General features: G+C 34.8%; 4 protein-coding genes and 1 non-coding gene across 6 annotated transcripts; 3 read left to right on the forward strand and 2 right to left on the reverse strand.

Annotated features, from left to right (window-relative positions):
• Window positions 1-426: 426 nt before the first annotated feature.
• LOC142166115 (uncharacterized) lies at window positions 427-858 on the reverse strand. Its single transcript, XM_075224534.1, has one exon. It carries the CDS (start codon window positions 856-858, stop codon window positions 427-429), a length of 432 nt encoding a protein of 143 aa, XP_075080635.1.
• A 13498-nt stretch (window positions 859-14356) lies between these two features.
• On the forward strand, window positions 14357-20259 carry LOC107816479 (AP2-like ethylene-responsive transcription factor AIL6). Of its 2 annotated transcripts, XM_016642202.2 has the most exons (9): window positions 14357-14645; window positions 15315-15780; window positions 16154-16236; window positions 17822-17830; window positions 17918-18006; window positions 18587-18660; window positions 18782-18832; window positions 18960-19036; window positions 19320-20259. In XM_016642202.2, the coding sequence occupies exons 1-9, from the start codon at window positions 14501-14503 to the stop codon at window positions 19772-19774; spliced, it is 1449 nt and encodes a 482-aa protein (XP_016497688.1). In that variant the 5' UTR covers window positions 14357-14500; the 3' UTR covers window positions 19775-20259. The 2 variants fall into 2 exon arrangements, with proteins under 2 accessions (XP_016497688.1, XP_075081781.1); XM_075225680.1 differs by lacking the exon at window positions 17822-17830.
• Window positions 20260-23315: 3056 nt separating this feature from the next.
• On the forward strand, window positions 23316-27634 carry LOC107816478 (kinase-interacting protein 1-like). The gene is made up of 2 exons (XM_016642201.2): window positions 23316-23438; window positions 24717-27634. The coding sequence occupies exons 1-2, from the start codon at window positions 23345-23347 to the stop codon at window positions 27365-27367; spliced, it is 2745 nt and encodes a 914-aa protein (XP_016497687.2). The 5' UTR covers window positions 23316-23344; the 3' UTR covers window positions 27368-27634.
• A 1188-nt stretch (window positions 27635-28822) lies between these two features.
• On the reverse strand, window positions 28823-40101 carry LOC107816476 (O-fucosyltransferase 31-like). Its single transcript, XM_016642200.2, has 10 exons — window positions 39818-40101; window positions 32195-32257; window positions 32009-32090; window positions 31790-31860; window positions 31564-31652; window positions 31186-31389; window positions 30306-30573; window positions 29778-30005; window positions 29457-29654; window positions 28823-29204 (listed from the first exon to the last, which is right to left on the reverse strand). The coding sequence occupies exons 1-10, from the start codon at window positions 39941-39943 to the stop codon at window positions 28995-28997; spliced, it is 1539 nt and encodes a 512-aa protein (XP_016497686.2). The 5' UTR covers window positions 39944-40101; the 3' UTR covers window positions 28823-28994.
• Window positions 40102-53060: 12959 nt separating this feature from the next.
• TRNAS-GCU (transfer RNA serine (anticodon GCU)) lies at window positions 53061-53142 on the forward strand. Its single transcript has one exon. It is a non-coding gene; the product is annotated as a tRNA-Ser (tRNA).
• Window positions 53143-72089: the final 18947 nt, after the last annotated feature.

The raw sequence follows: 72089 nt of genomic DNA on the forward strand, positions 1-72089 counted from the left end.
GAACTGTCCTCATCACTCCAGCTTCCAAAATATTTGTTCTTATTAAAGCCTCTAGATATTTTTCTTTTTAGTTCTGGGCATTCAGCTTGAATGTTTCCAAATCTTCCACACTCATAGCATTTTCTATCATTCTTATCTTGTTCGTTGTATTGCCTAGATCGTCTTGGCGGAATTCTTCCTTTCTTTGTATTTCTGAATCTTCTCATTAAGCCATCCATGTTTCTCGATAGCATAACAATCTGTTCTTGTAGAGCTTCAGGATCATCATCAATTTTGCTTTCAGCTATTTCAGTTGAAGCCTTGAATGCCACTATTTTCTTTTTTCTTCTTGACTAGTCTTCTTGAGATGTGTCTTTTCAAAGGCTATGAGTTCTCCCCATAGTTCATCATATGATAATTTGTTTAGATCCTGAGATTCAAGTGTGACTACTTTCGTAGTTCATCACTAGTATATGGTTTGCCAAATGCCTTTAGATCGCTTATTATTTTGCTGAACCTAGCAAACATCTCTTCAATAGATTCTCCTTCTTTCATTGAGAAGAGTTCGTAATCATGAACCAACATGTTGATGTGTGTTTCCTTTACTTTGCTAATTCCTTCGTATGTAACCTCAAGCTTGTCCCATATTTCTTTGGTTGTGTCACAGCTAGAGATTTTCTCATATTCTTCACCACTTATAGCATTGTGAAGCAGATTTCTCGCTTTATTGTTAACTTGTACCACTTCCATTTTCTCTTTTATATATGAATCTATATCTTCAGGATCATCAAGTGGTGGGGTAGCAGCTGACAAGGGATAGTTTCCCTTTTTGATGACTCTCCAAACTTTAACGTCATAAGCCTTGGCAAAGATCTCCATACGGACTTTCCAGTGAGAAAAATATTGTCCATTTGAAGTATGGTGGTCTAACTTGTGAAGTTCCTTCCTGGAAGAGAGCTCCTATGATAATTTGATTTGCCATGATCTTTTCTCATAAGCTGTTAAGCAAAAGTAGAATGTGAGCTTTGCTCTGATACCAATTGAAAGTACAAGAGGGGGTGAATTGTATATTTTAAACTTAATCTCTATTAGTTGACTGGTTTCTCAATTAGTCGACTAGATGCAAAAACCTAACAGTTATAATAGCAGAATATAAAACACAGAAAGTAAGTGCAGGAATTAAAAACACCGAAATTTTATACTGGTTCAGATTCAATGTGAATCTTAGTCCAGTCCCCTTGGGTTGCAATGGAGTTCTCTTTAATAAATGTGTTTATTCGAGTACAATGGAAATGACGTGATAACTCAGTTCCTATAACACTCGTCTCTTTTGATACAATGTCTCACCAGTGTTGTACTCTCATTTTTCTCTTACTTGTTACACAACAGATCTTAGAGAAATATAATGTTTGTTTGCAGTAGAATAAAGAGAGGATTTTTGGTTCGATCAAAGTATATTTGTCTAAGGCTTGATGCTGAGTATAAATACTTTGGTGAAGACCGCTTGCTGACGAGACATGACAACCCAAGAGATTTGATCATTGGAAAGAGATTGATTCTTTCCAAGAATAAGATTGCTTGTCGTTGCTATTCCTTGATGAGAGGAAATTGACAGACTTTCCTTCTACAGATGTTAACAATGAGGGTTTACTCCTTGATTGTTGGTCCTTCCAAAATTAGCCGCTCAGCTAATATTCTTACAGAATCTTCAATGCTTTTTGACTGCTTCAATCTTCCGGATAGAATGTGCTAGCCTTGATTGATGCCTTAAGTTTAGGCTTGCTTGATTCTTTCCAGCGCAGTTGATTGAATGGAATAAAATTTTCGAAGTTCTATATGTGAAAATCACAGTAGCAGTTAATTGTTGATATGATGCATGTCATGGTAACCAAGGATATTTTATATAAATTGTCATATGCATATTTATGTGTTAACTATCTTCAATCTGTCCTGCCGCTTTAAACATTTTCTTTTACTTGGATGAATATTTTTTTTCCTTTTGGATTTTTACACTTGCATATAGTACCAAAAAAAGGAATAAAAAATAAAATAAAATTGGTCATACTGATTAAAAGCATAAATCATCTTGAAGAAAACAAGAAATACTTCACATCTTTATCTAGGTTGATTAATTAGTACTTCTTTGATATTTGGAAAACTAACCAGCTATTTGAAAGTATACTTCATAATTTATGGTCGTATCATTTGAAAGCAAACAATGATTAGTATGATTACTAGAAGAGGTATTTTTGAGTATCCATGACCTACTTGATGCTTGCTACTGACTTACCATTTTTAAGTATTTTATATGAATGATGCACAAGCTACAACTAGTAAATTGTTACCTATAATGTCGCTTTTCAGGTAATATAAATACTAAATTTATGTATTAGTATTATATGTGTGTTGTTACCTATATGATGTACTTTTGATAAATTTATTCACTAATTGCTTGGTTGAATTGAGTGAATGAAAGTCATGGCGTTAAATCAAATCCAATAGGTAGGATATACCCCGAAAACAACAATATTTTTGAGAGAGACTCAATAAATATTATGACAATGATTTTATGATCCTTTTAAACTCTTATAGAATTTAGAAGAAATATTCTGACTACAAACGGTTGTATTTCATATAGATGCTACAAATAATTAATAAATATTTACACTAATTTGAGATTTGTACACTTATTTAAGAAAGCAAATTTGATTTGCTAAGTTGCAAATTAGTTGTGTATAACTTTATTGGCATGTGATTGAAATTAAGGCTTGAGATTAAACTATTATGCCATTGATTGAGGGTAAGACATGGGGATCAAGTCCTGATGCTCCATAATGATAAGAGTTGGGTTTGAGTCCCAATTTATTATGGCCTAACATACCTTTATATTGGTAAGACATTGGGTTTGAGTCCCAATGTACCATATTGATGATATAATGATGACTAAAGAAAAATAATATATTTTTCATGAAAAGACATGAAAATTGTCCCATTTGTTCCATTCTTGAAGTGAATGTGATAACAATGCATAATAAGTTTCAATGAAGACAATTGGTTGAACAATGAACGTGGGCGTTCCAAATATCAAAATAATAATAATCATCACTATGATTATAAAAGGAGAACAATAAGGGTTCTCAAAATAGTCCTTCAAAATGTGAAGGCAATGCTTACCATCAAATTGGTATGAAAATAATAAAACACGTCGCTGATTATGATCCATTCCTTGAAGAGAATATGACTTATGATAAGCATTGAGAATGCAAACCCATTCCTAAAGTTGAATGTGGCAATATGTGATAAAAGCAATGAATAAAGACATGCAATTCATGATTATATGAATACCACACAACTCACCTCTAAGGGAGGTTTGAGTAAAATAAAGAGAATAAATATTATTGTGTAGTTACATGAATATGTCATTGGTCGCGTACATGTGATATGCCAAATATTATTTTGTCATGCCTTATAAAAGTTATTAAAGGCAAAATTAAAGCAAGAAATGATTTTGCTTATGATGATTTTGACCATGACAATTTATTATGATATAATTTTCTCCGTGAAGGAGACATTTACCATATGAATGGTATGATAAAAGATTTTGTAGTACAAAAGTTGTTAAGAACTTCGGAATAACTAATTTGTTACTACCCCGATGAATAAACTTATTCATGACATTGATATTGTAAAGTCTCAAAAGAAACTTTTTGAGTTTCAAATATATAAGTCAAAGTGATTGGCATATTGAGACTATAAATGAAAGGAAGATTGAATATCTTCATATTTCTATAATCATACCGGGTAAATATGAAAGGTTACCCGATCTTCTTTCTATTTGTACTACACAAATATAAGCATGATGCTGGAATCATATGCCACAAGTAAACTAGAGATTTACTAAAATAAATATTAATTGGCATGACCGGTTGACCATACCGGTTCAATTATGATGCGAAAAATTAATTAAGAATTACATTGACACATATTGAAGAATAGAAGATTCTTCAAGAATTCTCTTGTGCTGCTTATTCTCATGATATACCAGTTAAAGGTTGGGATTGAATCCTTTGATTTTTGGAAGGAATAAAAGGTGATATATATATATATGGGCCCAGTCACCTGCCATGTGGACTGTTTACTATAATATGATTTTAATAGATGCATCTATTTTATGGTCACATGTGCATTTGTTATCAACTTGCAGTTTGGTTTTTGCAAGATTGCTTGCTCAAATTATTAGAGCACAATTCCAGAATATAAATTATGATGATTTATCTTAATAATATTGGTTTAAATCCAAGTTGGTTTAGCAGAAATTGTATGCCTCCAATTATAGCTAAATCATTGGTTATGAGAACAAAACTCCCAAAAACGAAATTTGGTATGAGATTTATTATTTAATATCCAGCAGCACTTGTACGCATCTAGCCAAGTTATAAAAAAATTTCCCTATCACAATCGGTTCAGGGTCAGGAACCAAATAATTTCTATATAGAAATATGGATGTGCTATATGATTTAATTATGCCACCAAAATGCACAAAGATGAGTTCCCAAAGATGGTTGGGAAATGTGTTGGTGATTCCAACATTAGGGGTAGAAAATGGGCAGCTGAGAAAGTGATACGTGAAATGAATTATTATGAATACATATAGATCCTTGTACAAGAAAATATAAACTTGAAGTTCAAGTGATAATTCATTTAAAAATTATTGCCAGACGCATTTGCTGACCCAAAGCTAAATGTCATAGTTCAGCTGCTAATGCTCTAAATAGAATAAAGTCCATGAGGGACAGAGTCTATGGCACGCATGAAGTGTAACAGACCAAGCGGTTCCAAAGATAAAACTCCTTGAAGAAGGAGAGGGGCAAATATTCAAAATGGTCATAATAAGGAGGCAAGTGCCCTAGAAGAGCACCTCGACATAACACTTCATAAGACCTCATGGGAGAGGCTTAGGTACCTGAAAATAATGAAATAAAGAGATCTCAATAAGTTATGTCTTTATTGGGTAATAATGGAACCGACATAAAATGATTGTCGACGATATTGTTAATATAATGTAGCGCTCAATATGATTAATATTGACGAGGATCTTGAGATCAAATCTGTCATGAAATTTGGACGGATAAAAGATTGGCCAAATAAAAAAATACGCAATGAAATTTACTTCATTTGAAAAATGTGAAGTTGGACGGATAGTCCAACACCTAAAAGTATAAAGTCAATTGAGGTATAAATGTGTTCTTGTGCGAAAGGTTCAAGTCGATAGACATAAAGACGACTTATGGCACAAGAAAATTAGTAAATATCCTCACATTGATTATATGGAGACATGTTCTCTTATAGTGGATATAGTCACTTCAGGTTTTAATCTGGCAATATATGAAAAACTTGATATGCGTATAGTGGATATTATTGAAAGATTTAAATTGTCTTGGAGCATATTAAGGTTTCCAAGAAATTTATTAAATAAAGCTTCAAAAATCCTTATACGGATTGAAACAATCAGGGCCCATATGGTATAATCGCCCGAGAGAATACTTGTTGAAAGAAGGGTATAAGAATAATTCAATTTGTCCTTGTGTCCTTATAAAAGGATATGGATTTGAATTTGTTATAATCGCCATGTATGTTGATGATTCAAATATCATTAGAACCCCCGGAGAGCTTCCTAAAGCAGTAGATTGTTTAAAGAATTTGGAAAGACAAAATTTTGTCTTGGTCTACAAATTGAATATATGAAAGATGGAATTATTGTCCTTCAATCAGCATACACTAAAAAGATTTTAAAGAGCTTCTATGTGGATAAAACACATCCATTAAGTACCCTGATGGTTGTGAGATTACTCGATATAAATAAAGATCCACTCTGACCTCATGAAAATAATGAAGAGCTTCTTGGTCCTAAAGTACCATATCTTAATGCAATTGGTGCGCTAATATATCTTGCTAACACTACTAGGCATGACATAACTTTTTCAGTTAATGTCTTAGCAAGATATAGCTCCGCTCAAGGAGAAATTGGAATGAAATCAAGCACATATTGCGTTATCTAAGGGGGATTACCGGTGTGGGTTTATTTTATGGCAATGATTGCAATACCGATCTTATTGGTTATGTCGATGTGGGGTATTTATCTGACACACACAAGGAATGATCTCAAACATGTTATGTGTTTACATGTGTGGCACTGTCATATCTTGGCGATCGACTAAGCAATCAATCGTGGCTACTTCTTTTAATCATGCTGAGATAATTGCTATTCATGAAGCAAGTCGAGAATGTGTATGGTTGAGGTCTACTATACATCTTATTCGAGACAAATGTGGTTTGAAGTGTGATAAACTACCCAAAGTTTTGTATGAAGAAAATACAACATGCATAGCTCAATTAAAGGGAGGATTCATAAAGGAGTTAGGACAAAGCACATTTCACCTAAATTATTGTTCACACATGATCTTCAAAAGAATGGTGATATTAATGTGCAACGGATCCGTTCAAGTGATAATATGACTGATTTGTTCACCAAATATCTACCGGCGTCAACCTTCAAGAAACTAGTGTACAAGATTGGGATACGAAGGCTCAACAATGTGAACTGATGATCTCATCAGGGGAGTTAATACGCGTTGTACTCTTTTTTCCTTACAAGGTTTTGTCCCATTGGGTTTTCCTTGCAAGGTTTTTAACGAGGCAACCAAAAGTCGTATTTCTAAATATGTGTACTCTTTTTCCTTCATTAGAATTTTTTTTCCCATAGGGTTTTTTTTCTAATAAGGTTTTAACGAGGCACATTATTTATAGACATCCAAGGGGGAGTGTTATGATAAAAATCAAAATATGGTGGATGTCTACTCTTCCTCCATGATCTTTCTCTCAAATGGTTAATGACATATTCAATGACATATTTTCTATGTTCAATGACATATTCCATGACATATTTTCTTCACTTTTCATGCCTATATAAAGGCCTTGTAATAGATAGAAAAATATACACAATTGAAGAAAAAAAATCTCTTCCTTTTTCTCTATTTCTTTCTTGTTCATGTTTTACTAAATTGTCTTTATTTCTTATTCATGTTTTACTAAATTGCTTTTATTTCATAACAAATAACATGTATTTGTAAAATAAATAAATACATACGTTTTGCTAAACTTTCACTATCAAAGGAATTATAAAAAATTCCAAAATGTTGGCCAATATAGATATGGTTTGTTTGGACGTTTTGGTTCCCTTTGAATGTGACATTCCAGGGAGACAAGACCCTACAAGTGGAATTATATATGGTATTGCCTTTTGTTATACTTGTGGATTTTAGAGAATGAATAAAGTCGTTCCAGTCTAAAAAAAAAAAAGTCGTTATAGATTCAATAGATAAGTGATTTTTCAGTTTCAATCTTTTTGAATAGCTAAAACATAAAAGTAGTTAGTTATATAAGTACCAACGATAATCAATGAAATCAATCTATGTAATTTTAATGATTAAATCATGCCAAACAATTCAAATGAAATATAGTTTAAGCATTAATTGTTTGAACTCTTCACGAATTTTTCGACAATTTCCCATGCGATAGGCATTTTTTGATGTTTAAATCTAACTAAGAAGCAATTGAAAGTGCTGTTATTTATTCGAAATATTCAATAACTTGATTTATAATAATAAAGTCGATTTTTTATATATTATTTTATGTGTTGTTCTCTTATTTACCGGTGCAATTGTTAAATCCGCCCAATTCTCCCTTCATATATGGTTATCTGATGCCATGGAGGGCCTACTCGTTGATAAAAGATTACTCCCATTCAGTGTTTAAAATTAAACCTAATCATATTAATTTATTATAATTAAGTGATAATATATCTTAAGTAACTGTAACTAAATGAAAGAAGTCTCTATGCAAATATATTACACATTTATAGGCTTGATGTAAACATCAGATGTGAATATATTTTATCTTAATTTTCTAAAACGACATTATTTAGGACCAAAATAGTTTAGTTAAGACAACGCTTACTTTAGCGGGGAGTAGTTGAAAAATGAAACAAAGAAGAAAGAGAATCGAAACTTAAAATTACCATTTCGAATTGATTAAACTATTAAGTCACTCTCGGGTCCTATATAAATGATATTCTAGCCTTATTAATTAGGTCCAAAGCGAGTGATTTTTATTGCTATTGCTTATTTTTTTTCTTCAAAATTACGCTTGTCTAATAATGATTGAATAAAATTATAAATTCGTTGTATTTGTAACGACCTGACTGGTCGTTCTGAGCATCTGCACTTCGCCCGGTAGTTTGAGGCCTCGGAATGGAGTTTCGTCGGTTTCGTTAGCTCCGTTGAGTGATTTTGGATTTAGAAGCGCGTCCGGATTATAATTTGGAGGTCCATAGTCGAATTAGTCTTGGATTGGCGAAAGTTGGATCTTTGGGAAGTTTAACCGGGAATGGACTTTTTGATATTGGAGCCGGATTCCGATTCCAGAAGTTGGAGTAAGTGCATAATGTCAAATGTGACTTGTGCGCAAAATTTGAGGTCAATTGGATGTGATTTGATAGGTTTCGCCATCGGTTATAAAAGTTGAAGTTTCAAAGTTCATTAATTTTGACTTGAGGTGTGATTCGTCGTTTCGAGGTTGTTATGCGTGATTTGAAGCTTCTAGTAAGTTCGTTTCGTCATATGGATCTTGTCTGCAAAATTTGGCGCCATTTGGAGTTGATTTGATATGGTTCGGAAGTTTGGTTGTGATTCTAGAAGTTCTTGAAGTTTCCTTTGATCTCCATGTGTTTTGGCATCCGTTTTCATCATTCTGGAGGTTATTTTGATGTTTTGATCGCTCGAGCGAGTTTGTGTTTTATTTTTAGACTTGTGTGGGTATTTGGTTTGGAACCTCGGGGGCTCGGGTGAGTTTCAGATTGGTTTCTGATTGTTTTTGTTCAAATTTTAAGTGATGGTTTTGGTTTAATCGCATTTGCGATGTTTTGGTCGCAAATGCGGCTATCGCAATTGCGAAGCAGCCTCGCATTTGCGAACCTGGGCTGCTGGGCAGGAATTCGCTTTTGCGAAGAATTCCTCGCATTTGCGAAGGCTCCCTTTTTGCATTTGCGAAGCATTTGGTCGCAAATGCGAACTTAGCAGAAAGCCTCTTGTTTTGCTTTTGCGATGTTTTGTCGGCATTTGCGGAGGTAGCATTTGCGAACCCCTTTGCTAAATGCTGACAACGCCGAGTCTTAGCTTTATTTATGTTATATTTTGAACCCTAACTTCGATGGGAGACGATTTTGTGAAGATATTTTCATGCCAAATCATTCGGTAAGTACTTCTAATTAATTCGCAATTACATTTCATGATTATATATAAGATTTAACATCAAATTCATGAGAAATCTAGGGAAAAATCTAGGGATTTTGTCAAAGTTTTAAAAAATAAAAATTTTGGGATTCGACAATCGAATAGGACTCGGATTTGAAAATAAAATACGTATTTTAACTCGTGAGGCTATGGGTGGTCAAAACCTACCCTTGGACCCCGGTTTTGACCGGGCGGGCCCAGAATTTGACTTTTGTTGACTTTTTAGAAATTGAATAAAAATCACAGCTTTATTAATCGAGATTGTTTTCCCTTGCATTATGTGATGTATTTAAGTCGTCTTTGGCTAGATTAAGCCGAGCGGAGGTGAATTTGTAAAGAAAAAGCTAAATTGAGTATTGAGTTAGCCGAATTGCGGTAAGTATCTTGCCTAACTTTGTTGAGGAAATTTTTCCTACTATTTGTCATTGTTTGCTACATGCGGGGATGATACATATATGAGGTGACGAACATATATGTATGTGTCGGGGTTAACCATGCTCGGGGGTAGATTATATTATAATTGTGACTTACAGAATTACGTGACCTTCTTGTTTCATGCCTTACTTGACTCATAGATACTAAAATCATAGTATTAAATGTTAGGAACTAAGACTTGGCTTGTTATGACTTGATTAACTTTGATGGAAATCCTGAGAACACTATGCACAACATTAATACATTGCTACAACCAATATTCTTGAGATACTACACTATATACTTGTGTAATGGATCATTTGTGAGAATTGTTGGAATATCTGAATAATGAGGTTCTTGCGGATTATTGAACTATTATTGCCTTGAAATTTGTGATTGGGATTCATTTGGAATATTCGTTTCAATACTATCCTTGATATTATTTACGCTTCTTGTCTTGTTTGTCATTGATATACATATGCCTGGTAAGGAAGAGTGTAAAGCACGAAGGGTGATGTCATACCATTATTTATACATTATCATGTGAGGGAGAGTGTAAAGTACGAAAGGTGATGTCGTGCCATATTATTGAGGGTAAAAGCACAAAGTGTGATGTCGTGCCATATTATTGAGGGTGAAAGCACGAAGGGTGATACCGCGCCATATTATTGAGAGTAAAAGCACGAAAGGTGATGCCGTTCCATATTATTGAGAGTAAAAGCACGAAGGGTGATGCCGTGCCATATCATTTGTGAGTAAAAGCACGAAGAGTGATGTCGTGCTATTGCATTTATATTATCATGCTTTTGTGTTATTGCGAGTTCATGGCATGAAGAGTGTTTCCATGCAAGTGAGGACGAGGGACATTGATTATGTTGTGATATCCTTTTCTTGCAGATATCTCCATGTCTTTACCTTGAATTGTTCTTGTTGTACTTATGGTTCTTATGTGACTTGTCATTACTGTTCTGTCTTTATTCTCTATCTCAATTGTTGTTGTGTTGCCCATGCCTTCTATTTGCTTAAATTGTAAATATCATGCCTACTTCCTGTTGTTATAATTGCATCCATGTCATATTTGTTTTGTTGCACTTAGGTACAGGTCTTCTTCCATGTTAGTCATTAATGTCTCTACTTATTAACTTATAAAGATCATGTGTCCCCTTTCTTATTTGTTATATATATCTTCATACCTTCGCCATACCAGTTAGTTGAAGTTACATTCCTTTTTCCTAATTGTTGTCATTACCTCTATATTTTCCGCCTAGTATGTTACTGATGCCCTTATGTACATTCTCGTTTGTTATTGCTACTTACATATTTCATACTTTGTCATTTCTATTATCGGCATTTCTGCTATTAGGTTGGTACTGTTTACGCATATATGATGAGGATGAGATAAATGCACGAAGGGTGTTGTCGTGCCGTTGTATTTAATGTCTTGAGTATTTATCTCACACTATGAAAGTTTGGAGGTGATTATTGTGGTTCATTGGGTTTCGCTTTAGAGAAAAGATTGGTCGAGATATTGGAAACTGTTGAATTGTGATCTCTTCTAGTACTCTGTTATTGCTTTGTACATTCATTTCGTATGCTCTATTCTGTTATACCGTAGTATAGTTCTATTGTCAGTTTATATTACAAATTTTATCAGTGAGAATCGTTTGACTAAAAAGCCTCGTCACTACTTCGAGGAGGTTAGACAAAATACTTGCTAGGTACATGGGGCCGGTTGTACTCATACTACACTTCTGCACCTTGCGTGCAGACTTTTGGAGCGGAGCTGCTGGTGATCTTGGGAGCTGACCCTGAAGGTGATCGTGCATTCCAGATACAGCTGCCACTTGTCCTTGGTAGCTTTAGATTTTGTTAATCTGTTTATGTAGCTTTCAAACATATCGTGTAATTATTTGTATCAGTTTTGTAAATTCTAAGTCTTAGAAGCTAATGATTTGTACTACCAGCTCTTGGGCTAATGTGTAAAAGTTCAGATAATTCCTTACTATTCTTCCTATAATTTCATTTGGTTTGGTATTGTAGTTTACCTAGCTGGTCGAGTTTGGTGCTATTACGACTAGTGAAGGAAGTTTTTTTTATATATATATATATAAAAAGTCTTTCTAACATTTTCTAGATTTTCCTATGCATAGATTAAAGAGGAGAGATAAACGATCTTTTAGTCAAATAATCTTCTTAATTAATTAATGCTATTACGTAGATTTTTTAATGAATATTTTATCTTAAAGTTTAGGAGTTTGGATTTTAGGAGAGAGCAAGACAATCGGCATGAAAGACAAGTGTGAGAAGAAGGATGACATACTTCGTAATGAATCGGAAAAACGTTAAAAATGTGAGATGAGTTCAAACACTACTTCAACAGTTCAACGCCTCCAATATTTCGAGTTGAGGTCCACAACTTATTTTAAACCCTTCATGAATTTTAAATTCACTTCTCATTTCCTAAAAATAGAAAAATGATGAATAGCTATAAACTTTTTGTGCATTTGAATGGCTAAAACTATATGAAAGCATAAGTCATGAGTCAACGTACTAGCTAAACAAGATTCTATAAGGGATCGTTTGGTAGGGGTATAAAACAATAATGAATAGGATATATTAATAATATTGGGATTAGTAATGATGAAATTAGTTATGCAAGGATTAATTAGGTTGAAATTATTACTTATCGATTGTTTGGTTTGGTGTATTATTTCTTATATATGTTGAGCAGTTCTATCTTTATACATGCTTATTCATATATTAAAAATTATGGTATTGCTAATGTTGTGGTTTACTATGTATAAGAATAGTATTGAATAGAGGGTATAACTAATAAAAGTATTAGTTATACATAGCTTGAAAAATACTACCAAACAAGGGATTAATAATATCAAAGCTAATATATATATATATATATATATATATATATATATATATATATATATATATATATATATATATATATATATATATATATATATATATATATATATATACACACACACACACACACACAACAACAACAATAATTACGCTTCAATCCAAAGCAAATTGAGTTTAATTACATGAATTTTTTACTTTTTATGAAAATGTGTTTGGACATACGTTTTCAAAATATATTTCTCAGCCTTATTTTGGAAAAACATGTATATAAGTTTTGGGATTTTGGCCCAAAGTCAGCAATTGGGGTGATTTTGGGATTTGAGATTTTGCCAAAATATGGGCAAAATTTATGGTCATATATGAGTTTGCCAAATAAATCCCAAATTTATTTTGATAAAACTCATGGCCAAACGGGTCGTTAGTTACTTGGTTTGTGTTTTCAAAATGAGGCATGAAACTTTTATATTTTCTTTTATAAAAAGAAAATCGTAACCTCAAAAGTAATTAAGAAATACTGCCGCTTTTTTTTCCTCACGTTACATTAACCTTTCCAAAATATCTAATGAAAAAAAAAACTTTGCCAGCCTTTTTAACCCTGGAATTTTACTTCCCGATGAAATATATATTATCCACCAGCCCGGTTTTTTCGCGACTTTGTTTCAGACATATTTTCTTCTGCGCAGTGCAAAAAGTCACAGCCTCCCTTCCTCCCCTATTTTACTATTCCTGTCATTATATTATGTTAGTTTATGTTTGTCTATATATTAACAGTGTAAATAGTTATTACATTATCATAAGAAAAGTTAATTTACGATAATATATAACTGTGCTTATCTAATTTGATATGGTAACTTAAAAAGAGTATTGAATCTAAAATAATCTTTTAAATTGCACAAATAATAAAGTTTTGTATTTAGTCGCATGCACTAGGCGTATAAAAAATTTTACATTATCATTTTAAATTTACATCATATATTTGATTTAATTAATAATATCAGATTATACTCTATTTTTAGGTTATCATATTACCTATGCTATGCTATTTTTGTAATATAACTTAATGTGATGGTGTAAAAACTTTATATATTGTCGATACACAAAATTTAAACTCTAACATTTTACACTACCCTAGTGTATAAATTACAGTAAACTCTTAGGGGTCCTTTGGTTAGGAAAAAAAGTTATTGCAGGATTAATTAATCCTGAATTAATTATTCCGGAATTATTATTTCATCATCTCATTAAAATAAAAATAATACTATAATTCTAGAATAATTCATTTCAAAATTAATTATACTATAATTTTAATCCAAACAAACGTAAGATAATTCATTTTAAATTTAATTTTAAAATAATTTTAATTATCCTTTATCCCTCGTACTAAACGACCCCTTAAACTACAGCCCCATGAGATTATTAAGATAATTACCAGCTCCTTTTTCTTTTTTCTTTTTTCTTTTTAAAACAATCTTTCCCTTGAAAAAATTTGTTATAGTGGTAAATGAAACCGCTATTCCCTCCTATTATATACCTCCACCTGCTCTAATCTCCTCTATTCTCTTTCTATCTTTAATCTTCTCCATTTTTCTCAAACCTCTTAACTTTTGTCCTTAACTAAATATTGCTAGTTGTTCACATCTACTGCAGCTTTAATTTCTTTGGCTTTGCTTCTCTTTATTTTGCATGCTTTTTAATCACTTCTTTTGAATCTTTTTCACAACCCCTTTTGTCCCTTCTAGTCAAAGAAGAAGTAGAATGTGTCCACACACATATATACATAAATCCAAAATAATTTGATATTTCTTGGAACTTTTTATATAAGTGGAGTTTTTGTTCTTTTTATTGGGGTTTTTGTGAACTTAAAAAGCTTTCAAATGGCTCCAGATAATAATAACTGGTTATCTTTTTCTTTGTCTTCAATGGAAATGCTCAACTCTTCTTCTTCTCAGTCTTCTAATATGCTTCAATCTGCCGACTCAAATCATTACTATTTTGCTGATAATAACTTCTTTCCCCACGGTAAACATGCAATGTTTTTCCTTTTTTCTTTATAAATCTGGTCTGCTGTGTGAGGTGGAGGGCAGGGTTTGAGCCGTGAAAATACTTGTTGCAGAAACGCAGTTTAAGATTGCATGCGTACAATAGACCCTAGTAGTCCGGTTTGTCCGGCGAAAACTTTGTGAATCGAGTTGCCCTTTAAATTTGGTATTTAAAATTTATTGTCAGTTTTTCGCTCGAACTAAGACATTTGATTAAGGATAAAAGATTTGATCGATATTTCCTCACTCCCTAGTGGTGCATACCATGTTTTCTTTCAATTTTTCAGAGCTGTCAAACATTTTTGAAGATAAAGAAAAGACAAGAAAAAATATATGTTGAAATCATAAATAGAAGTTTGAATGAAGTACTTCTCCGGAATTTCTGTTTGGATGCTGAGGAATTAAAAGTAGGAAAAAGACAAGATAATTGCAACCGTGTGGTCTTAATTCGGTTACTGGCTATTTTTGTCAAAGATCTTTCATCACTCTATTAACAGAATAATAATTTCCCAAAAAATTAAAAACGCCACTTTGCTTAGCTATGATATTGTTTTTTAGTTTCCATTAATTATTCTTGCATTTAACATTTCTACTATAAAACCAGCTAAGAATTTTTTTTAGCTTAATGTGTTACCATTTTCTTTTGTAGGGTGGACGAACCAAAAATCTCAAGTAATGTATTCAGAAGGTGAAAAACAAACTATAAATGATGAGTCATTGATTTTTTATTCACAAATACACAACCAGCAACCGCCGCCGAAGCTTGAGGATTTTCTCGGCGGCGAAACGACGGAGACTCAAGATTCGTCGTTGACTCACATGTATGACCACGGTGGCTCAGTCGCCGGTGCCGGTTACTTCAACGGTGGTTTCCAAACATTTTCGGCTAACTCGGGTTCAGAAGTTGATGACTCACAGGTTATGGGTACTGAGTTTGGTACTGAGTCAAGTAACGAGTTGGATTATTCACAGTGTCCTACTGGTGCTTTGTCTTTGGCTGTTAAAACTACTACTACTACCTCGGAAAAAGCTATTGTTGCTGTTGATTCTGAGGGTTGTAAGAAAATTACTGATACTTTTGGTCAAAGGACTTCCATTTACAGAGGTGTAACAAGGTAAATTTTCCATTAACATTAGTAACGTTTGTGGGGAGGTAAAGTTGTTTCCCTATAATCTATAGGTTACGGTTAGAGCTGTGTCTGGAAGCAGCCACTAATGTTCAAGGGCGGAGGGAGAATAAAATCTTCGGTCAAATCCAGTAATTTTGGTCCAAACTAATTTATATTCAAAAATTCATTAAATATATATAAATTATTAATTTAGAACCTAATAACTTAAAATATTTGAAATTCCGAACTCATAATTTCAAATTCTTGCTCCGCCTCTATTTGCATTAGGGCAGAAGTGTCTGCATTTATTTTGTACATTGATAATGATGCTGGTAAAAATTATGCGGTAAATATTAAAAGTTGATTTGTTTTTAAGCAGACATAGATGGACAGGAAGGTACGAAGCGCATCTATGGGATAATAGCTGTAGAAGAGAGGGTCAAGCTAGAAAAGGGCGTCAAGGTAAATTTCTTTCGACGTGTAAAAAATTTACCCCTTTTGCCGTACAAAATTTACCTTGTTACGCATCTAAATTTTGCAATGAAATGGGCGACCTTATCAATCAATAAAGTGGCTAAAATCATGAGATATTAGCTAAATGATTTTTCTATTTATATTTAAGTCTTGGTAGACATTATTTACCAATGTTCTCCAGGAATTATTCATTTTCTTTACCTTATTTTTTATCTGGTAGCTAAATTATCACACCTCTTCCTCACAGAGTACACATACTCAGCTAGTCTGAAGTCTGAACTGTAGCTAGCTTCTAATTCCTCCTATTGCTTTTAACTTTTGCTTCTGTCTTTTTTTTTTGTTGCTTTTTTCTCTTTACTTTCATGGTCAAAGACGCTCTTTAGTTTGACCATTTAGGCTCCTATAATGAAAATTTATACTCCCTCCGTTCAATTTATGTAAACCCGATTGAGCACAGAGTTTAAGAAAAGAGATAAGACTTTTGAACTTCGATGTAAAGTGAGACACATATATTTTATGTGGCTATAAATCATTGTATAAAAGTAAATTGTTTCCAAATAGGGAAAGATGTCATTCTTTTTTGTACGAATTAAAAAGGAAATAGGTTCACATAAATTGAAACGAAGGGAGTAGTATTTAAATTTGTATTTTCCTATTACTACCTGCTGTGTTTTTCCTTTCGGTCATTGATTATCTTGATGTTGTAATTAGAAAAATCTTACACTGTCAATCTACTACAACAACAACACAACATACCCCGTGTAATCCCACATAGTGGGATTTGGGGAGGGTAGTGCTAGCTGCGGATGCACTATATAATTTTCGAATTCAACTGAACCTAGTACTTTCGATGCGGAGCATAAATTTATGTGTAAAAGATCACAAAAATTGCAATAAATAGTAGATACGAACTCATATCACAAAAATTCTATTGATAATATTAAAACATTTATGTTGTGTACATATCTTTAAACTCGGAGAATTTCAATGAAGTGCCCACCATTTGTTATGGATTCACAAACCTGTAGGCTTTATATAGGTAAATATGTAGTGCTGATCATATATTTAAGGTGGACCTATAAATAGTGTATTTGACAGCTCTAATAGTTTGACATCTACATGTTAGCATTTGGTAATTTTCTTAAACCTACTTGGTACTTCACTGGCTTTTGTAATTTCACATGGTATTAAGAAAAGTAATTATTTAATTAATATTTTAAGCAGTAACGCGTCTTAATTTTTTTTCCGTCATTTTAAGTGCAAAATTGAAAATTCCCCAGACATAGTTAATTATAAACATAGTGGGAACAACTTGTTTACCTTTTTCTTGGTCTGGGCAAGACATGTCACTATCTTGCTCATCCACATATAGAAATTCAAATGTTTAAAGCTTCTATGAGCATGCCTCTTGCTTTTCTTTTCTGTTTTTTCTGTGTTTTACACTTTTTATACCCTAAATTCTTGACTTATTGCCAGTTGATTTCTAATGATTATTATCTCACCTTTTTTCTTCTTCTTTTAATTGCCATGGTTCATTTCTTGCCATACTCAAAATTCTGGATTTCATCTACAGTGTACTTGGGTAAGTTGTCTCAATTTTACATCTTTTCAAAGTTTAGCACAAAATATAGATCATTAACATTTGGAATCTATAATATGAATATGATAGGTGGATATGACAAGGAGGACAAAGCAGCAAGAGCTTATGATTTAGCAGCTCTAAAATATTGGGGTCCAACAGCCACCACCAATTTTCCTGTAATATACTATGCATCTTTATCAATTTTCCTTATTTTTTATATTATCAAGTTACCTAAAAGATAATTACAAACAACTATTTCGTAGAACTAATAACTTGGAAAATGAGGAAAGGAATATTACATGCTTCGACAAGTTAAGATACACTAATTTATTAGTGTAAAAGTTCTTTATGCTTTCAGGGAACATTTGGTAGGATGTATTAGGAAAATAATACATATATTAGCTTTGGTACTATTAATCCCTTATTTTGGTAGTATTTTTCAACCCATGTATAACTAATACACCCTATTTTCTTATACATAGCAAACTATGAAATAATACATAGATAAGCATGTATAAAGACAAAACTGCCCTTAATACACCAAATCAAACAGTCAGCAAGAAATAATCTCAGCATAACTAATCCCAACATTACTAATACCGTCTATTCAGTACTGTTCTTATATACCCACCTACCAAACGACCCGAGTGTATATAAGTCAAAGTCCATTGTTCTTATAGTCTGTTCAATTGTTGAATGGAATTATGCATAACATAACTGTGAAAATAAGTTCAACTGGGCTGATATCTTTTTCAGGTTTCCAATTATACCAAAGAATTAGAGGATATGAAGAACATGACCAAGCAAGAATTCATTGCCTCCCTAAGAAGGTGTGCAAACTTTACCATTTTCCATATTATTATCATATTGCTTCTCTATGGTATAATGTTGCTTTAATAATTTTCTCTAGCTGTCAATTATTCTCATAAAAATTTCTTCCGTGAATATCAGGAAAAGTAGTGGTTTCTCAAGAGGAGCTTCTATTTATCGGGGCGTGACAAGGTTTGAATTTTATCGAAGCAATTAAGTACTGCTCATTCGTCTTGGAATATAATATCTAATCGCGTCCTAGATAGAGTGAGATCAATATTCTTCCAGTTTCATGAGTTGTGTTGACGAACTTTTGCAGGCATCACCAACAAGGTCGTTGGCAAGCGAGAATTGGCCGTGTTGCAGGGAACAAGGATCTGTATTTAGGAACATTTGGTAACTACAATTTCCTTGATTGCACTGTTTCTTGTTTTGAAGGGGAGCCTTGGAGTAACGGTCAAGTTGTCTCCGTGTGACCTATAAGTCAAGGGTTCAATCCGTGGAATCAGCCACTGATGCTTGCATCAGGTAGGCTGCCTACATCACATCCCCTTGGGGTGTGGCCGCTCCCCGGACCTTGCGTGAACGCTGGATGCTTTATGTATCGGATTGCGCTTCTTTCAGGGTGACTTGTTTTATTCAAATGACATTTTAATTAACTTTGTCTGAATTATTGCAGCTACTGAGGAGGAAGCAGCAGAAGCATATGACATAGCAGCAATAAAATTCAGGGGAGTGAATGCAGTGACCAATTTCGAAATGAATCGATATGATGTCGAGGCCATTATGAAAAGCGCGCTCCCTATAGGCGGAGCAGCAAAGCGGTTGAAGATCTCACTCGAATCGGAGCAGAAACCATCGTTGAACAATAACTACCACCAGCAGACTCAATGCAGTAGTGTCAACAGCAGTAGCATCAATTTCGGGCCAATTAACCCTGTTTCCGCCATCCCTTGTGGAGTACCATACGATGCGAACCAACCCTTTTACCATCACAGCTTCTTCCCCCACCTCCAGTACTCCAACAACGACGGTCCTTCTGATACTTCTGGTGCGATGACTAATATGATAGCTGCAATGCCATTACTGCAATCACCGGCCGAGATCTTCATCTGGCCTCATCAGTCCTATTGATCTTGCAAGGCAAGATAAGCTCGGATAGCAACAACAACAAGAACAGACCCAGTGGATTCTCACTTGGATAAGTTCGGGTAGCGTGCTCTGCAAATTCCTTTAGGCTAATTTAAATTAACCTCTTTGCCGTCATGTATTCGTTCTAAGCTGACCCTATTTCTAACTTGCTAAAGTGTTAGCATTGGCTGAAAAATTTCATGAAAAGTTGAAGATGAATAGCTTTTGTTTTTTTACTTAATAGGTAGAAGGTGAAAATATTGTAAAGTATCTTTTCTTCAACAGCTGCAGTAGTAGATGCATGTTGACAGGTACTTAATTAGGGTTTGGGGGTACGTAGTGCACTCTTGTGGGAAAATTTTGTTTTTGTTGCTTCCTCATCTTCCCGAGTTGCTCTTAGTACAGCATATTATTTTGTTGAATTTTGTGCGGATCAAATTGACAAAAAAAGAAAAGAAATGATATATAACAGTCTTTATATTTTGGAATTGGCCATGTTATTCTTATTTGTCGCGAGAAAATGTTACATTTATTTTTTCTGCTTGCTTAGGTGAGAGGTACTAAGATGGGTGTAGGAAGTTCTCGAGTTGGATCTCTCATTTTGTTTGTTCGTTGGAATCTTATTCTGTCAAAATCTTTTGGGAGGCCTTGGTGGTGTCATATTATTTAAAATAGTTTAGAAAGCTATTCCTACAAGGAAAGGCCTCATTTCTTTCATCTTGTTGGTCTCTTTTCATATTCAAAAAAGGAAGGCCCCGCTTTAAAGCAAGTCGCCTAGGTTATTTTTAGTTTTATATAGCAGAATTCTCCTTTGACTCCATGATCGTGATTTGATCATCATTAGGTAGTGCGAAAGCACGCCTTATGGCGAAAGATGAGCATTGCGCCCGATTAAGACAACAGTCACTCGCTCTAAGCTGAGCCAGTGTTGGGGTTGGGTTGGTTGATCGCCCAAAAAATGATTCTTATCCCATCCACTTGCTGGTGTCCTTTCAGGTTAGGAACTCTTAGCTAACTTATTGGAAAGAGACTACTCTCATATCTCTCCTGGGAGTAGAGTCAGAAGAAGAGCTAAAAATTTGAGTTGAATTCAGCTCAATCTAATAGCCTACCTATTGGGCAATGGAAAGTTACATTTCTTCTGCTAATTAGTGTTTAGGGATTTTTACCTATATGTACTACATTGAAACTTATTTACCTTCATTGTTTAGGTTTTAACTTAATTACAAGTTGATATACAATTTACCAATTATATGCAAATTAGTATTAATGAGTATCCCTTTGTATTAGAAATTGAGTAGGGAATTCCCCTTTTCTCTCTCTCTCTCTTAGTATTCTTATATTAATATCTTCATGAGGAATAACTGAAGAAATAATACTAGTGTAAAGTGAAAAAAATTGAGAACATTAGTACCTAGTAAAATTCTTGCTTCAGATCCTATGAAAACGAGGAAGTAAATAAGAAAGAAATTAATTCTGATAAAGAGAATCATTATAGTTATCACTCTTTTAGCTTTTTTGAATCAATAAACAAAATAGAATTAATTAGAAGCGAGTAGATTGAATTGGAAACTATGTTAATACGTTAAAAACTCCAATGACAGCCATTAAAATGCTTCGAAGTTTGAATTCGAAAATCAATTTTACGAAATTATTTTTTGTTTGGATTGGGTGTTGTTGCAAATGATTGAGAATATCTGTTGGAGTTTATATCTCAATTTTGAGACAATTTGGTGAAGATTCGAGGTGGTTTTGGTTGAAATTTCAGATTGAAACTCGAAAAAGAATAAATAAAATGTATATAAATTGTATGTAAATTGTAGTTTTTGACCGGATTCTGTACCAAAAATGTCTATTTAAGTTGTAGATAAATTGTAGACTTTGACTGAATTTTAATGTATTTTGTAAAAAAAAAAACGTTTGTCACTTCTTGTAAATATGAAAACTTAGACAAAACCGGGTAAATAAGTTTAAAATCTTGTATATACACAAAAAAAAGTCCCATTAGTTTATGATTCCTGGCTACAGAATCCTCTTGTCATTAGTTTATTTGTAACAAGTTATAGTATGAAGTTGTTCTAAATACTGGAAAATGTTGGTCTTTATAAATAAATTTGAGCTTTTGAAATCCAAATCATAATTAACAAAAATTTCTATTTCATTTGGAACCAAGATTCGAAACTAGTCATTATCTCCAAATATAATGCAAAAAGGTTTCGAATTTTATGATTTCGTTTGTTTTTCTTTTTGTGATTTGTGGTGTATTTTCCTCCTTTTATCCCCCGGCTTCAAAAAAACGGCATGTGTTACTATTTAAAGGTCCAACAAGTTTTTCTTTGATTATTTCTTTGCAAATAGTTTTTTAAATATTTTAAATTATTTATTATTATAACTTATAGTACTTTTTATGTAGTTTCAAGGGCCGTTTCATAACAGCATCACTTTTCAAGTTGTTTTAAAGGATTTGAACCCCAAGTTTTAATTCTTTAAAATGTATATCCACTTTATGATTAGTGCTAATTAAGCTAATTTCCATTATAAAATATTAGGAACCAACCCTAAAGTTATAAAAAATACGCTTTGGTCCAACGAATAATTACTGAAAATTCTTTAAAAATGAAAAAAAAAAAACAGCTGCCCCCCCCTCCACAACTCTTATCTTTTTTGAAGATTTTCTTTCGCTTTTTAAAAAAGATAAATAAAAATACCAAAATAATATGCTAATTAACCATTTCTAGGAAAATATAAAAATCACTAAAGAATAACAAATTTACTAGTTTACCAAAATTAAATGAAACATATTCTTTGTTAATTTTTTTTTTCTTTCTTTTCTTTTTTGCAAATAAAACAAGACTAGTGCATCCTAAAAATGTGATTCTTTTTTGTAGCTTTTAATTTTTCCTAATAAAACCTAGTAAACCTATTAAATATATTCTTGGGGTCAACTACCACAAAAAAAAAAAATGGCCAAAGGTACTACAAGTTCAACGATATGTATCAAGATATATATAGTAATAGGTTCATTCTTTTTAATACGAATGGAGTAATTTCTGATTGAGAACAAGGTTAAATGAATGTCAACAATTAAAAACCTTTTTTTCCAAAATAATTCCTTCTTTTTTTTCTTATTCTTTCTTCTTTGTTAAAATGACAAGTTGTTTAGGACCAATGTATGCCACGTTATTTGCAAATTGGCAGGCTATGACTTTGGCTATGCGAAATGAGCTCTCAACCTTAAACTCATAATTAAGCATAAGGGAAGGATGGAGAACCCTTTTCACAATTATTCCAAATTTTGTCATTTCTAATTGAAGTTTCCAACAAGAAATCTTGATTTTTTTTGGTTTCAACTTTGAGTTTTTAATTGTTTTTCTCCTGTTTGAAACTCTTCCTCTTCTTTAGATATTGTTTCTTTTGTGGATAAAGAATGGAAGGATCAAGAATTGACAAGATGAAATTTTGAGTTTTTTTGTTCTCATTTCCATTTTTTATTTCTTTTTTTCTTCTATTTAAAACTCTTCTTCCTCTTCTTAAGATATTGTTACAAAGAGGAAGGATCAAGAATTAAACAAGATGTTACAAAGAGCTGCAAGTAATGCATATTCATGGTGGGCAGCTAGCCACATTAGGACCAAGCAATCCAAATGGCTTGAACAGAGCCTTCAAGGTACAAATATTTACATGAAAAAAATCAAGGAAAATGCATTATAATAATTTTTTGGATACCACAAAATCAAAAATATTGGGGAGGTTGAAAATATTCTAGAGTATGCAATAGCATTTGGTGATGAGTACAAAGGTCAAATATGATAGGAGATCAAGGTTCAAACTCAGTCGAGAGAAAAAATGGTGATTTCTTTCTAGGAAAAATTACATTGTATAGTCGAAAAAATAATAGTCAAAAAAATGTATAAAACTTATATATTTTTTGTATATATATATACACAAACTGTATGTTATATACAAAAACTTATACAAATTTTATACACTTTTTCGGCTCCAGATATAAATAGTTTATGGCGCGGGCTAAAAGTAAATACCCCTTCTTTGTGTCTATCTAATCCTTGAGGAGTAAAGTTATCTAATATTTGTATTGGTAGGAGGTAACATGTTCTCAATAGTACAGTCGATATGCACATAAAATTATTGGCTCGAACACCACCACAATAAAAAGAACCACAAAAAAGGAGAGAATATCATACATGTGTCTTTATGTACTATGCTTGGATTTCAGCCCACAATAAGGCTAAGATCTTTTAACCGGAAATAGTTACCTAATACTAAAATTTGGTGAAATTAATACTCACTTCATGCACTTTTACTTGTCCATTATACTAAGAAGGATATCAACTTTATTTATCCATTTTGAGAAAAGAAGAATAATTTACTATTTTATACCTATTTTACCCTTATTATTAAGTAATACTAATCATTTTCAATTTATTTCTCAACATATTATAATTAGGGGTGATATAGTAAAATTATAATTCTATTAATTGCTTCTTAAGGAATGTGCCAAGTCAGACAAGTAAAAATAGACGGAGGAAGTATTATGCAATAAATGTCCAATTTCCTCTTTTCTTATATAGTGATGCATGTCTTGTTCCACTTTCACTCAATTTCAAACCCGGAAGAAATCCCCTAAGATAAATAATTATGAAAACTATATTGCATCCCCTTTAGGAGAAGGTGGAGTAAGTGTATATTTGTCTCTTGTGTGCCCTCTACTACATTGTTCATGTGCAAAGTTTGATATGTCCTCTCTTGCTTATTTCAACAACAACAACGATCCAGTAAAATCTCACAAGTGAGGTCTGGGGAGAATAGTGTGTACGCAGGCCTTCCCTCTCTTGCTTATTTAGTTTGTTATATTTCCTCTTTGCTTATATAAAATGTTTTCTTGTTGAGTATGAAAAACAACTCTGATATATTTTTGGCATAACAGATATGCAAGAGAAGGTGGAGACTGTGGTTAAGCTCATTGAAGAGGATGGAGATTCATTTGCAAAAAGGGCAGAAATGTACTACAAGAAAAGGCCAGAGCTGATCAACTTTGTGGAAGAATCATATCGTGCTTATCGCGCTTTGGCTGAACGATATGACCATTTATCAAAGGAATTACAGGCTGCTAACACCACCATTGCTGCTGTTTTCCCTGAACAAATTCAACTAGCAATGGAGGAGGAGGACGAATATGGCGCCCCGAAAATACCATTGAGTTCCTCACAAATTCCAACATCAAGTGGATCAAATGTACCTAAGGTTCCAAAGGCTCCAATAAAACAGTTGAAAGGTCTAATAACAACAGCTTCAAAGAAATTACAAGGCAAGAAATCATCCAAAAAAGAAGATGCAAGTAAAAATGTCCCAAAATCAGGTTTAACCAAGAGTGAAGCTCTTGAAGAAATCGACAAGCTTCAAAAGGATATTTTGGCTTTGCAAACTGTGAAAGAGTTTGTAAAGAGTTCATATGAAAGTGGTCTAGCAAAGTATAAGGGAATTGAAAGCCAAATCATGGAAAAGCAACAAAAGATATGTAAACTTGAGGATGAATTTGGTGAGGGTCCGGTTATTGAGGATAATGATGCCCGTACGTTGATGGCTGAAGCAGCACTAAAATCATGTCAAGAAACATTGGCTCAGCTCCAGGAGAAACAAGAAAGATCAACAAGAGAAGCAAGCAAGGAATTCGAAAAGATTGAAAATGCTAGTAAGAAACTGAAGTCTCTCGAGCATAAGTATATTGGTGATCAGATCGACGAAACAAAGGCACCTGAAAAAGATGAGACTGCTAAAGCAACAGCTGAATCTCAGAGCCTAAGCCAAGAATTAAGCAAGGAGATCGAGTCATTGCAGGAAAAGATTAAGGAGCAATTCGATACAAGCTCTATGTCATCTCTAACAGTGACACAACTGGCAGAGAAGATCGACGAGCTTGTGAATGAAGTAGTCAGCCTTGAAACAGCAGTTTCAGCTCAAACTGTTTTAATCGACAGATTAAGATCAGAAGCCGATGACCTCCAATCACAAATTCAGATTTTGGAAGAGGATAAGGCAGCTCCTACAGAGGATAATAAACACAATCTGAAAATCAGCATGGTAGCATTGGAGGATAAGTTGCATGGTATCCGAAACCTGAACCAAGATGTTGCTTATCAAAACAGTAGCTTTCAAACTTACTTTGACACAGCCCGTACGAGTCTTGACTATTTAGCTGAGAAATTGAATAGTGTGAAACCAGATGAGGAGCTCCAAGACGAAGAGGAATCCGTTGTTAAAATCAAGTCTCAAGAAGATCCAGCAAAACAGCAAGTTCAACAAAGTGCAAGTGAAGCTCCCAAGAACTTAAGTACCCCGAAAACAGAAGATAAAGAAGTTAGAAAAGAAGTATCTCCTAGCACAATTGTCAGTAATAAAGAAGGGGAAGGTATAGAATCTCAAGTTGAAAAAGCTGATGAGAAAGTCTCAACTCAATCAGAAAATGCTGCTCATGAGATACAACCACATGAAAACGAGGAGAAGGGCGACGAGCCTAACTGGCAGCAGCTGCTGTCAAGCCAGTTGGAGGATAGGGAAAAGACTCTCTTAGCAGAATATACAACGGTTCTCAGGAATTATAAGGAAGTCAAGAGGAAGCTTAGCGACAAGGAGAAGAAAGATAGGGACACTGAATTCGAAGTCACACTGCAGATGAGAGAACTTAAAAGTGCTGTTGCAAAGAGGGATGAAGAGATAAATAACCTACGCGGGAAGTTGGACCTTCTACAAGGAAATGTTAACGAAAGCAAAGAATTGAAGGAAGAAGATCAGCAAGCATCTGAGCCCAAGGATGTTCAAGAAATAGAAGACAAAGATAATCATAATGATAATGCAAAGATGATTATGGTTGATCAACATGCATCTCTCTCGCCTATTGAGGAAAAGTTCCGGATGGATATTGATGCTATAATGGACGGAAACTTGGACTTCTGGCTAAGATTCAGTTCAACATTTCATCAGATACAAAAATTCAAGACAACAGTCCAAGATTTACAGAGTGAAATATCAAAACTAAGAGACAAAGAGACAGAAGAGAACAACACCAAAACAGATATGAAATCAGAAATCAGGCCTATATATAAACACATGAGGGAAATTCAAAATGAGCTAGCAGTGTGGTTAGAACAAAGTGTGTCATTGAAAGATGAAATGAAACGTAGGTCCTCGTCGTTGTGCAGTATTCAGGAGGAAATTACAAAAGCATTAAAGGAAGGAGCTGAAGAAGATGAGATCAGATTTAGTAGTCATCAAGCTGCAAAGTTCCAAGGTGAAGTCTTGAATATGAAACAAGATAACAAGAAGGTAAGAGAGGAACTAGAAAGTGGTGTAGATCATATAACTACACTTCAAGAAGATGTTGAAAAGACGGTGACAAAGTTAGAGCAAGAGTTTGGACTTGCTGCTGGAAATCAACAACAAGCTAATAACTCAACTAGCGGATCATCAATTCCTTTAAGATCATTCATCTTTGGAACTAAACCAAAGAAGCAGAGGCGTTCGGTCTTTTCCACCTTCCAAAACAATAGGAAAGCCCTGTGGGCAGGGACACCTTTGTAGATCTTGTTTTTTCATCTTCCCTTTACTTTTATTTAATTTTTGGTCTCATTCTTTCCCATTTTCTTGTTTGTTCATATTTGGGAAGTTTTTCGAGATTGTATGTATGTCATGTTGTATTGATGGTGTAAAAAGGTAAAAAAAAATTTCCTGCAGCTTTCTTCAGTTGCCTATGTTGCATGTCATTAGTTCTGTGAACTAAGGTTGCAGCATCAAAATTTTTAGTTGAAACTGAGAGTCAGTCTACTAGCTACCCTCTTAATAAGTATGTAGCCGTTCAAATTTTTGTAAACTATCAGAGACTACACCAATTACCATTTTTCTTTTTCTTCTTTTTTGTTCTTCCAGTCTCTTTTACACTACCAACTTTCCTTCAACCTTTATTTAGAATATAGGTTGATGAATTCAATTGGATTTGTTCATAATTCTTTGTGATTTTAATTAGTTAAAGTGCATTTTTTTTCTGATTTGATTATGGCTCCAAAATTGTAATGGCTTGCAAATTTGCCTTGAATATTTGTGGAGTACTAATTTTAAAACGACATAAATCGAAGACATTAAACACATAAAAAATAAAAATTAGCATAAAGGTAGACGATCTGAAGGAAAGTATATCGAAATTGACCTATGCTTTATCACCGACTTATCTGATAAAAGCGCACTTTACTCAACAATAAAAAGTTTAAGAACTTATTGAAAGGAACTAATTTCAGTTCGTTGATCGATTTGGTTATCTATATATATCAAAAGTTTATTATACCGAACTGAATTAAACTGATCTAATTGACCAAGTATTTTCCTTCTCTCCCTGACCTGTGAAATAAGATTGAGCCCATGTTCTTCTCAAGTGGTAGACGTATATCAATTTTTGGCAAGAGGGTCTATTCTAGTCCAAACAATTGCTCATCAATTCATTATATTGAGCAATGTGCACCTAAATAACTGCTCTAATCCCATCAAACTCTAATAAAGTAGTACCTCCAACCTTGTTTACACCTCAAACTTCCTCCACGTAGGAATCTTATTTATATAATAATCGCGTGATTATAATCAACATACTTTATGATAATATTTCATGACTGCATTTGTAGAATCAACTTCATCAATCAAACTTGGTAAGGCCTATTGCACCAATTGTGTCCAGATAGGATACTGCTGCTGATCAGCAACTTCATCAGAATATCTATCATTTATGATGGTCAACAAATTTGCGCTAGATCTATCATATTATTATCAATAGCTCTCCTTGATCTGCCTCTAAAAGGATTGACCTTTTAGAATTTTCTTGATTGATCTTCTAAAAGGTCAATCAAGAAAATTTCCATTCACTAGCTGTCATTTGGTATTTTATGATCATTTCTACCACAACCAAAGGAAACACACTCTTTACAGCAATTCATTTCAGCGGTTCAGGAAACTGCTAAACATAGTAAAATATCTCTGGCCTAAGATGCTCTCTGTATAATGGTCATGACAGGACTAATACCAAATTGTAATACATATTGCGCAAGAACAGTAATTCTCGTGTGGTAACATAAATATATCTATAGATAAAGGGGTCAGCCTTTAATTTTAACACTGGAGGCACGAAAGCTAACCTAATATCAGCAAATATACTGTAAAGGCACACTCAACCCTGGCACATGCAATCGGGAGCAGGATACGTATACAGAGATTGATTAGGTTTGCGAAGTCTGATCTGCCCTTGTCGGTTCTTGTGTCCTTCCACAACTGCCTCTTTGAACTCTGGCCAACTCAGGGTTTTATTCAGGAAAAGCTGGCCTAATAAGGCCATGTTAGGCCTTATTGTCTTCAGATTATAGTACGTTCGATGCCCCACCTGTTGATTTCAAGTTGATTAGCCGGTGCATATTGGATTCAAATAAATATCAAACAAGATTCGTGTTGTGGATATAAAGTCCAAGGGGATCTGAGCTACGTGATAATCAAATAGGATATCCTTATAGAGATTCTAGTCTTTCCAACGAAAATGAAAAAACTCAAATGACTAGACCTAATATTATGAAGTAAATTCTGAAAAGCAGTACAGCAGCTAAATTGCAACTCAATAATTAGAAGTGCAGGTGATTACCATTGCATTGTGCATATTTCCTGGGGACGCGGAAATGAAAATATCACTGTGCATGCTGACATAATAATCAACCGCAGCCAGTAAGGAAGCCTTCCCTTTAATAAGAGCTCTTTCATCTGAAGAAGCAAGGCTCTTTTTGTCTTCCATCAGTGGAAACAAACTTCTCAGGGTTGAGATACGAGCTTCCCCACCATAAACCTGGAAACATTGACATAGAAAGAGTAATTTTAGAAAACAAAAGTATAGGCTTAAGATAATCTTGCACCTCAAACAGCACGGAAAATTTTGAGAAGTAGAACAAATAGAGAGCGAAGTGGCGACCTTATGGGAGGCAAGATATAACCGAGTGCTGTTGTCAAATCCCAAAGCTGCCAGCAGTAATCCAATTTCTTCTGGGGTCAACGGGCACCGTCCTTGACTTCTCAACTCTTCATCAGTAAATTGAGAGTTTAGGACTCTTCCCTGCCAGATCACTTGCCTGTATTTGGCTAATGCCAGTTTTTCAGCCTTTCCACCACCAAAATCACACGCTGAATGTGCAGCCATATCCTGGAAAGATAACAAGGTTACATTGTGGACAGAGGGCAAGATTTGAAAGCTCATAACTAAACAATGTAATAACGGGAAAAAAATAAGTGGATCAGAGAAGGACATATGATATTCACTTTAACAGGTTTCAAGGACAACAAACTCTATCTGGAAATGATAAGACTAGTTATTTGATCAGGAGATACTGCAGGATCCGCAAGTTAAAACTTCCAATTAACTACAGGCAGATAATCATTTAATGCAAGGAGCAGAATTTTTACTATAATCCCGATAACTAACTGACCAAAGAAGAGTGTTTACCTTGTCAAAGCGAAGGTGAAGAACAACAAACTTCCCTGCTCCTTGTTTGTACTTCTCACTAACCTCTCTAAGGTAGTTACGACCAACCATATTGCCTTTGGAAGAAGGATCTCTGAGGCGATTGATAAGGACATCTCCAAGATTTCTTACGTGAGGAACAAATACTAATGCTTGAAAGTTTACTTTACATCGAAGGTGTTGGAGGTACTTAGGCAAGTTGTCAAATGTCAATCGGTGAGAAAATGGTGCTATGGCAGCAATCCCATAACTGAATCATTCAGAAAAAGAAAATTTATTTTAATGAGCGACTTCAAAATTCTAGCCAAAAGCCATGAATACAGAATAGCTATATGTTCAGAAGAAACATGTTTATACTAAGAAATAAATCAAACACAGGCACTATTTGCCAAATTGCTCATGTAAACTTTACATAAGGTCACAATCCGGGTCATAATAACTAACTAAAGTAACTCACATGAAGGAAATATGCAACCATCTGTTCTTAGGTATTATAACTGAAAGGCATTGCGTCTAGCATGACAAAAAATATAAGTGCAGCTAGTGCTATGTTGTAGTAGAATTTTAGAAGCTTTTTTTCTGAAAATCCAAAAACTCTTGAATACTTCCGGTATGTAGAAATTATACTTTTGGCAATTAGTGTCATATCTAGCATGTCAAAAACAATACAAATGCTAATGCTAGATTGTAGACCTTGTGAAGCATTTTTTTATTAACTCAAAAGCATTGCAAATACTCTTAAGTAATTAGACCTTCTACTTTTGATTTGTTATCCTGCTTTATTGAGAAATTGAACTCATAGGTAGCTATCAAATAAATTCAACAGAACATTTTTAATACAAAAATCAATCTTGTGACCTACCTCTGCAGGACAGGCAATACATTGTCCAAATACCAGTTTGTCGAAGCATGAACTGGTGCTGTCTTGATTCTGGTATGTCGAACAGCAGTTGCATAATACTCTCGTGTGCTCCAAGAGAATTCATCGGGCAGCTCTTTAACTATTACTATATCGTCTTTCAATACATTGATGAAATGACCGACATCAAAGATATCCTTGAATGTACTGCAGGAAGTAGCAGATAACTTGTATTATGTACTTGTGGAAGGATGCAGGTACCCGGTGGAATAGCCGAGGTGAGTGCAAGGTGGCCGGGACACCACCGTTATTAAGGAAAAAACCTTGTATTATGTATTTAAAAAACGAAAATAAATAATCAATGTAGCAATATATTACAACCTTGAATCTTGCCAAACAGGATTTACTTCCAAATGAGGGATCACTAGTGTAGCATTCAGGATCTTGGCAACAACAACTGCATCACAGATCTTGTTCAAGAAGTACACATGTTAGTAATCATCTTATAACACTTGTTAAGAAACGGTATCCATGGCACAAACATTCCTATAATAAGCATTTCTCATATATATTGCCCCCATAAACAGAGAACACTTATGATACGCACCGCCATCCTTTGTTGATTTAATCCTCCATCAAGGAACACTTGAATATATCCTTCAGATTTTTCAGGTAGTGCTGCATATGTTTAAGTAACAGTGAATCAGAAATAAAAGAGTAAATGAAATATCACGTTGATGCTACGAAATGAAAGAATGCTGCACAGAGATCCTTGAAACGACACATGAAAGTTGAAGTGCGTTAGAACTGATCCAGAGACACTCACTAGAGGCGATGACAGATTCACTACAGGGTTTCCATCCTTGGTAGGGCAAAGGCATCCATAGGTCAGACTGTTCTTCAGATGACTAAATGGAAAAGAAGAACCCAATAAGAGATCCTTCTACCATTCTCTGGGCAACATGAGTAAAATTTGGAGGAACAAATGAATGCAACGAATAGTCTTACGCACAGTTTGGCGTTGTAGAGCACTCTTCAGAAGACGTGAGTGCCTGGGTTTTGGAGCATTCCATTCCTGCGGATGCAAACTGGATTACGGATATAAATTTTGCCTCAAGAATCGAACTTTGATAGATGGTGCAAGTAAAATCCTGTAGTGACAACCAAAAGTATGTACTTGCAGGCACAAATTGACTGTATTCCCAAGTTGTCAAAGTTTTATTCAATGCAGATAAGGAATTAAGAGAAAGGAATCTACTTTTCACATAGGCTGTTTATGTTGCGGAAGCCAAATGTATATAGTGTGAATAAGTCACAACTACTATACCAAAATTATGACAGCCACCAAATAATAAATAAGACAATAAAGCAACAATAAAGGGAACACCAGAATTTACGAGGTTCGGCTAATTTTGCCTACTCCTCGGACACAACCAAAAATTTTATTTCACTCCAAAAATACAAGTGAAATAATACTAAAGAGAGAAGATACAAATGCCTTAAACAGATGAGAAGGCAAATGAGAGGTGTGTTTCAATCCTAAACATTAGGCCTTCTTTTATAGGGGAAAAATCCCCACCAAACTTAACTCCCAACCAATGTGGGACTTTGGCATTTTGCCAAACTTCAACAAATCTCCACCTTGGCAAAATTCCACATTTTCAATTCTCTCTCAATAACAAATTTTGGTTGTGTCTTCATCTTCAATCTTCAGTGTTCAACAATGTTGATCAAATCCAAACAATGTTGAAACTTGACCGCAGTCACCACCTTTGTCAGCATATCAGCAGGATTCTCTGTAGTATGAATTTTCTTCACCGTGACTCCACCTTTTTCTATGACTTCTCGTACGAAATGATACCGAACATCAATGTGCTTCGTCCTTGCATGATAAACTTGGTTCTTCGCTAATTGAATAGCACTTTGACTATCACAAAAAATTGTGATACCTTTTTGTTCAACACCAAGCTCCTTTAGCAATCCTTGAAGCCAAATTGCCTCTTTCACAGCATCTGTAATAGCCATGTACTCTGCCTCTGTTGTAGACAAAGCAACTGTTGACTGCAAAGTAGACTTCCAACTAACTGGTGCCTTTGCAAAAGTAAACACATAACCAGTAGTTGATCTTCGTTTGTCCATATCACCCGCAAAATCTGAGTCACAATATCCAACTACAGACTGATTGTCTTCCTGCTCAAAAACTAACCCAACATCTACAGTATTATGAATATACCGTAGAATCCACTTCACAGCTTGTCAATGCTCCTTCCCTGGATTGTGCATATATCTGTTAATAACTCCAACAGCTTGTGAAATGTCAGGCCTTGTGCAAACCATTGCATACATCAAGCTACCAACAACATTTGCGTATGGTACCTTTGACATATACACTCGTTCAGCTTCATCCATTGGCGACATAGTAGTACTTAGCTTAAAATGGGAAGCAAGTGGAGTACTAACTGGCTTAGTCTTGTCATCTATGCCAAAACGTTGAAGTACTCTCTTCAAATATTCCTTTTGAGATAAACAGAGTTTCTTTGAACGTCTATATCTAATTATCTCCATGCCAAGAATTTTCTTTGCCTCACCCAAATCCTTCATCTCGAACTCCTTCTTCAGTTGAATCTTCAACTTATCAATTTCTTCCAAATTCTTGGAAGCTATCAACATATCATCAACATATAGGAGAAGATATACAAAGGAACCATCTTTAAGCTTGTGCAAATACACACAATGATCGTATTTGCTTCTCTTGTACCCTTGCTGCAACATAAACTCGTCAAATCGCTTGTACCATTGTCTAGAAGATTGTTTCAATCCGTACAACGATTTTTCAAGTTTGCACACCATATTTTCTTTTCCAGCAACTTTGAATCCTTCTGGCTGAGTCATGTAGATTTCCTCCTCCAAATTTCCATGTAAAAACGCAGTTTTTACATCCATCTGAACTAGTTCCAAATCCAATTGTGCTACCAAAGCCAACATAATTCTAGTGGAGGAATGTTTTACAACTGGAGAAAACACTTCATTGTAATCAATTCCCTCCTTTTGAGCATATCCTTTGGCCACCAATCTTGCTTTGTAGCGAACATCTAATTGGTTAGGAAATCCTTCTTTCTTTGCAAATACCCATTTGCACCCAATTGCTTTCTTTCCCTTCGGGAGATTGGCCAATCTCCATGTATGATTCTGATGAAGGGACTGTATTTCATCATTCATGGCAATCCTCCACTTATCTTCTTCTGAACTTTGGACAGCGTCTTTATAAGTAGTAGGAACATCATCAGCTACAATTAAGGTTGCACAAGCAACCGTCTCTATGAGACGAACAGGTTTCGTTATTGTTCTTTTTGGCCTGCTGGTTGCTATTGATTCAAGTTGTTGTTGAGATTCCTGAGTTGGAATCTCCTCTACTGGCTCTCCTTCCAGAGGGTAATCTTCATTTGTTTCCTCCTCTGCTTCTTGTGTAGGAAAAATAAATTTTCCCTCAAACTCCACCTGCTTAGAAGCACCTTCATTTTGTTTGGTATCTTCTGTTACCTTATTTACCATAGCAAATTCATCAAAGGTAACATCTCTGCTGAATATTACTTTCTTTGTCATAGGACACCATAAGCGATATCCTTTGACTCCAGAAGTAATTCCCATAAAAATAGCCTTCTTTGCCCTTGGATCCAATTTTGACTCCGTCACATGATAATATGCAGTTGAGCCAAACACGTGCAAAGAGTTATAATCTACAGCAGGTTTTCCGTACCATTTTTCAAATGGTGTTTTGCCATCAATAGCAGCAGATGGTAGACGATTAATGAGGTGGCATGCATATGTAATTGCCTCAGCCCAAAATTCTTTGCCCAAGCCAGCATTGGACAACATACACCGTACCTTCTCCAGCAAGGTCCGGTTCATACGTTCTGCCACTCCATTCTGTTGTGGTGTATGTCTAACAGTGAAGTGTCGGATGATGCCATCATTTTCACAGACCTTATTGAAATGATCATTTTTGTATTCACCTCCATTGTCTGTGCGAATACACTTGATTCTCCTGCCTGTCTGATTCTCCACCATCGTCTTCCATTTGAGAAAAATTCCCAACACTTCATCTTTGCTCTTCATTGTATACACCCATACTCTTCGGGAAAAATCATCAACAAAGGTTACAAAATAGTGCTTCCCACCCAATGAAGGTGTTTTGAAAGGACCCCAAACATCAGAGTGTACATAATCCAAAATGCCTTTAGTATTATGGATCGCTGTACCAAATTTAACCCTTGTCTGTTTCCCTTTAACACAATGCTCACAAAACTCCAAGTTGCAAGCCTTTACTCCTTTTAACAATCCTTGATCTGATAGAGTTTTCAAGGATTTTCCTCCAGCATGTCCCAAGCGCATGTGCCATAGCTTGGTTGCTTCTGCCTCTTTGTCGTCACTGGATGTTACTGTCGCTGTCCCAATAATTGTACTGCCACGATAGCGGTACATATTATTATTCTTCCGATTAGCCTTCATTACCACTAGTGCACCGGAGCATACTCTCATCACTCCATTTTCTGCAATGATTTTGAACCCTTTTGATTCTAGGGCTCCCACAGAGATGAGATTCTTCTTCAAATCCGGTACATATCGAACATCTATCAATGTTCTGATCATTCCATCATGGTTCCTTAATCGTATTGAACCAATGCCATATGAGGTAAGAGGGCTGTTATCCGGTGTGTGGATGACTCCATATTCTCCTTCTTGAAATTCCACGAACCAGTCCCTGTTAGGACACATATGATAGCTACAAGCCGAGTCCATCAACCATATGTCTGATGATGTTGATGACTCTGTTGTAACTAATGAGAAGTCTGAATCATCACAATCAGCTACATTTGAATCCATAATAGTCTTTCCATTGTTATGTTTGGCCTTATTCTTCAACTTCGGACAGTCTTTCTTCCAGTGCCCTTTTTCTCGACAAAAGGCACATTCATCTTTGCTGGGTCTGGATCTTGACTTGGATCTTCCCTTCTTTGTCCTCGTTTGATTTTGAGGACGTCCCCTCACAAATAGTGCTTCTCCTTTTCCGCCCTTCTGTTTTTCTCGCTTTCTTTGTTCATAGCTGTACAAAGCTGAACAAACTTCTCTGAGAGAAATTTCGTCATTTCCATGGAGTAGAGTAGTTTCAAGGTGCTCGTACTCATCAGGAAGTGACGCCAACAACATTAAGGCCAAGTCACCATCATCATAAGTTGTATCCATATTTTGCAAATCTGTGACCAACTTATTGAAACTGGTGATATGTTCATTCATCGTGGTACCAGGAACATAGGTGAAGTGAAACAGTCTCTTCTTCATGTACAATTTATTTTGACTGTTTTTCTTCAAAAATTTATCCTCCAGTGCTTTCCATAATTTACTTGCAGAAGTTTCCTTTGTGTATGGATATTTCTGCTCTCTAGCAAGGTAGGATCGAATGGTACCGCAAGCAACACGGTTGATAATTCTCCAATCTTCTTCTCCAATAACATCTGGTTTCTTTTCTTCAATGGCCAGATCTAGCCCTTGTTGAAAAAGGACATCTAGAACCTCGCCTTGCCACATCCCAAAATGTCCGGATCCGTCAAAAATTTCTACCGCAAATTTCGCATTTGACACAATTCTTGTCATAAGCGAAGATGCCAATGATGGCGTATTGTTGACACTTGATGTAGATTCTTCTTGTTTATTGTCCCCCATATTTGACACAAATATTATTTAATAGCTGACGACACAAATCAAGATTATTTCCTTTCTGATGTAGAAGATCAGACTAAGCTGCAACTACAGAGCATACTCAGACAGAACCTTGACTCAGTTACCAAGATAAATCTTTTCTGATGTGGAAGATCAGACTATGCTGCAACCACAGAGCATACTTAGACAGTACCTTGGCTCTGATACCAATTGTTGCGGAAGCCAAATGTATATAGTGTGAATAAGTCACAACTACTATACCAAAATTATGACAGCCACCAAATAATAAATAAGACAATAAAGCAACAATAAAGGGAACACCAGAATTTACGAGGTTCGGCTAATTTTGCCTACTCCTCGGACACAACCAAAAATTTTATTTCACTCCAAAAATACAAGTGAAATAATACTAAAGAGAGAAGATACAAATGTCTTAAACAGATGAGAAGGCAAATGAGAGGTGTGTTTCAATCCTAAACATTAGGCCTTCTTTTATAGGGAAAAAATCCCCCCCAAACTTAACTCCCAACCAATGTGGGACTTTGGCATTTTGCCAAACTTCAACAAATCTCCACCTTGGCAAAATTCCACATTTTCAATTCTCTCTCAATAACAGAAACTACTCATTGCGCTGGCAATATCACGTTCTCTTAGCTAGAAATGCTGCCTTGTTAGGTTCCTTTCAGAAGAGTTATGCAGACCTAAACCTATTGTTGCTTTACCATTTTTGCAGAATTGACGCTCCAGGCAGGAAACCACGTGATATTTTATTTCTACTGATGTATAGCATTATCTAGCTTCATCTTATATAGTTCAAAACGTGGACGAAGGCAGAAATTAGAAAACATTGAACAGTGATTAGTAGTTTTTGTTTGGTGAATCATGTCAGCAACTGTTAGAATGACAAACAATAGTTTACTCTTTTCTGGGTTAAGAAGTGTGCATTTCCAGAAAATTATGCAAAACCTAAGTAATTGTGGCTTTCTTCAATTCGAACAGGAGTATGGTGAACTTACTTAAATGCTATACCTCACTGTGAACAACATCTAAGACAGTATTTATCTGACCAAACGACTGTCTTTTATTTTAACAACTAATGATGATCGAGCCAACAACTCCAACTTAGAGAACTCATATTTTACGGCGGACTAAACAATTCTTCTCTATGGTTCTACAGTTAGACAGACTGGCATTGTGCATTCCTAATTACCAGACAAATACCATCTTCATGCACAGAATAAGAAGATGGCGTATAAATGGTCCAAGCCAACGTATCCAACTTAACAAACCCTTCTTTATAAAAGAAAAGACAAGTTTGTAAAACAATGCCAGATTCCAAGATTATGACATAACAATATTTCTTCTGCCAGTTTCTTAGGGGTTAAAACTGAAAGATACTGCTAGGCATCAAGCAAATCTACCGAACAAAAATCATCAGTCATTCATATGCAAGACACTAAACCGGAAGTTTCTACATTGCCGAATCCAAATATTTCCGGATTATCCTTACTTCTGAAGCTTTGTAAGTTTGACTCGCTAAAATTTTTTGATTTGCACCGGGTGTCCGAGTCTCTTCGAGCCCCGACTATTCCCGGGGGTGCACAGGCCCTCGGCAAGGAATTTCCCGCAAGTGCACCACGGTTAATTCAGGTTTTACCCAGTCCGATGGCCCTCAGAAATTGTTTGCACCCAGTGGGTTTCGAACTTGAGACCTTGAAAGGGAGCAAACCCCAAGGTTCAAGTCAATTGCCGCCAGGCCAACCCCTGAGGGTACTATAGTTTGACTCGCTAAAATTGACTAGCACACTTTCTGGTTTCAACATCACTGTTCATCCAACCACTTCCCCTTCTACACCCAAAGATTAAATGTGACACACCTAGTTTTTACAATTTAACCCTTTCAATTGATCCTCCAAAGAATCTTATCTTACTCAGATACCATTTTCACTTCAAATATGGTACTATATTTTATGCTTTTCCGCTTTTCTATCCATCCCCAGGAATCAGTTTGCTTTATTCCCAACATACCTTAATGAAGCCAAAAGGTGAAAAAGAAAACAGCACAACGTAGAAGGAAAAAGGACATTGAAGAGAGAGCACAATTAAAGATTGATATATGGGCATTTGCACCAACACAAAAAAAAACATCACAATAACAACACTTCAATCCCAAACTTCTACGAGTAAGCCGTACTAACGCTCAGTATCTTTTCCTTTTTCTTTTTTGGCGTAACTGAGAAATTCTGAGCATCTATAGGTTACGGGTTCGAGTTGTCTCCGTGTGACCTATAGGTCACGAGTTCGAGCCGTGGAAGCTGCCACTTTTGCTTGCGTTGGTATAAGCTGCTTACATTACACCCCTTGGAGTGCGGCCCGGTAAGCTGCTTAAATTACACCCCTTGAAGTGCGGCCCTTCCGTGAACCCTGTACGAACGCGGGATGCCTTGTGCACGGAGTTGCCCTTTTGGAGAAATTCCTAGGATCAGCTTGCGCACGATTCGAAACTTGGGTCACCCTTCTCCACTTAAAACTAGCTTTTTGTCCGCGGCAGGGTTCAGACTCGTGACATGCACACCTACACATCCACCACTAGCTCTCAGACGGGAGTCAATTGACACTCCTTTGCGAAAAAATTGCACAATGTGGATAGGTTAATATTTTTATTTTTATGCATATACGATATGTTGAACCCCGGTTTTTTTTTTGTTGTGTTTACTTTTTTTATATTTTGAATCGAAAACATGGCTCCGCCACTGAACCAAAGTCTTCAGGGCAGCAATTCTCACTATTTATTCTGTTCCATTTAGACTTGTTTCATTACAATACTCGGTAATTTGTCTAACACAATAGGTTCCATACATTTTATAGTGACATAAAGGCAGAAAAATTACAGAGTGAGATACAACAGGAAACATACCGAGAAAATGGAAGGCGAGGCATGGCTCAAAGGAGTGAAAAGACTGGGAAAGAAAATGGGCAAAAGCAGCAGAAAAACACCAGCCATTGTCCCACTTCTATGGCTGCTGCGATGATAGAGCCTCATACTTTGGCTGTGAAGCCGCTTTAACAGCAGTATTCGCTCAACCCCTGATCAATAACAGTAGAATCTAATCTAATGAATAACAGATTTTTCCAAAAAGCCTTGATTTTGGAGGAATATATATAATTAAAAGGGGAGACATTATGATTATTCGCCATGTCACGGGTGCACCCTTCTCCATATATATCAAGTACATATACTTAGCATATAAAACCAATTCGTACATTGTAGAGAAAATCAAGAGATAATAATTCGATTAGTAGTAGTACTCACTCTAGCCCATTTTACATGACATACTATTTTTTAAATCTGTTTAGAAATAATTTAATTTTTAATTTTTCGATAATAATTCATAGCCATATAAATGTCAATGAGATGTTTAGACCTAAAGTTTAAAAAGTCACTTCATTTTCAATCAAATATTGTCATTTAAATTGGGATGATTTATGAATTCGAATCAATCTAATAGTCAAAGGCTGATGTAACCAGGAGCGGAGCTAAAATTGTAAAAATGGCCTGGGATAGTTACTTTTTAACATGATATTTAGTTTTTATCCAGTATTTTTAATGTTGAGTAAAAATAATCACTACTATATTAAAATTAGTATCCAAAGATGGTTTTACCCTTTTTCATGAGTGTTGTGTAAATATTAAGGACATGGTGTCCTTAACATTTACACTGCATATATGAAGTTAAGGACATGATGTCCTAAAGTTTAACAAAGAAAGGTGTAAATACATGACACTTTGTCCTTAATATTTACACAACATTTATGAAGTTAAGGAATATTTACACAATATTCATAAAGTTAAGGACACTATGTCCTTAATATTTACACAGCACACGTGAAGTTAACGACACCATGCCCTTAACATTTACATTACACATATGAAGTTAAGGACATGAGGCCCTTCAGTTTAACAATAGAAGGTGCAAATACAAGTTAAGGACATTATGTCCTTAACATTTACACTGCACACATGAAGTTAAGGACGTCGTGTCCTTAATATTTACACTGCACGTACGAAGTTAAGGACATGATGTCCTAGAATTTAACAACGGAAGGTGCAAATATAGGACACTTTGTCCTTAATATTTACACAGCATTCATGAAGTTAAGGACACCATGTCCTTAATATTTTCACAACACTCATGTCTAGCACAGGGGGGATTTTCGTCCGGGCGGATAAAATTTATTAAGCACTGGCTAAAGAGTAAATACATTTTAAACAGTGGCTAAAAAATAAAAACATCTCTAATTAGTGGCTAACTGTGCACTTCTCTCGCTAGAAATTTTAACCTTATGGGTTCTACATTTTAGAAAGACGATTTCAAGTGTTAGTGATTGGGTTCTAAATTTTATATTTTTACATATTTAATGAATTTTAAACATCAAATATATTGTTTAAGCAAAAATTACTGGGTTCAGTCGAACCTATAATTTGGCTTGTGCCTCCACCCCTAGATGCAATATTGCAGCATCGATTTTATCCGAACTCAATATTTTCGACGCGAAACATAAATTTATGCATAAAAAATTATTATTTTTTCAACAAAAGACTTACTATTGTAACAACAATAAATGTGAACCAAAAAATACGTAATTTGATTTTTACTAATAAAAGCTTCCACTATTGTAGGTGATCAAAACCCCACCTATAATTTTATAATTATGGGGTTGAGTTATCAAAGGAGCGAGTAATAGCTCCAATAAAGAAGAATGAAACAAACACGATATGATATCCAATTCATAAACTGATAGTGAAAGAAAGCACCATCAAATAAGGAAGAGTTGTTAATATTTCTTCATAAATTGGTACGCTTCATTGTAAGCACTTCTCCGTGAAGTAAATTAAATAAAGGACAATTAATATAGAGTAAGATTTGAGATAGTGGATAAAGATAATATATCTATACTATATTAAAAGCACGAAGGCTTTTAGCGAAATGTCGTTTGCCCTTTTTACCTTTTTAAAATAAATTTCACATTGAACAAAATAGTAATTCAAATTATTTCCTAATATTTAGGATTTAGTTCCTTAATTAAATTGTGTATCAAGTCCTAATATTTAGGAATTCAAATCAATTAAGATCTTACCTTATTTAAATTATTTTTGCATTAAAATTTATTTATATAATTGTAATCATTCCATATTAAGTTTTTAATACGTAGGATTTTAACATCAACTAAAATTCTATTAATTAAACGCTTTAATAAACTCACCCAACACATGTACGTTCAATGATGGTAAGAAAATATAGGGGAACATCACGGAAACCATTTGGGTTAATTGATTTTTTTACTTTAAAACTAATTTAAATTTAAATTACCTTATATGAATTATTCTTTATTTTAGTAACGTGACATAATTGTCATTTTTTCATGTTATAATTCAAAATTTAAAATTTGGCATAAATAAAAATCTAATGAGTTACTGTCACAATAAAATTAAATAATTAAGTCTTTGAATTAATTATTAGCAAAAAAATATAATCCAACTATTTTTCAAATGCATCATCTAACTAGAATTAATTTTTTAGTTGACAAAAAACTTTGATATACAAATTTGTTTCCACAAGATCAAGAAAATTGACGGTGAAAAAAATAGTAAAGAACGAATATCAATTATAATATTGCACTAAGAGTAAAATTGATTAAAATACAAACTAATTAATAAGAATAAAATAGTAGACATGATTATCTACTATTTGAATTAAATCATTCCTTATTAGAACAATATACGAACTCCAATATTTAGGTACTTAGATTATATTGCAAAATATTTAATTAAATTTAAATATAGATAAACTAATATTAATTAAGATTTGAAAGGGTGGGAAGGAGTTTCCACGTTTTAAAAGCTTGGACGAAATTATAGCGATATTTAAATATTTGAAGTTTGAGCTAATAAGGATTTGAATCAAGAAAAATAAATTTTTGCTTTAAGGTTGAGAACCAATGGTTAGTGTTTAACCCAAAAAATAATTTTCAAGGTCAGAGCAATAATTTTATATGACGGGCCACAAGCAACTGATTCAATCCGAAAGATATAAAATTTTGTTAATACAACGTGATAGAGAAGTGAGAAATAAATTCAATGACAAATAATATAATAAAAATAAAGCAGAGAAGAAAGAATTCTTATTGAATGATCCTTGATAGGATAATGAGCCGAACAGAGCTTGAAGGGCCGAATTATGGCTAGCTTGAGAGCAATATGCTATAAATTACAATGTATACAATTGTAGAGAAGAAAATTAGATTCCCCTGATGGTGGTAAAAGTATGTCTATTTATAGGGCTAAATCTAAGTAACTAGTCTCCTTGAATTATGGGTCCATTATGAGCATTTATTCAATCCATCCATTACTTTTGGAAGACTTGTAACAGCTGTGTAAATGCTGAAATTCCGTAACTGATGAGTTAATTCCGTAATTGATGAGTCAATCTCGTGCCTGTTGAGTCAATCCTATGCATGTTGAGTCAATCCCATGCATGTTGAGTCAATCTCGTAATTGATTGCCTTGTTCTGACCGTTACAATCATTTATTGCATTTATTAATAATTGATTTGTAACTGATAGTGTAATGATGGTAAATCCCATATAATCCGGGATTAATTTATTCCTTCCTCATTTGTAATTATGAGATATTCTCCCACGCCTGATCTGGGCTATTTCATGATGATTAGTTCCGGGGCTAACATGCACGGTATGAGTATGTTCGGTCCCGGGGGTATTTCACATTTCATCTTTACATGTCATTTTTCACTTTTCTTCAAACTTTATTGATACGTGTCGCCATTTAATAGACCCACATGACGAGTCTAATTTTTACTAATACAGTTAGTTCTTAAATTAATTAACTAATTAGTAATTAAAAGTATCCAATCCAGTTTTTTTTTCAAATTTATATAAGTAAAATTATTTTTTTAAGTTGAACTCTTAGGCTACATAGATTTATTTCTATAAAAAAAAAAAAGTTGGTAGTGAGATATCAGAAAATAGAGCAAATTTAGTAATAGTATTAAAAAGTCAAATTGATAAAAATACAAATTTGAAGCAATATGGATGAAATATTAGTAGATAAAATTTATTTTAAATATGAGTTAATATTTATAATTATCTTTTTGTTTCTTTTCACATTCATTTCAACAAATGATAGCTCCTTATATATTTTTGTATATTAAGTTATTTTTGAAAAGATATTAACTCAACAATTATTCTTAGACTTTGCACCATCATTTATCAATTGTTTTGTGAGCTATAGGGCCAACCTTTTCATTCTCAAAATCTCTAAGATACCAAAAGATTCAACTTTTCAATTTATTTTATTTAACAAATCTTTAAAGAACCATAAAAGTATTTTTTTTTTGATTTATTTGTTTTAGTATTAGGTAATAGAAATGCGAATAATTTTAAAATCACAATAAGACATCTAAAATTTTTGATGGAGCAAGATTTCTTTCATTAAGTTTGCCAAATGAGATCGATATTCATCATTTTAAAGAACATACCCTTCTTCATTAATTTTTATTTAATAACTCAAACACATAATGTGATTTTTTTAAACTGAATACCCATTAATATAAATTCACGCGCAAAGTGCGTACTCTAAGACTAGTCTTATTAAATTCCTCTAGTCATTTTTCCATTTAATACTCCCCCCGGTCCAAAATAAGTGATTTTTTAGTTGTTTTCACACATATTGAGAAACTAGTCATAGAGTACGCGCTTTGCGCGTGTACTCTATAGTCATGAATATATAACTTTTAAATATTGCATATCCATATTAACCAATGTGCATGTGTTATTAAAAACAATTATAGAAAGAAAAAAAAAACAAGGTCCTAAAAATGATGGATGTTAATCCTATTTAGCTAGCTTAAAAGAAAAATCATGTCCTACATAAATTCTCATATACTTTATTATGATTTCTCGCTTTGTCCCCACCCATCGAAGTTATTTAATTGTCTTCTTAATGTTTGAATTAATTAGCATATGCTTAATATAAATAAATAAAATGATAAGATCGTGTATATGTATATATATCTATATATCTTTATCTCCTCTTATATTAGATTATTTGAACCTGAAGAACAATTGTCAAGTTTTCTTTCAAAAGTTATTTGTAAATTTGAAAAATAATATGATGAAGTTGAAAAATAATTAAATTGAATATTTTTAATCAGTTAATTAAGAACTTAATTATATAGCTATTTTAATATCAAAATTTTGCAGCCTTTGTTAGTTTTCAATGGTCGGGCTATTCTATTATAAGTTTAGCCGTTTCCTTCCATTAATTATATGCACATCCTCTTAGAAAATATAATACGTAAACATTCATATTTTTAGTATTATAATATTATAATATTGTATATGGTAAATGTAATTGATTTTGATATATACTTAGATTTTTTTGTGTAGTCGTTCAAATAAGGAAAACTTTAATAAGTAAAGTTTTAGTTGACTTCAAAATACTAAATATTAGGGAAATAATTAAATGACTATTTTGTCTAGTGTGAACTTTATTTTAAAAGGGTAAAAAAGACGAACGACATTTCACTAAGGGCCTTCGTGCTTTTAATATAGTATAGATTTACCTTTTAACATTAATTAGCAATGAAATTGACCGTATTAACATTTACTATCTCTTCACATAAACACTCCTAATACATACTCCAACATTAATTACTCCAAGGGCAATGTAGGAAAAAAATAATTAATTCATTCTTGAAATCTGAAAAAAATTACTTATTTTGGACCACAAGAAAAAAACCAAAAAATCACTTATTTTGGACCGGAGGGAGTACTAAATAGTACTGGTAGTTTTGGATAGGGGCGGATATAGCATTATCGATACGAGTTTAATTTAACCTATAACTTTCAACGCGAAACAAAATTTTATGCGTAAAAATTCGCTTAACTTGTATTAAATTGTAGATATTAACCCATAATTTCAAATGTATAATAGTTTAATGCGTAAAATATTAAAAGTTGAATCCAAAGGGATCGTCTGGTTCATCCCGGGATTGTTTGACCCAAAATATAGATCTTGGTTCTACCAATTAGATTTAAATAATGAAGAGTCAATCTTAGCTAATAATAATATCTAAAAGATAAGGTTATCAGTTTTGTGACATATAGTAATATGTATATTGACCGAATGGTAATGAATGTGAGCACTAGTAACAATATTCAATGATCCAAAAAGATGGAAGATAACATTAAATAGTAATAAACAACAACAAATGATATTTAAGTAAATAGAAATGTGTGAGTCACCCGAAAATGGGTGATATTTGTGAATATTCTTCCTGACAATGACGAATGATTGATGAGCCTTAGAACACTCAGGTTATTCTTGGATCGGGTGGAAAAGCTAGACATGAATCTTAGTGAAATGGTTGTTTAATTTTTGTATGCTTGTAATATGACTAGATTCTCTCTATAAAGTCAATGGAGTTTCTTACAAATGAATATCTCATGCCCCATATCATTGTGTCTCTTTCTATCTATAGGGAACATACTCCTAGAAACCTTAATAGTACAGGTGCAGAAAATATGCACTAGAATATTCTCTTTAGTGTCCTATCTTGAAACGAACTGTTATAACTCTGTATAGGATGCTCGACCTCGACCTTGATCTACGACGGCTTCTCGACCTTGATCATTGCTGACTCTTCGACCGCAACCTTCATCATTTCTAGAATTACCAACCTTGGGCAGGTCTTCATTAAAATCGTATTGGCAGTCTATGAATGCCTTCTTAATTTTAACATGGTTAGATCATTTTAGAGATAACTTTTGACCCATACAGGGATAAAATTTACGATTAACTTTATTCTATGTTTGGTTTAGGAATTAGCTAATCCCGGAATAACTTTTACACTAAAATTATATGGTATTAGCTATCCCATATAGAAAGTGGGATAGCTAATCCTATGAGATATTCTATCATTGTACCAAACAATCCCATAGAGTTTAAATCATATTCCTATCTAGTTTTGGACTAAATACAATATTTAATATATTTATATTTCGATCGGCTGCGGATCAATGGGTATCGATATTTGAAAGTGGATTTTTCGAATTCTTTTATTTTTTGAGAGAAAACTTAAGTTATGAACTACTCCCGCTGGTTCTTTTTATTTGTCTGTTATACTAAAAAAATATTTTTCTTTTTATTTGTCTACTTTCACAAATTAAGAAAAAAAATATTTTTAATTGTTTTACGTTATCATTAATTATTCATTTACCAAATTATTGAGACTATTTATTATTATTATTATGATTATTATAATAAAATATCTACTTTATTTATTATTAGGAGTGTTATGTCCGTGTACACCAAAAGGGAACGGAAGGGGTACTTCAGAACTAAGAATTAACACGTTTCAAAGAAGCGCACCATCTTCGGCTACTACAACATCTTTATAAAACCAGACAATGAACCTACTTTATGAATTTCCACACTAAATAGGCAAGGCGAACTGATATTAGTAACATAAATAATAAACAAAAAAACAAAAAAAAACTAATATACAAAGTATTTCGTATTCACACAAGGTAAGGAGAGGAGTAGCATCCAAGGAGTGTGATGGTTGCTCCCACGGTTCGAATATGTGATCTATAAGCCACACATAGAGAATTTTATTATTGCTCCAATGCTCCCTTCAAAATGACATTACTAATTACATAATTTCATCAATTTGCGTGAAGCATTTAAGAAATTAACTCCCAAATTAATTTCCTTGGGATTCGATTATTTCAAAGCGTCAAAACGCATAAAATTTACTATAGTCAAACTTTTCTATGATAGTATCATTTGTTCCGATATTTTTTGACTTTTATAGTAAATTGTTGTTATATACCTATAATAATATTTGACGTTTAAATATTTTTTGGCTGCTATAGACAAAGATTTAAGCTCTAGTGCACAAATTTTAAAACTACTAAAAGAATAAATTCTTTCAAGATTGACTGGAGAACTTCGTAAATGTATCTTATTTCATAGATTCTATTTTTTTTTCTAGCGATATAATGCTTGAATTTGCGAAGATTTGTATCAAAACTTTCGGCATAAGAGTACCTGGTAGCTTTTCGTTTGGAGCAATCTAGGAGCTTAACAGTTGAATCTTCTATCTAAATATTCTTTGGCGTCTTTTCTAATGAAAAAGATATCATGTGTAAATCTTCATATCCTATGTATTATGCAAGATGAAAACTTGTTCAATGGAAAATATTTTTTGCAGATTTTTACAATTATTATTAGTAATCGTAGAGATTTTATATGGCTGTGATAGAGGGGGTAATTTTATAAAGAGCATTCTGCATAAATATCGTTATTGCTGTTATATGTAAAAACTATTAGAGAAAGGTAAAGTATACCTTAAAAATGTGTTCCGAGAAAAACTTGATATTTTTTTGTTGTTGAATAGTTATTATATAGGGATATCGCAAGAGAGAGGTAGGACGACACTACTCTTATTACACTAATTTCATGATGACGAACGAATGGTCATACTAATTGACACCAATGCATAACAAAGAAGGATTTTATAAAACAAAGCTTACAATTCCCCAGAAATAAGAAAATTGGAAATTCATTTACCAAGTCTGATACATAGAATAGTCTTCTGGAGCAGGATTATCCCTTCTAGCTAAATAAAATCCATCATCCTTAACCAAATAATAAAATGGACCAGAAGGTGTACTCCCATCAGAATCAAAAAACACAACAAAACTTTTATCTTTTGAACCACACCAAAAATGACAAAAGTAAAGAGTTCTTCCCCAAATATTCTCACGAAATGAGAAATTAAAATCCCCATATATAGGAAGGTCATGATACCCTAAATCATCATCTCCTGATGCACAATGAATTGTTAATGTAGGAGAATTTGTAGGTAAACCATTGACTATATGAATGTGAACTTTGGCTCCATTTATTTTTTGTGTAAAGTTGAATGCCAAAAACAAGAAAAAGAAGAAGGTTTTGTGTTGGATGAAATTCATACTCATATTTTACAACTAAAGCGTGTTTCAATGAGAATAATACTAGGAGTCTTTGATTTGTATATATGCTCATTTTTTGAATAGTGAAAATGGTAATATATAACCTAAAGAGCTAAGTATAGAGTTATTTTCTTTTCTGTCATTTGCTAATTTAGAAGTGATTTAATATGGATAAGGCTAAAGATTATAGGTTTAATTTGTTTCCTCGTTTATTTGTTTTAACTTTTTATTGAAAAGGAAGATTGCTAAATGCACTAATTTTCTTCCTTTAATTCCTTTAGATATTTATAAGAATCGAGGGGGACAATAATAGATGTTATTCTTTTTTGGAATTTCTCATCTATATTATATTAAAAGGAGAGTAGTATGCATTGTGGTTAAGCCAAGTGGCAAGCTAAAATGAAGTCACTTGGCAGTTTTAGGACAACATTAATAATTAGGAATTATAAATAGAAACATAATTAATGGAAGTAGTTTAATGAATCCTATACATAATCTAAATAGATCTTAGACAAATCTAATCTATATATCTATATTTATATTTATATTTATATGTATATTTGTATCTATATATTGATCCACTCATAGATTTTTCTTCTATATTAGCTAGAAATAAAAAGGTAAAAAATTAATTAAATAAATATAATAGAAAAAATAAAAAATATAGAGATACGTAAATTGAGATAACTTATGATTATTTATATTTTGGAGTAAGTTAAAATATAAAATAAACTAAAATTTACTTAAGATATTAAAGATTTATTGAGTTTAAAAATTTTAAAAATTCAAGCAGCAAAATAAGATCTTATATAAAGTATACAAATTTTTTATAAGGTAAGAAAAAAAATTAAAGAATCAGTAAAAATATTTTAATAACAAGAATAATAAAGTCATATTAATATTGATAAATCGGGCAAACAAATATTTTATACGTAAATATTACTATATTATTTAGATATAATGGGTTCAAATAATTAAGAAAATATTTTTATATGATTAATATTTGAATTGAGTTTAGTTAGTTTAAGTTTGAAAGCATAACATGAATTTTTAAAATGCGGTCCAATTTAGAAAATAGAATGATAAAAAAATATTTGAAGTTGAGATGGGAAAGTTATTTAATTTTTATCTATATTATATTAGAATAAGTGTGACAGAAATATATATTAAATTCAAACAAGCTAATAAAAATTCACATGACAATGTATTAATATTAGGAATTGAATAATATAATATAAAAAATAAAGACTAAATAGAGAAAAAATATAAATTCAGATTTTTTATCATAGAGAAAAAGGGTAAAAATAATTTAAATTTGAGATAAGAAAGTCTTTTATATTGTGATAAGAAAAGTCATAATATGGGTAAGTCCACGTAACTCAAGTCTAATATACAAAATCAAAAACTAATAATATTGAATAATAAAAATAAATTAGAGATAATGTGAGGATATGTATAAATCATAAGTTTAGAAAATAAAATAAAGTAAATATACAATACTTAAAAATATTATTAAAATTTAAATAATTTAAAATTTTCAAGCAATATTTTTAAATCAAAATAAATATTTATTTAATGATTAAAAAATTATATATTTATCTATATTATATTAAATAATAGTAGTTGATAATGATATTAAATAAAGTTACAAGTTAATGAAAAGCCACACAAAAACGTAATAAGACTATATATCAGTTTAAAAAATAGCAAAATTACGTTAAATTATTAAAAATGTACTAATCGAAATGAAAGGGAAAGACTATTTGAGATTAGAAAGTTCTTATAACTATGATGAGAATGCTCAAACTATAGATAATACCACAAAATTGAAGTCTTATTTATGAAAAATAAAATAAAAAATAAAAATTTAAAAATAAAAAATAAATTTATATATAGGTAATTTTACTAATAAAAATTAAAAATTAATTTTGTATCTTAAAACTAAAAAATAAAGAAAATTTATATAAAGAAATAATATGACACTGAAAATATTGCTACAACATTCAGATATAATAGGTTCAAAATAATTAAGAAATATTTTTTATGATTAAAATAAAATTTTAAAAATACAAAATAAAATTCTAATATAGGTAATTTTACTAATAAAATTAAAAATTAAATTTGCATCTTAACGATAAAAAAGAAAGAAAATTTAACTGCATTTAATACAAAAATAATTACTAAGAGAACTCAATACACTTGGAATATAATAATCAAATAAATTAATTCAAAGTTATAATTTAAAATAAAATATGATATTATTTTTGTTATAGGTGAAACATTAATATAAAAACTAATTAAAATATTGTAGTAGGGAAGAGAATGAATAAAAAATAGAGGCAGTGTGAGGATACTTATACTTTAAATTAATTTAAAAACAAAATAATTAAATTATAGTTTAAAATATTACTTTAAATTTAAATGATTAAAAAATTCCGAAATAAGAGGTTACAAACGTAAAATTATATCAAATTTCAAGAATAAAATATTTATATTTATTAAAGACTATTAAAGGATAATAAGCAATACATTAATTTAATTATTAAGCTAATAAAAAATTATGTAATAGTATAATAATATTAAATAATAAATAATACAATAACTATAAGAAAATAACCAAAAAATAATTTGCATAAAAATGATGTGATAAATAAGACATATTTGACTTTCAAATAAAAACAAAGTGGTAGTAAGAATTTTATTAAAATAATATTATTTAATATGCTCAAACAAGACAAATCATAACATGACATGTTTAGTATTCTTTAATATTGACAGCGAAACGAAATGCAAGTACTAAAAATAAGGGTTATGCTACTACAAATATATATTAAAAAAATAGGTTGTCTACTACGAGATTTAAACAATAATTTCATATCCTTCTTCGTAATTAATATCTAATGTTATATTATTTTTATCTCAGAGGTTTATATTTTAAGGTTATTCGCACATGATTCAAACAGCCTACATCACAATTTGACATGATTTTTGTTCGCGCATTGCGCGGGTACTAATACTAGTTTTATGTTTAAAAGAAACAAAAAAATTAAGATATTAGCCAAGTTAGAACGGTAATTCTTCTTTTTTTGGTATCAACATCATATTTGGTAAAGAACAGTTAAATATTAGATACCCTTTTGATTCCACATATTTATATATAGTTATATACTTCCAAAAGAGGAAGAAATATTCCAAGAAGTAAATGGTATATTGCCTAAGGAACCAATAAGCATAAATAAATTTGGTAGTGTCAAGTTGAGACGAGGAATTTTTTGGTTACAATAATTAAGAACTCAATTTTACTTGATGCTATAACATGATAATATTCTTAGAACAATTTTGCCAATAAAGCAAGAAAAAGACTAGGTGTTCATCACAATAGGTGGTGGAGAATTTGTGCAGGGGAACCCTTTTTCATGGCGTTGAACCTGTTCTATGACTTTCATTTACAGTTAAAACCTTTCTATAACTGTCTCGTTTGTTTCGATATATTTTTACTACTATTGTGAAGTGATGTTATAGAAAAAATATATTATAATATAACATGAAAAATTGCTTTCAAAGAAAATTTAACCGTTATAGTGAAGTGTTGTTTTAAAGGATGATCTTTATAGGAAAATTTGACTGTATTACAGTTTGAATTTGGTCCAAATAGGTCAAGTAACCCTATTTTCTACATATTGAAAGTTGGGACCAACAAGGGTTGTGGTGGAGTGGTAAATACTCATTCATCATTAACTAGAGGTTTCGGGTTCGAGTCCCTGGGTATGGAATCGCCTTTGTTAGGGAATGCTTTACCCCCCAATGTGAGACTTCCCGGCGCGAATTCAGATTTAGTCGGGCCCCAATATGGTACCGGACACCGGATGAAAAACAAAAAAAAAGAAGAAAGTTGGTATATATTGCCTACTTTCTAGACCGAAATTTAGCGTGTTACAGTACATTATTATAGCAGCATACAGCAATAATTACTGGCTTATCCCAATTTATTATTATAGCAGCATAATAAGTAATTAACATAAAGTATTAAAAAGGTGGATAGAAGAATTAATGAAATACGTATTATTCTACTTTAAAAAGATAACTACAGTTTGTTTCAACAAGTCGCTTTGGCCGAGTGGTTAAGGCGTGTGCCTGCTAAGTACATGGGGTTTCCCCGCGAGAGTTCGAATCTCTCAGGCGACGGTTTCTTTTTCTGTCGTCATCTTTTTCTGTCGTCAACTTTTACTGATCAACAATTTGGAGTAACTTTCTGCCACGTGAGAAAGTGCCCAGCTATTCCTTTTTATAATCTTTGGTGAACTTTATATAACCTCTGCTTTTTATATTGGAATTTTTACATCATATAGCAAAGGTTAACACCTTATTTATATTAAATAAATATCATTTAAATAAATTATATTCTATAGATACCTTTTATCGTTTATAGTAAAATTTCTAATTTTGGTTATCTCCTACACTTAAGCCACAATACACGTTCTTTCTCTCTCTTATTTTGATACACTCTATTCTCTTTCCCATTCACCGTAAACTCGCCCAAAATCAGAGAAACTCTCACCCACACCGCTTCCTTCTTCCCCAATCTCAGCATAAACCCTAATTTTTGCTCGATTGTTCTCATTTGTTGCTATAATTTCTCTTAATCTTAATCTTCAAGACCCAATTGTTGTGGACTTCGAGTGTAACCCTCCCACCGCTGGTGCTTCTGTCACTTCCTCTCAAATCATCTCTTTGTCCGAATTATCCATTTTCAAATGCATGATGCTCCTTTCAATCTCACTGCTTCCCAATTCATCAGCCCCATTCGCCACCGTAACATTTGTCGTCGCAAAAATTCACAGTGTTTTCAGGCAGTCCATTCGATTTAACGTCCATGCCTTCCTGAATAAACCACTGGACTCGAGCTCTGCACCGGCCTCTAATCGACCATCCATACTTGTCTCTGTATTTCATGTATTTTATTGTATTCTTTGTCTTTTTTTTCATTGTATATCAATGTATCCTGTTGTATTCTATGTATTTCATCGTATTCACTATATGTCATGAATGTATTCATAAGTTTTTTTTAATTAATATAATTTATGTATTCAGATGTATTATATAATTTCTCTGAATATTGCTATGTTTTTGGGGTATTTTTTGGTTGAGAATCTTTTTTATAACTGAAACTACAAATTTTGTATGTTATAATTGAGTTTGTTGAGTTATATTAGGAGTCTATTGTGTTAATTGATTCACTTTCTGTTTTAAAAATAGTGTAATCCCTTATTTCACGCCGTGAATACAGTCGAATACAATAATCTGTCCAGTTGTAGTCCCATGTTTCACTCCATGAATACAGTCGAATACACTCGAATACAACAACTGATTAGCTGGACTTCCCTGATTCACGCCTATTTTTGCTATTGTATTCATGAATACAATAGCTTAAATACATCAAATACATCTTATAACCACATAAAAGGTATCTATAATCCGTAATATAGCAAATGATATCTATAGATGGCTAATTACTACTAAAAGATAGTGCTTTATGAAATTTCTCTTTTATATTTGGTCAGAAATCAACACAAGAAAGGGCCCAGGTCAAATATAGAGCCCGTTTGGCTTAGCTGATTTAGAATAGTTGATAAGCATTAGGTGCTGAAAAATAATTTTAAGTGCTGAAGCTTATTTAAATAATAAGCAGTTACGTGTTTGAATAAAAATGCTGAAATTAATAATAAGTAGCTGAAGAACTGGGTATATGAAGTGTTTTATTTTAAAAAGAAGTATTTTAGGGATAGAATAGTAAATATCTTGGTCAAATCTAAAGTGCTTATAAGCTGAAATTTGATAAGCTGGGGGAGACCAGCTTATGGCTTATTTTTGGCTTATAAGCACTTTTAATTTTGTCAAACGCGTAGATAAGCCAAAAAGTGCTTATTGTCACACCTCCTTTTTGCGCGCCCGGCCCCGAAGGGTAAGATGCGCGGGTGGAGTTTTCCAATTTAAGTGACAATATTCGAAATGGGATTATTTATTTAATTCAGAGTCGCCACTTGGGAAAGGTTTGGCTTTTGGTGTCCCAAGTCACCGGTTTATCTTGAATCCCAAATCGAGGAAATTTTCGACTTTCCGAATGAAGTCTGCGAACCAGAAATTCTAAGTAAGGAATTCTGTTGACCCGAGGGAAGGTGTTAGGCACCCTCGAATCCCGTGGTTCTAGCACGGTCGCTTAAATTGTCATAATGGCTAAATATCTGATTTAAATACATGTTATGACTTATGTGCTTTTATTAAGTTTAAACCGCTTTTATCATTATCGTTTATAGAATTGCAACGTCGTGAAAATGCATCTCGAACCACGTCACAATCAATGCACCCGTAGTTGTTAACGCACTTCGACTCAGTTGAGATTTGGATTTGGGTCACATCAATGTGCACCCGAATTTAGGAATATGATTTAATTAAGCCGCGCCTAAAGAGTCTAACGCGTTATTATTTTTGAGAAGGCCATGAGATTCACTAAACGGCCTAGCCCGAATTCTAAATATTATGATTAGTTGTCGAGGGCCCCGCAATTTGCATTTTTTATTTGGCGAGGCTCGTCTCATTATTTTAGAAGGGTATCCTACAATGACTACATTTCTATTATTTTTATTTCCAGAGATAGAAGAAAGAAAAATGTATGCTAATTGAAGTATATACTTTGGCCTAAACCAGACTCCTATCAATTTCTGATTAATTACTTATAAAGTGAAAAGACGTCATGCCTTACGAAAATGCTTTGGTCGAACAAAGAGATTACATATGAGATTGATGAAATGCAATACTTAAATCCGAACAACATCCTTAAGTCGAATTCAAACCAAATTGCTTAAACAGGATTAAGGGAGTTTCTTATTTAAAGATATAGCTGATGATGTTCAAAACTAGTCCTATAAACTGCCTAAAGGAATCGAAACTGGATGATTCAAAACTGTATTATATTTGGCTAAATTTAACAGCCATTTGCCCCTACCTATTCAAGCATGCTAAAAAAATGAATTTAAGTTTAACAATTGTATAAATAGTATCACATTCCATGGATTGTATTTATATCCTGTATGCTACTAAACGAATCAAATATTGCAGTTTCAGATTAACATAAACTTTACTTAAGTACAGACTTACTAATGTATTCTCTATTAGCTATAAACTGAAATTTACACAACTTAACAACATTTATGAAAAGGCAGTCAGTAAATAACAGGCGATTGTAACTCCTTCAAATCTTTCTATTCATGCTTTTCAATGTTACAATCAGCTACACCAATGTGAGACTTGAGATGTGTACCTGGAAATACTGAAAAATGCAAAGGAGAAGAGGAAGAAGATGGGGGAATCAGCAGCAGCAAGAAACAGAATTAACAGTAGCAGCAGGACAGGATAGCAGCAAACAAAGCAACAGAATAGTAGCAGCCACAACTCACAAAACAATTGGAGTGAGATCAACACCCCAACTAGACCAAACTCTCGAGTAGAACAAGCAACAACCAAGCAGACTCAGTTGGGAGAAATCAGTGTTGCACAAAACAGGTCCAGATTTAGTGAAATCAAACAAAAGGAAAGGAAGTAACTTCTAGTTTTGTCTGTCTGAGTTATCAGACAAAAAATTCTTTTCCAGTTTTCTGTTTCCAAAATTTGAACTCTCAGATGTTCCCTCTCAGTGTCTCTCCCTATCTCTGTATGCTCTGTCTGTGTATCTCTATCAGCTCTCTCTTCTATCCTCACAGTGTGTGTATTTCTTTCCTCTAAATCTTCAGGGTTCTCTAACCTCTAATTCTGTATCTCCCCCTAATTCTGTATATGTCTCTATGTGTTTTTTTTAGCCTCTAATCCTCCCCTCTGCTTCTTCAGGTCTGCATCTATTTGTGTGTATTTCAAGCTCTCTCTTTCAAAAACTCCTCACAATGTGCTTCCCTCTCTCTCTGTGTTTTTTTTCCAGCTCTTAGGGTCCGTGTGTATATCTCTCTCTATCTCCCTCTATCAGATGTCCTCCCTCTATTTATAAGCCTTAATACTACCCCTTTTAGCAGCCTGTTTAGAATATCCCCATACCCCTCCCATGTGCCTTCCATTTTCAGTTCCAACTTTAGCTAATTAAGTATTAACAAAACCCATGATATTCCCTGACAGACTCACTTTAAGTAATGTTTATTATTTTTTGAGGTTAAAGTAGAGTATGGGCAGCAGAATGTATCTGACAGCATATGCTGTCAAATTATTTAACTTAACAAAGACCTTTAATGCAGGCCACAGGTTGTGCACAAAGCACATGAGGTGCACCAATGCACATGCTGTGCACGAGTGCACATGCCCTCCAATTCAGAATTTAAACCAAATATCCCTTTTACATTACTGATCCAAATCAACAGCTATAAGTAAACAAAACTGGTTCTAAATTGATTCAACAAATGCTTAGCAGAAGTAAGTCGATTTGTTATTGTTCGGACAGCTGAAACTAATTGACGATGTATGTCGACTCGACTATATTAGCATTAACATACACAATCCTAGCCAAAAATCAGACATTTAAACAGTATCGATGCATGATTCGAATTATACTGACTAAACAGAATTACACCCGAGGAGTCAACTAGTCAGTCCAAATTGAAAATCAGCTAATTGCACAACACTTTCATACACATTATCAGAACAAATGGAAGGGCTTAATCAAACAACAGAAGTTCAGGCAAAGTGGTCATGGCACAGTTGATAAAAGTCAAGGACACAAACAGAACATGAACAGACCCTTACAACAAACAAATGAACCAAAACAAATAAGAAAAGAAAGAACTCACCTTAAACCGTAAAAGATCAAAACCTTAACTCGGACTCGGTCATGCCTTTCTTAAGGCTGAACGGACTTTAATCGAAGTGTTTCTCAGATGAGAAACACTTTGATTAAAGTCCATTAGACCTTAATCTCTTCAGTTGAACCAGTGACGAAGAACTACAAAGTTCCAAAACTCAGATATGGGATTCAAGCTTCCCTGGTCAGATTCGGACCAAACCAAGTATGGTTTGGTCACGAGGGGGGTCTGGGGAGTGTCTGGTATGAATTTAGGGCAGATCGGTGTAGATTAGGTTCCGACTCAAATCTTCAAATGAAGATTCGAGAAGGTGGGATAGGATTCGAGGTGTGTGGTTGGTAGATTTGGGTTCAGGATGGCACGGGAGTTCTATGGTGTTAAGGGCGAGGTCACCGGCGTCCGTGCTGCCGGCTTTCATGGTGAAGGGTACAGGGGCGGCTAGGGTTTGAAGGGGACGGGTTTGGTGAAGACGAAGGCAGGGGTGTTGGCTAGGGGGGCAGGGTATGGTAAAGGGTTTATATAGTTAGTGGGTGGGCGGATCTCAACCGTTAGATCAATCTAGATCTACGGTCTGGATCTGAGGGCTTAAGTGGAACGGTGTCGTTTTGAGGGTAAAGGGTTTGGGTTGGTCCGGGTGAAAATGGGTCGGGGCCATTAGTGGGTTATGGGAAATGTGATCTTGGCCGTTGATCAATTTGAGATCAACGGCCCAGATCAACCTGGATCAATACGACGTCGTTTGGACACCCTGGGTATTAGGTTGGACTGGACCGGGCAGGCCTGGTTTGTGCATTGTTTGTTTGGGCCAATTTTAACAAATTGGCCCAAGTCCGGAAGGGAAGGGCCTTTTTTTTTCTTTTTTACTTTTTTTTCTTTTTCTTTTATTATAAAATACAAAACTAAGTAAAATCAAATTAAAATAAACACCTAATACAATTATTTGCACACACATTAAAATAATTCAAAACAGGTAAAATTAAACAAAACAAAATCACGGACAAAGATGCCTGTTTATGCTTTTCTATTTAACAACCATGTTACGGTTCAGATTATGCATGACCCACACATTTTGTATTTTGTTTTAAATAAATAAATAAAAATGGTAAAAGTCACAAATAAATTAACAAAGTGCCGTACAGAAATCCAAAATTGTACAGCAGGACCAATTTTTATTCTTTTGGAGCGACTGTCGCGCAAAACAAAAATCACGTGCTCACAACTGCCCCTCTTTGTTCGGAAACACGAAGAGTTTTCGTGCAAAGATAAAGTGAGCGTGTATGAGCGATTTTTGCCTATGGACCACTCCGTATGAAGCATGTTTTTGAAAGATCTGACCGAATCTTGCTTCAAAGATTTCCTACATATCCTGGGCTAAACAGGAATCAGGTCAATGTAGTTCGAGAAGTTTTGGTAGCTGGGACTACCATGGGATTGCAATGCTTGCTGCTACTGCTGTTGCTGTTGTCACTACTGCGTCACTGACCGCCTTATTACAACCAAACGAAAATTGGAAACTGAACTAACTACTTATATGCATGTCAACTGCTAGTTACAAGATTCCTATCTATGATTCTTTTACGACTTGATCTTGGGTCTTAGCTGATTCTGCTTGTAGACTCCGATCTGAATCTTGATGCTTGCGAGTTGCGGCGACTTGTTTAACCTATGGGATACTGAGTGAGACGCGATTGGCAGGGTTCAGGACCTTAACCAAATGTTGGAGTCAATTTGCTTTCCATTTACTCCGATAGCTCGGGACATCTTCTCTCTTTTTTCTTCTTTTTCTTCGTTGATTTCGAACTGGGACTCATCTCGTGGGGTCATTTCGATCCATATGGGTCGAGGTTAGACCTGCGGGAGAAAACAAACGAACGAAATTTTCTGCCCCAGTTTCACTAGGAAAATTTCGTTAATTATTCGCCAGGAAGTTCATAAAATTGATGAAAGAAGATATGCATGCTCAGTTTAGGGTTGGAGCCCTAATACCGACTAGCTGGGGAAAGGTTCAGTTTAGGGTTTAAAACCCTAATGCTGGCTGAAAGGAAAAAGTTCAGTTTAGGGTTTAAAACCCTAATGCTGACTAAAGGAAAAATTCAGTTTAGGGTTTAAAACCCTAATGCTGACTAAAAGGAAAAGCTCAGTTTAGGGTTTAAAACCCTAATGCTGATTACATGGAAAAGCTCAGTTTAGGGTTTTAAAACCCTAATGCTGGCTGAAAGGAAAAGTTCAGTTTAGGGTTTAAAACCCTAATGCTGACTAAAAGGAAAATTCAGTTTAGGGTTTAAAACCCTAATGCTGACTAAAAGGAAAAAGTTCAGTTTAGGGTTTAAAACCCTAATGCTGACTAAAAGGAAAAGCTCAGTTTAGGGTTTAAAACCCTAATGCTGGCTGCATGGAAAAGCTCAGTTTAGGGTTTTAAAACCCTAATGCTGGCTGAAAGGAAAAAGTTCAGTTTAGGATTTAAAACCCTAATGCTGACTAAAAGGAAAAGCTCAGTTTAGGGTTTAAAACCCTAATGCTGGCTGCATGGAAAAGCTCAGTTTAGGGTTTAAAACCCTAATGCTGGCTGAAAGGAAAAAGTTCAGTTTAGGATTTAAAACCCTAATGCTGACTAAAGGAAAAATTCAGTTTAGGGTTTAAAACCCTAATGCTGATTGCAGGGAAAAGCTCAGTTCAGGGTTTAAAACCCTAATGCTGGCTGAATGGAAAAAGTTCAGTTTAGGGTTTGAAACCCTAATGCTGACTAAAGGAAAAATTCAGTTTAGGGTTTAAAACCCTAATGCTGATTGGATGGAAAAGCTCAGTTCAGGGTTTAAAACCCTAATGCTGGCTGAAAGAAAAATTCAGTTTAGGGTTTAAAACCCTAATGCTGATTGCATGGAAAAGCTCAGTTTAGGGTTTAAAACCCTAATGCTGGCTGAAAGGAAAAAGTTCAGTTTAGGGTTTAAAACCCTAATGCTGATTGCATGGAAAAGCTCAGTTTAGGGTTTAAAACCCTAATGCTGGCTGAAAGGAAAAAGTTCAGTTTAGGGTTTAAAACCCTAATGCTGACTAAAAGGAAAATTCAGTTTAGGGTTTAAAACCCTAATGCTGATTGCATGGAAAAGCTCAGTTTAGGGTTTAAAACCCTAATGCTGGCTGAAAGGAAAAAGTTCAGTTTAGGGTTTAAAACCCTAATGCTGACTAAAAAGAAAATTCAGTTTAGGGTTTAAAACCCTAATGCTGATTGCATGGAAAAGCTCAGTTTAGGGTTTAAAACCCTAATGCTGGCTGAAAGGAAAAAGTTCAGTTTAGGGTTTAAAACCCTAATGCCGACTAAAAGGAAAATTCAGTTTAGGGTTTAAAACCCTAATGCTGATTGCATGGAAAAGCTCAGTTTAGGGTTTAAAACCCTAATGCTGGCTGAAAGGAAAAAGTTCAGTTTAGGGTTTAAAACCCTAATGCTGACTAAAAGGAAAATTCAGTTTAGGGTTTAAAACCCTAATGCTGATTGCATGGAAAATCTCAGTTTAGGGTTTAAAACCCTAATGCTGGCTGAAAGGAAAAAGTTCAATTTAGGGTTTAAAACCCTAATGCTGACTAAAAGGAAAATTCAGTTTAGGGTTTAAAACCCTAATGCTGATCGGCTGGGGATAAAGTTCGAGAATACTACATGATCTATTTTTTGAGTTTTCTTGTTTTAATAGAAGATAAAAGGGAGTTTTGCGGGAACTTACCTTTTGAGTGAATTCCTTATTGCCAAAATGTTTCTTGTACCCGTGTACCTTCTTCTTTGGGCGACACCTGCTCCTTGCACGGTTGTCTTGGATTATACCTGTTTCAACTTTTCAGACAAAGAACAATTGTTAGTTCGGAAATGATGGTCGGTTCGGTGACCTTGATCGTTCCCAATTGCTTTGTTGCGTCTCTATTTCTGTTGCGAAGTCCCGCCATTGATTTGATTCGAATGGCGAAACCTTTAGACTGCTCAGGTTTGTATTTCCGGATTCTGTGATGACTTGCTTCGTAAGGCTCTTTTTTTCTTTTTTTTTTCTTTTGTTTTTCTTTTTTTTTGTGTCCCGTTTTGCTTGGAGGTTCTCAACGGGGATTTTATTGGAGGTATTTTGTGGGAATTTGTACAAAAAGGAAGCTCTGTGGGGAATATTTACAAAGTGGATTCTTTGTGTGGATTTTGTTCAATGGGGAATGCTGGGGATTTATTTCAAAGCGGGCTTTCTAGGATTTGTTGGGGTAAGCTTGCTGGGGAATTTTTACAAAGGGACTCGCTGGGATGTGCTGGGGAGATTCCATTTTTTTTTATATTGGGGAGACTCTGTGGGAGATTGTTCAAAAGAAGAGACTCTATGGGGATTTGTACAGGGGAGACTCTGTGGGGATTTGTCCGAAGGCAGACTTGCTGGGGAAGATTTCTCTCTTTCCTCTTTAAACACCATCAAACGTGATGATCCGTCTGGCTTGGGCAATCGTACCAACGAAATGAGGCGCTTTCTTTCATGAGACGGGATTCCGTGCAAACAAACCTGCCACCTGCCCTTTCCGGTGTATCCTGAACTTGGGGTTAAAACACAAAAGGAATTTGAAGAGAGGCAAAGAAAGGAGAAAACAAATTTCAAGAAGGGAGTGTCCTTTTCGGGACGAGAAAGACTTATCTGAGGAAGATAACGCTGGCTTTAAATGACATGACATGCTCTTTGGACTGGACGCCTGATCTTCCATGAACTTGCGTTTCCCTGAACCAGAACGGATCTGTGATTCCAAACCGGCGGAAACTCTGCCGAGACTTCCTTGGGGTAGAGTCATTCTTTTTCGGCCAACAACGGCCTTTGCGGGTTTTCGCTGGCTGACCTCTCTCATTTCTCTTCCTGTCATCGCTTGATAGCACTCTTTGCGAGTTTTTACTAAACAAGCTCTCTCATTTTGGCTCCTCTACTCCCGTCGCCTCGTGGTGCCCGAAGGTTTTCACCGACGAGACTCTCTCATTTTATCTCTCTTAATTCAGAGTGTGCTGGTCTCCATTTGCGACGCTTATTGGTTCCCCACCATATTTGGCAACTGATTTGAAAGCTTGTGCTTGGTAAAAAGAGGTAGACGATACTAACTTCTCAACTGCTCGACGTGCCCCGGTTTCAATTTCAGGGTGGATGGGATTTTATTGTTGGTGTGACCGAACCTCAGGGAGAGGCTGCCTACGTATCCTTTCGGAATCAAGTCAAACGTAGTTCAGGCCTCAATCAAATTTTGTTTTTTGTTTTCCTTTTTTTTTTGTTTTTTTTTGTTTTTTTTTCTTCTTTTTTCTTTTCTTTTTGTAGAGAGGATTGGGTAGTGTTTGGGAGTAGTGGGGGATAAAACCTTCGCCATTTTCAAATGTGTCAGGACCACTTGGAGTATGATCTAGACGTAGTATCTCTTGACTGCATCTGCATTTACTGCTGTGTCGGGGTCATTTCCTTCGATATCACCCAAATACAGTGCTCCTCTCGGCAATATCTTCCTTACGATGTATGGGCCTTTCCAATTTGGGGCAAACTTTCCTTTTGCTTCTTCATGATGCGGCAGAATACGCCTCAGTACCAGCTGACCTACTTCGAAATTCCGGGGTCGGACTTTCTTGTTGTAAGCACGGGCCATCCTTCGTTGGTATAACTGTCCGTGACAAACTGCGGCCATTCGCTTTTCATCAATCAACGTCAATTGCTCTAACCGAGTCTTGACCCACTCGCTGTCCTCGATTTCTGCTTCGACAATGATTCGAAGCGAAGGAATTTCTACCTCTGTCGGTATTACAGCCTCGGTCCCATAGACCAAAAGATAAGGAGTCGCTCCTACTGATGTGCATACCGTAGTGCGATACCCCAATAATGCAAATGGTAACTGCTCATGCCATTGTCGGGAACTTTGGATCGTTTTCCTCAAAATCTTCTTGATGTTTTTGTTTGCCGCTTCCACAGCACCATTGGCTTTTGGCCGATAAGGAGTGGAATTCCTATGCGTTATCTTGAATTGCTCGCATACATCTCCCATCAAGTGACTGTTCAAGTTTGCTGCATTATCTGTAATGATAGTCGCAGGAATACCGAAGCGACAGATAAGATTTGAGTGTACAAAATCCACCACAGCTTTCTTAGTGACCGACTTGAGAGTGACAGCTTCTACCCATTTTGTGAAGTAATCGATGGCTACTAGTATAAACCTGTGTCCATTCGAAGCCTTCGGTTCGATTGGTCCAATGACGTCCATGCCCCATGCGACAAATGGCCAAGGTGCGGACATGGGATGCAACTTCGTGGGAGGTGCATGAATCAAATCACCGTGCACCTGACACTGATGACACTTCCGGACAAAGCTAAAGCAATCTTTTTCCATGGTCATCCAGTAATAACCTGCTCAGAGGATTTTCTTCGCTAAGACATACCCGTTCATGTGAGGTCCGCACACACCTGCGTGTACTTCGTGCATGATCTTTCTCAATTCCTCGATATCGACACATCTTAGGAGATTGAGGTCCGGGGTCCTCTTATATAACAATTCACCGCTTAGAAAGAAACCACTTGCATGTCGCCTAATGGTCCTCTTCTGATCTCCAGTAGCATGCTCGGGGTATTCTTGCGTCTTCAGGAATTTCCTGATATCATGGTACCAAGGCTGCGTACTTGATCCTGCCTTGATTACACTGCAGTAACCGTGTCTTTCCTTGATTTGGATTTCCAAAGGATCGACGTGGGTGTTGCCCGGGTAGGGTAGCATTGAAGCCAAAGTAGCAAGTGCATCTGCCAGTTCATTGTGACACCTCGGAATGTACCTGAATTCTATTGATGTAAAGCGCTTGCTGAGGTCCTCCACATGTTGTCGGTATGGGATAAGTTTGACATCCCGAGTTTCCCATTCGCCTTGAGCTTGCCGGATGATCAGGTCAGAGTCTCCCATAATCAGTAAGTCTTCGACATCCTGATCGATTGCCATATGCATGCCCATAATGCAGGCTTCATACTCAGCTGTATTATTTGTGCAAAAGAAACGAAGTCTAGCTGTGGCGGGATAATGCTGACCGGAAGGCGAGATCAAAATTGCCCCAATCCCTACACCCTTGGCGTTCACGGCTCCGTCAAAGAACATCTTCCAAACACGAGCTTCCTCCGAGATCACTTCTACGGTGTTTACCTCTTCATCTGGAAAGTAGGTATCCAATGGCTGGTATTCCTCATCGACCGGATTTTCGGCCAAATGATCTGCCAACGCCTGGGCTTTCATTGCCGTGCGAGTGACATAAACTATGTCGAATTCCGTAAGCAAAATTTGCCATTTAGCCAGTCTCCCAGTAGGCATTGGTTTCTGAAATATATACTTCAAAGGATCCAACCTGCTTATGAGGAATGTAGTGTGGGCTTGGAGATAATGTCTCAGCTTTTGTGCAACCCATGTGAGAGCGCAGCATGTCCTTTCCAGCAGAGTGTATTTGGCCTCGTAGCCGGTGAATTTCTTGCTCAAGTAGTAGATAGCTTGCTCCTTCTTTCCGGTTACGTCGTGTTGCCCGAGGACGCAACCGAAAGAGTTCTCCAAGACTGTCAGATACAAGAAAAGTGGCCTCCCTGGTTCTGGAGGGACCAAGACTGGGGGATTCGAAAGGTATTCTTTGACTTTATCAAAGGCTTCTTGACACTCAGGTGTCCATTTGATCGCCGCATCTTTCCTTAACAGCTTGAATATGGGCTCACACGTGCTTGTCAGCTGGGCAATGAATCGACTGATGTAATTCAACATGCCCAACAGACTCATCACGTCTTTCTTTGTTCTCGGGGGAGGTAGATCTCTGATGGATTTTATCTTAGTTGGATCTAGCTCGATTCCTCTCCTGCTTATGATGAAGCCCAGAAGTTTGCCCGACGGAACTCCGAAAGCACATTTGGCTGGGTTTAGCTTCAAGTCATACTTCCTTAGCCTCTCGAAGAATTTCCTCAAGTCTTGGATGTGATTATCCTGCGTCCTGGACTTGACTATCACGTCATCCACGTACACCTCTATTTCCTGGTGCATCATGTCATGGAAAATGGCAGTCATTGTCACACCTCCTTTTTGCGCGCCCTCCCCGAAGGGTAGAATGCGCGAGGGGAGTTTTTCCAATTTAAGTGACAATATTCGAAATGAGATTATTTATTTAATTCAGAGTCGCCACTTGGGAAAGGTTTGGCTTTTGGTGTCCCAAGTCACCGGTTTTATCTTGAATCCCAAATCGAGGAAATTTTCGACTTTTCCAAATGAAGTATGCGAACCAGAAATTCTAAGTAAGGAATTCTGTTGACCCGAGGGAAGGTGTTAGGCACCCTCGAATCCCGTGGTTCTAGCACGGTCGCTTAAATTGTTATAATGGCTAGATATCTGATTTAAATACATATTATGACTTACGTGCTTTTATTAAGTTTTAAACCGCTTTTATTATTATCATTTATTTTTATAGAATTGCAACGTCGTGAAAATGCATCTCAAACCACGTCACAGTCAATGCACCCGTAGTTGTTAACACATTTTGACTCCGTTGAGACTTGGATTTGGGTCACATCAATGCGCACCCGAATTTAAGAATATGATTTAATTAAGCCGCGCCTAAAGAGTCTAACGCGTTATTATTTTTTGAGAAGGCCATGAGATTCACTAAACGGCCTAGCCTGAATTCTAAATATTATGATTAGTTGTTGAGGGCCCCGCAGTTTGCATTTTTATTTGGCGAGGCTCGTCTCATTATTTTCTTAAAGGATAAACCTATAGTGGCTATACTTTCTATTAAGTTCGTCTCTAAAATTAAAAGAAAAGGGACGTGCTAATATAAACTATATGTTTTTGCCTAATCCGGATTCTTATCAATTACTGATTAATTGTTTACAAAGTGGAGGGATGTCATAACTTGTGAAACATACTTCAATTGGACAAAAGAAATTACGTTCGAGATTGACCCAATGTTATACTTGCGTCCTAACGTTCCTTGAATTGAATTTAACTAGACTTATTGAAGCTGAATTTAAGGGAATTAACCACTATGTCTCGTTACTTGCGGAGGTGTGAATGCGCTTCTATATGCTGCCTAGCGAGTTATGATAAAAGAAAACTAAAATGAACAAGGAACATTTGTGTAAGGTGGAATTATTCTATTCTATGCATGTCATTCAGTTAAACAGGAATCCAGTCAAAATCTATACTGATTCTCCATGCCTTCTATGTATTGTATCATTACATTTTTGTACTAGCAAACAACTATAAACTAAGATGCAAGAGGCTAAACTTGATTGAGTATTATCTAACTAATCTTTCATTACTGAATCACACTAATCAATTTATACAACTGAAGTCAGTATATCACAAGTATTACAAAACAGATATCTAAATCTTCTTCAAGAACTCCTTTCATTTCATGCTTTTGAATTGTTACAGTTAACACCAAAGTTAGATTTGAAATGTGTACCTGGAAACACTGAAAATGAAAAGGAGAAGAAGAAAAAGATGGGGAAATCAGCAGCAGCAAGAAACAGAACTAGCAGTAGCAGCAGGGCAGAAATGCAGCAGCAACAGTAAGCAGAATAGCAACAGCAATCAGAACAGCACAACAGAAAGGATTCTATTGCGAGGTGGAACTAGAGTTGAAGAAGAAAAAGCCAAATGAAACAGCACACAGTGTGATGGCAACAATACTCCAGACAATCCAATTCTGGGATATACCAAATGCAACAAACACTAACAACAATCTCGATTGAAATTTAGAAGAAGCAACACTGCCTAACGTATTGACAATAGATGAGCTTCAGACAAACAAGACCAAGTTTCTAATTTCCTAATCTGTTTTATCTCTTTCTTGCTCTCTTTCTATTTCTGTCAACTCTCTCTTTTCTTTTCTATCCTCACAGTGTATGTATTTCTCCTCTGTCTGTATCTCTTTGTATGTATTTCAAGCTTTCTCTTTCAAAACTCCTCCCCGTGTGTGTATTTTTCTTTTCCCCCTCTAATTCTGTATATCTCTATCTTTTCAGCTCTCAAGGTCCAGTCCCCTCTTCAGTCAGATGTCTCCCCCTTTTATATGCCTTCCTTACCCCTTTTAACAGCCTGTTTAGACTATCACCATACCCCTCCCATGTGCCTTCCATTTTCAGTTCCACTTTAGCTAATTAAGTATTAAACCCATCAATATTCCCTGGCAGACTTATCTTTCCTATTTTATTAACTAAAAGCAAACACGGGCAGTAGAATATATCTGACAGCATATGCTGTCAAACCATTTTTAACTCAAAAACCTTTTTATGCAGGAAAACAGGCTGTGCACAAAGCACATGAGGTGCACCAATGCACATGCTGTGCATGAGTGCACATGCCCTCCAATTCAGAGTTTAAACCAAACATCCCTTTTACATTACTGATCCAAATCAACAGCTATAAGTAAGCAAAACTGGTTCTTAATTGATTCAACAAATGCTTAGCAGAAGTAAGTCGATTTGTTATTGTTCGGACAGTTGAAACTAATTGACGACACATGTCGACTCGACTATATTAGCATTAACATACCTCAATCGTAGCCAAAAATCAGACATTTAAACAGTATCGATACATGGTTCGAATTATACTGACTAAGCAAAAATGCACTCGAGGAGTCAACTAGTCAGTACAAATTTGGAATACAACCAATACACATGTCTTATCAGAATAGGAGGGGTTCAAACAAACACAGTGGTTCAGGCAAAGTGGACAAACAAAAGTTGGTAAAATTAAAACAAATATGAATAGACTTTTAAAAACAAATCACACGGACTAAAACAAAAATAAAGAAAAGAAAACAAGACTCACCTCAAATCTTTGAAAAATCAAAACCTTGACTCGGATTTGGACATACCTTTCTTAAGGCTGAATGGACTTTAATCGAAGTGTTTCTCAGATGAGAAACACTTTGATTAAAGTCCACTAGACCTTAATCTCTTCGGTTGAACCGGTATGAATCAGTGACGAAGAACTACAAAAATTTCCAAAACTCAGATCCGGGATTCATGCTTCCCTGGTCAGATTCGGACCAAACCAAGTATGGTTTGGTCACGAGGGGGGTCTGGGGAGTGTCTGGTGTGAAGCTGGGGTTAAACTGTGTAGATCGAGTTTTGACTCGAATCTTCAAATGAAGATTCGAGAAGGTGAGGAGGGATTCGAACTACATGGTTAACAGATCCATGTTCAGGATGGCAAGGGGGTTCTAGGGTGTTAAGGGGAAGGTCACCGGCGTCCATGCCGCCGGCTTTCATGGCGAAAGTATACAGGGGCGGCTAGGGTTTAGGGGCCTGGTCTGTGGAGACGAAGGCTGGGGTATTGGATAGGGGGGCAGGGTAAGGTTATGAACTTATATAGTTAGTGGGTGGACGGATCTCGACCGTTAGATCAATTTAGATCTACGGTCTGGATCTGATGGTTAAGTGGAACGGTGTCGTTTCAAGTGTTGAGGGTTTGGGTTCGGTCCGGGTGTAAACGGGTCGGGTTCCTCAGTGGGTTGTGGGGAAGTGATCTTGGCCGTTGATCAATCTGAGATCAACGGCCCAGATCACACTGGACTAAAATGTCGTCGTTTGGATGTCCTGGGTATCAGGTGGTGTTGGACCGGGCAGGCCTGGGTTTTGGGCTGTTTGTTTGGGCCAATTTTAACAAATTGGCCCAAGTCCGGAAGGGAAGGGACCTTTTCTTATTTTTTTATTTTTTTTCTTTTTCTTTTATTATAAAAATACAAAAATAAGTAAAATCAAATTAAAAAATAAACACCTAGTACAATTATTTGCACACACATTAAAATAATTCAAAACAGGTAAAATTAAACAAAACAAAATCACGGACAAAGATGCTTGTTTATGCTTTTCTTTTTTTTAACGACCGGATTACGGTTCGAATTACGCCTGACACACATTTTGTATTTTAAATAAATAACTAAGAAAAAATAAAAATGGGCAAAAGTCACAAATAAATCAACAAAGTGCCGCACAGAAATCTGAAAATTGTACAGCAGGGCCAATTATTATTTTTTTATTTCTTTTTTTTTGGAGCGATTGTCGTGCGAAACAAAAATCACGTGCTCACAGCTGCCCCTCTTTGTTCGGAAACACGAAGAGTTTTCGTGCAAAGATAAAGTGAGCGTGTATGAGCGATTTTTGCCTATGGACTACTCCGTATGAAGCATTTTTTTGAAAGATCTGACCGAATCTTGCTTCAAAGATTTCCTACATATCCTGGGCTAAACAGGAATCAGGTCAATGTAGTTCGAGAAGTTTTGGTAGCTGGGACTACCATGGGACTGCAATGCTTGCTGCTACTGCTGCTGCTGTTATCACTGCTACGTCACTGACCGCCTTATTACAACCAAACGAAAATTGGAAACTGAACTAACTACTTATATGCATGTCAACTGCTAGTTACAAGATTCCTATCTATGATTCTTTTACGACTTGATCTTGGATCTTAGCTGATTCTGCTTGTAGACTCCGATCTGAATCTTGATGCTTGCGAGTTGCGGCGACTTGTTTAACCTCTGGGATACTGAGTGAGATGCGATTGGCAGGGTTCAGGCCATTAATTAAACGTTGGAGTCAATCCTCCTTGCATTTACTCCGATATCTCGGGACATCTTCTCTTTTTTTTCTTTTTTCTTCTTTGATTCCGAACTGGGATTCATCTCGTGGGTCATTTCAATCCATGTGGCTCGAGGTCAGACCTGCGGGAGAAAACAAACGAACGAAATTTTCTGCCCCAGTTTCACTAGGAAAATTTCGTTAATTATTCACCAGGAAGTTCGTAAAATTGATGAAAGAGGATATGCATGCTCAGCTCAGGGTTGAAGCCCTAATACCGACTAGCTGGGGAAAGGTTCAGTTTAGGGTTTAAAACCCTAACGCCGAACAAAGGAAGAATTCAGTTTAGGGTTTAAAACCCTAATGCTGACTAAAAGGAAAATTCAGTTTAGGGTTTAAAACCCTAATGCTGATTAAAAGGAAAATTCAGTTTAGGGTTTAAAACCCTAATGCTGATTGCATGGAAAAAGCTCAGTTTAGGGTTTAAAACCCTAATGCTGGCTGAAAGGAAAAGTTCAGTTTAGGGTTTAAAACCCTAATGCTGACTAAAAGGAAAATTCAGTTTAGGGTTTAAAACCCTAATGCTGATTGCATGAAAAAGCTCAGTTTAGGGTTTAAAACCCTAATGCTGGCTGAAAGGAAAAGTTCAGTTTAGGGTTTAAAACCCTAATGCTGACTAAAAGGAAAATTCAGTTTAGGGTTTAAAACCCTAATGCTGATTGCATGGAAAAGCTCAGTTTAGGGTTTAAAACCCTAATGCTGGCTGAAAGGAAAAGTTCAGTTTAGGGTTTAAAACCCTAATGCTGATTGCGTGGAAAAAGCTCAGTTTAGGGTTTAAAACCCTAATGCCGGCTGAAAGGAAAAAGTTCAGTTTAGGGTTTAAAACCCTAATGCTGACTGCATGGAAAAAGCTCAGTTTAGGGTTTAAAACCCTAATGCTGGCTGAAAGGAAAATTCAGTTTAGGGTTTAAAACCCTAATGCTGATTGCATGGAAAAAGCTCAGTTTAGGGTTTAAAACCCTAATGCTGGCTGAAAGGAAAAGTTCAGTTTAGGGTTTAAAACCCTAATGCTGACTAAAAGGAAAATTCAGTTTAGGGTTTAAAAACCTAATGCTGATTGCATGGAAAAAGCTCAGTTTAGGGTTTAAAACCCTAATGCTGGCTGAAAGGAAAAGTTCAGTTTAGGGTTTAAAACCCTAATGCTGACTAAAAGGAAAATTCAGTTTAGGGTTTAAAACCCTAATGCTGATTGCATGGAAAAAGCTCAGTTTAGGGTTTAAAACCCTAATGCTGGCTGAAAGGAAAAAGTTCAGTTTAGGGTTTAAAACCCTAATGCTGACTGCATGGAAAAAGCTCGAGAATACTACACGATCTATTTTTGAGTTTTCTTGTTTTAGTAGAAGATAAAAGGGAGTTTTGCGGGAACTTACCTTTTGAGGGTTTAAAACCCTAATGCTGGCTGAAAGGAAAAGTTCAGTTTAGGGTTTAAAACCCTAATGCTGACTAATAGGAAAATTCGGTTTAGGGTTTAAAACCCTAATGCTGATTGCATGGAAAAAGCTCAGTTTAGGGTTTAAAACCCTAATGCCGGCTGAAAGGAAAAGTTCAGTTTAGGGTTTAAAACCCTAATGCTGACTAAAAGGAAAATTCAGTTTAGGGTTTAAAACCCTAATGCTGATTGCATGGAAAAAGTTCAGTTAGGGTTTAAAACCCTAATGCTGGC

The sequence above is a fragment of the Nicotiana tabacum genome, chromosome 11, assembly GCF_000715075.1.
Source record: "Nicotiana tabacum cultivar K326 chromosome 11, ASM71507v2, whole genome shotgun sequence".
NCBI classification, from domain to species: Eukaryota; Viridiplantae; Streptophyta; class Magnoliopsida; order Solanales; family Solanaceae; genus Nicotiana; species Nicotiana tabacum.

Coding starts and splice junctions, on each gene's coding strand:
- LOC107816479 (XM_016642202.2), top strand. CDS start 14,501: ATGGCTCCAGATAATAATAACTGGTTATCTTTTTCTTTGTCTTCAATG. Junction 15,781..16,153: donor ATTTACAGAGGTGTAACAAG/GTAAATTTTCCA, acceptor GTTTTTAAGCAG/ACATAGATGGACAGGAAGGT. Junction 19,037..19,319: donor TCTGTATTTAGGAACATTTG/GTAACTACAATT, acceptor GAATTATTGCAG/CTACTGAGGAGGAAGCAGCA.
- LOC107816478 (XM_016642201.2), top strand. CDS start 23,345: ATGTTACAAAGAGCTGCAAGTAATGCATATTCATGGTGGGCAGCTAGC. Junction 23,439..24,716: donor GCTTGAACAGAGCCTTCAAG/GTACAAATATTT, acceptor TTGGCATAACAG/ATATGCAAGAGAAGGTGGAG.
- LOC142166115 (XM_075224534.1), bottom strand. CDS start 858: ATGGAGATCTTTGCCAAGGCTTATGACGTTAAAGTTTGGAGAGTCATC.
- LOC107816476 (XM_016642200.2), bottom strand. CDS start 39,943: ATGAGGCTCTATCATCGCAGCAGCCATAGAAGTGGGACAATGGCTGGT. Junction 31,653..31,789: donor TAAATCAACAAAGGATGGCG/GTGCGTATCATA, acceptor TTCTTGAACAAG/ATCTGTGATGCAGTTGTTGT. Junction 29,655..29,777: donor TATATCTTGCCTCCCATAAG/GTCGCCACTTCG, acceptor CAATGTTTCCAG/GTTTATGGTGGGGAAGCTCG.